This window comes from Saimiri boliviensis, chromosome 13, assembly GCF_048565385.1.
Source record: "Saimiri boliviensis isolate mSaiBol1 chromosome 13, mSaiBol1.pri, whole genome shotgun sequence".
NCBI lineage: Eukaryota > Metazoa > Chordata > Mammalia > Primates > Cebidae > Saimiri > Saimiri boliviensis.
Window position 1 is genome coordinate 2,431,329 of NC_133461.1, and position 72,089 is coordinate 2,503,417.

General features: G+C 40.9%; 1 long non-coding RNA gene across 1 annotated transcript; it reads right to left on the minus strand.

Moving 5' to 3' along the window:
• Positions 1–23,974: 23,974 nt before the first annotated feature.
• LOC141580924 (uncharacterized) lies at positions 23,975–31,617 on the minus strand. Its single transcript, XR_012513350.1, has 3 exons — positions 31,077–31,617; positions 27,942–28,750; positions 23,975–24,727 (listed from the first exon to the last, which is right to left on the minus strand). It is a non-coding gene; the product is annotated as an uncharacterized LOC141580924 (long non-coding RNA).
• Positions 31,618–72,089: the final 40,472 nt, after the last annotated feature.

The window sequence follows — 72,089 nt, forward strand, 5'->3', positions numbered from 1 at the left end:
TGAAAGCAAGAACCTCACAGTCTTATTCAAGATGGCATCCTTAAGAGCTGGGTATGATAGTGTGCACCTGCAGTCCCAGCTACTCAGGAGACAGAAACAGGAGGATCGCTTGAGCCCAGGAGTTTGAGTTCAGCCTGAGCAACAGAGCAAGAACTGGTTTCTAAAAATACAAACACACAGAAAAAGAGTGACACACCTGATGATCAGAGATATGCCTGGTAAGAATAGTGCTTATTAAGTATTTATCGAATAGGTGAATTTGGGAATTCTACATGCCTAATATTTATTTTATTTAGTATCATATAAATCATGAGTGCATGAAGTATTTGATTTGCATTACAAATGGCATCATTCAGTTCATATAAGAACTGGGTGATGTATAAAAATGACCAGAAGCCAGTCAGCACAGACTTTACTCCTTTTCTTCTTCTTTCACCGAATCCACTGAGTGATGGCACAATGACCCTGGTTTCGTCACATTCTCCCGTGTCCTTAGGACAGGCAAAACTGCTGCATTTGAAGAAGTGTTTGTTGTTTCTAAAAGTAAAGGACATAAAATATTTACATTTGCAACAAGTAGCAATCTCATGGGATCATGACTCTAAGAAGAGTCTAGACAGAGAGACAATGTGAAATTATGAATACAGTTACAATGGACTGAAAAAGTCTTATGTGATGGAAAACTTTTTCTCTAGAATTTGTAAATCACAGAAATGGTTTCAGGAGTGGGTCCATGAAAATTTGGAAGTTCGTTAGATTGCACAAACGAACTAGTAACACTAAATATTCTCTATTGATTGGTTCAAATTGTAATTATACTTTAACTCTTAATTAGAATTCAATTATTCATCATGCAACATTTTAAGATCATAATATACAATTTTTCTTTCTATAAATGGCTCTTTATAGGTATATTGATAGTTAAAAACAAGTAATGATTAGTGCTTATAGACAGGTGAAAAAAAACAAAATTTGCAAATATATGAATTTTTTTCTCCTTTTTTCCAGTTGTTTCTACAGTAAATTTTATGTTTAAAAAGAATATATATTTTTTCTATTATTTGTATAAAAATTTAAAAATGAAAATTAATTATATTTCTAATGCTTGGTATTCCAATCATGAAAACAGGATTAGGAACATAAAATATATTCACCAATGACTTTAAAATCAGAGTGAACAGGGCTCTGTAGGGAGGGTTTGTCTTGGCTTCCAATGGCATTAGCTGGGGCGGTTCAACTGAGCTGGAGGATCCATCCCTAAGATACACAGTGGTGCTGCCTGGCAGTTCCTTCCCACATAAGTTTCTCCTCAGGGAAGCTTGAGCTTCATTCCAGTATGGTGGTTAGGTGTCCACAGCAAGTGTCCCAAGAGAAACAGGCTGAAGCTGCATCATCTTTTAGGACTCTGAGGAAAATCACATTTGAAGATTTGATTTGCTGTGCCTACAAAGCATGACTCTATCCATTTATATGGACATTGAAAGCATTATTTTACCAAGTTAGAGCTTTGCAAAGAAATATTACTTCAAGCATAATTTTTTTTTTTTTTTTTTGAGACAGAGTTTTACTCTTGTCACCCAGGCTGGAGTGCAGTGGCGTGATCTCGGCTCACTGCAACCTCTGTCTCCTGGATTCAAGTGATTCTCCTGCCCCAGACTCCCGAGTAGCTGGTATAACAGGTGCCCACCACCATGCCTGGCTAATTTTTGGTATCTTTAGTAGAGACAGGGTTCTGTCATGTTGGGCAGGCTGGTCTCAAACTCCTGACCTCAAGGGATCTGCCTACCTCAGCCTCCCAAAGTGCTGTGATTACGGTAATAAGCCACTGCACCTGGCCAAGCATATATATTTTTTTAAACATTGAGTTCTATTGATACCGCTGGATTTTATTCATTCCTGTTACCATTTTGTAAGGCCTTTGGAACAGTGTTCCCACATGCCTGTATGCTCTGTTCACCTCAGCTTTCCCCAAAGGGGTTGGTGAATCTCTTCTGATAATTTTTTATTTGGGTCCAAATAAAAATTGCACCTTGGAAACTGAACAAAGTAAATCTCATCCACATTAACACAAATATGTATATTGTCTAAAAACGAACAAATTTGCCATATGTTAAAGCAACTTTTATTATTACATGTGATGTTTTTATACTTTGTTTTCTTATATTGTTAATTTTTATATTTTCATACCAAAAGTGTGTTGGAGCTTTGGAGCAAACATTGAATCCAGAATCATTTAGAGCTGTTTCTGGCTTCAGGTCCATTTCTAATGAGTCAAGCCTGAGCTAAGTCACAGTCCCATTTGGAATCTTTGTCTTCAGCCGTAAAATTAGAAGTTGACTTACGTGACCTCAAAGAGCTTCTCCTGGCACGCATGTTAGAATAAACTGGGGAGATGACATGTCCCACCCTGTGTCCTACCATTTGCACATCAAGAGCAGATGCATGTTAATGAGTCACTACAGCATCAATATCCTCAGCCTTACAATAACAACCTTTTGACTTGTGTACGCTGTATTGCTTATACTAGCTTATTTAGCTGACTTTATCTGGAATTTGTTGACATTTACCATTTACAGTGTCAACAAATTTACATAAGAACCTGTCACACATAGCCTAGCTGAAAGGAAGTACATACTGTGTTGATTACAGCTCATTCCAAGACTGAAAATATGTATCATTGCATACTGTCCAATTCATATGCAAAACGATAATGTCCTATTTTTTTTTCATCAAAATCTTTTTGTGGGTCTCTCTATAATCAAGCCCCAAAAAATGTGTTTCATGAGGAAACGGCTCCAACAAATTTGTCTCAGTGACACCTGCTGGAAGTTTAGTGGGGGGAAATAATCGTATGTGTGAGTGAGAAGGAAGAGCACAGTAAACTCGTGTGAAATTAGAGTCCCAGTAAAAACAAATGCATGTTAAAACCAAGAGGTAAAATACATATGGAAGAGCTTCCATACTTCTGTGTAATACTACTACAAACCAGAGTCAATGCGCTATAAAAATAAGTCTTTTAAGGTAAGAAGCCAACAGCAAGCAAAATGAAAGTGGCAGGCGGTTCATCTAACTCTAAAAATTAGAATTGCAAAATATTCAATGTTTTTAATAATTTGATGATGAAAATTTTGCATGATGATAATTCTAATGTGAATGATAAAGTTCAGGTACAAATAACAAAACAAATTCCCATTAGATATGGTACCCGTGAGTATTGTTCAGGACAGATTCTGAATTCTGGATTGCACAAGAGAAGCCTTCTGAACTTGTATTGTCTCAATTTCATCCTATGGAGGTCAGATTAGGTTGTGAGAGGAAAAAGGAAATATATTTTCCAATGCCAGCAGGATCCTGAGTACAATGAACTTGAAAACAAACCGGGAAAGGTCAAGCCTGTCATTCACTAAATGTCCAAAAGGGGAATTTTGATTTTTCTTAAATAAAAGATAATTTGATCCATCATGGCTGAATGTTACCATTAGAAGATGCCCCACTTTGCCCTGATATAAACACAATAGTGCTTCCAGGAACAATGTCCAAGAAAACCCTTGGGTCTTGGTGAATATATTGATTTCATCTGAGTTAATAAACGCGTAACAATGAAGCCCGCTAATCAGGGACATTGGCAGAAATACCACTCTGCCCTCCTGAGAAATATCAATGACCCTATTTTTACTCTGTGCAATTTCTTTATTCATATTCACAACCCCCCAACATGGTTTCAACAAAGGAACTTTTCAAGTTCTTTAGAAACTGTCAGTCAAGGATCTGGTTTAGTCAGAAACAAGGGAAGATTGTTGATTAGTTTATGAAGGCAAAAATAGAAGGTACACAGTCAGATTCGGGCAATCAGAGTGGACCCATTAAAAACGAACCAAAACCAAAAAAAACAAAAGCCCTCTGCTGTTTGACCACATTTCAATCCTGTCTTCAGAGCTGACTTCTTAGGCCGCCTTTTTCATCTTCGTTGCTAATTTGCACAGTAGAACGTGATTCTCTATTAGCGATTGCAGTGTGCTTCTCCACCCCAAAAATATCTGACCAGTGTCTGCCTCCATCTCTGCGTAAATGAGAACATGATCCCATGGAGACAACCAGCACGTCAAATCACTGTTAGCCAAGGGAAGGTGGGTGGGAGCCAGGAACTCTGGTTCAAATTCCACCTGCAGGCCAGGCACGGTGGCTCAGGCTATAATCCCAGCACTTTGGGAGGCCTAGCCAGCGGATAACCTGAAATCAGGAGTTTGAGACCAGCCTGACCAACATGGAGAAACCCCATCTCAACTAAAAATACAAACTTAGCCAGGCGTGGTGGTGCATGACTGTAATCCCAGCTACTCATGAGGCTGAGGGAGGAGAATCATTTGAACCTGGGAGGCAGAGGTTGCGGTGAGTTGAGACCATGCCATTGCACTCCAGCCTGGGCAACAAGAGCAAAACTCTGTCTTAAAAAAAAATTCACCGGTAGGCTGTTTGGTCTCGAGGATTTACTAATCATTCAGGCATCAGCTTCCTTGCCTGTTGGGCGTGAGTGGGCCTCTGGGGCACACTTACCCCTTAATTTCTGCAAACGGATTAACTGAATTGAGTATTCTATTTCGAATAATCACTCAATAAGTTATCTACAGAAAGAGGCTCAAAGTCCTAAATTTTCTGCAAACTAAAATAGAATTTTGACATCAGCTCTAACTTTTTTATAATTATATTCTAGTTTTCTTCCAAGCAAGTGGCCATGAGATCTGTGCTCTATCTTGGATATTGCACTGATTCACGAGGGTGATTCTGTGCCTTGTGGAAAGAGGTGCTTATCAGATAAAAAATAAGACCTATTTTTTATAAAACACATAGACAATAGAGGCTTGATTTTCTGAGATATGTATATATTCTTAAATGCTATTATTATTTTTATGGTAGCGGTTTAAATGATGGTTAAAAATGAGATCTTATGTTCTATAAAAATAAAATGTCATTATCGTGTTAATTGATGAAATGTCTCTCATCCTTCAAGCACCTCAGCCTGGACATTATTTTATATTCTACATATTTTTTCCCCTTCTAGAGTCTGGGAGTTACCAAACTCGGGCGACAGATGTTTTTTCCCAAAGCCTCTGCTGTCTCTCCGAATCACCCTGGTTTTTGAAAGCGTGTCGGGGTTGGTATTGCAGACTGACTTGGAAGCTTCCCCTGCCCCGCGTAACCCTCGGTTTTGTCTCGTACATGGGTCCCAGCCTCTCATTCTGCCTCTCATTCCCTGTGGTTTCCATGGGTTTTATTGTTTTTATTATTCACACCCAGGATGTCCCAGCTAGCTGTACAGTACATGGTGGCTGCTTCTGTTTTCTTCTGTATGCCAAAATTGATTTTAGAGGCTTCAGACACGTAGATATCCTACAGCAAACAAGGAGAGAACACAGCAAATAAACACAGTCTTCAGAAGGTGGTGGTGGCGTTGCTGGTGGTTTTGTAAATCACTGAAAAGGTTCAGGTTATAGGAATCATCCTCGTTTTCCAAGCCCATGGCATGAAAATCCCCCACGACGATGTATTTGTTTTACGTTCTGCTTGTCTTAGGTTTTTGGTGGCTGCAGTTGGGGTAAGGTGCTCCAGGCTCTCTTGTTAAATTGGCTTCAGAAGTCTGCACTTCAGGGTGAGTTCTGGCTGCAAGGACGGTCACTGTGTAAGAGTTAGAATGTGATGAAAGCAGACACGAATTAAATATCTGTAGTGGACTAGAATCAAAATTAGGATGTTGTTGAGCAATTCTCCTAAACTTGCTAAGCCTCAGTTTAATTGTCACTAAATAGGGATAAGGTACCTTCTTCATCGTGAACCCGGGAGGCAGAAGAACACAGAGGCAGCACCACACTCTTCCCACAGCACGCTCAGGAACACCTCTGCTACCAGTGGGTCCAAATTATCTTGGATGTGCCACCTTGCACAGTAACGTTATGGAAAAGCAGAGGCAACACACAAAACATCTCTGGTGTTGTTCATCTTTTCCAAATAAACCCACAATTTAAATACGGAGGCCACCTCATTCCCCACCACCAAATGCCCATGGAAACGAGGGGAAGGTGGAAAAACAGAAATAAGCTCTTGTTTCTTCTGATATCACACTCTCAAAATCCCAGGTGAAAGTACAACTTAACGGGGAAAAAAATGGGTGACTCAACACACAGTCTAAGCTCAAAGCTCTATTACGGAGAATGGCCTTTTACTCATTTATCCAGTTTCATTCATTAATTTGTCAGTCAATATTAAATGGCTAGAGATTTCTGGGTTGAATAAAAACGGAAAACATGCACTCATTTTTCTGCTCTGAGCAATAAAAGTAAAACAGAAAAGAGGTAATAGGTCACACATGTGCAATTTGGGAGAGCAAATGCTTTAGAGAATTAGAAAGAATAAATAAATAATTTCCAATTTGAAAGGAATGGTAGCAGAAAGCATTTAACGTGTGTTAACTAAAATCTCTTCTCTCTTTCTAGGCAGGGCACTTAAGGGAAATTTTTGTTTGCTGCAGTTTCCCCGCTTTTTATTTTCCTCTCTTTTCAGGATATCGCTGAAGGGATCACGGCAGGAAATTACTTGTGCTTGTCAGTTGATTGTGCAGTGAAGAGACCGGTGGGGCTAAGAGCTGAAGATCTCTATCCACCGACCAGGGAGATTGAAAGGCAGTGCGGTGGGACGGGCACGGCCGCTTCCTGCCCTCTGCCTTGACCTTGACCTGGAGCCCCCGGCCTCCCAGCGCAGGAGAGAAAGCCCATGATGCAGTGGCCTGATCTGGCCGCCCTGGCCGTGGCCCGCCACCCTTCTGGACAGGAAGGTGGATGAATCAGCATTTTGAAGGGCTGGTCTTGGCTTTTTGATTAGATAATGCTCCTCTCTCTAGGGACCTAGAAAGTCTTCCTTCGGAATAAAATAAAAGGTCAAGCAGCCTACACTGTTTCTACCAAGTAAAACCACAAAAGTGAAAAGCCGGTAGCTCCCTGGGCCCCACGTTGGGGTGTCTGCCGTGGTCTCTGCTGCTCTGGCACAGCCCAGGCGGTGGTGTTTCTTGGCTTTAACTGAAGAAAGAGGAACGGATGACCAAGTACACATTTTCAGGTGCTATAGGACCAAAATTATCATGGCATGTCACCAGTGAGGCTTCCCTGTCAGAGTACAGAAGATGCATTACTTTTGCCTACCCAGAATTACATGTACGTAAACCTTAGACACAGTATTTGGCACGTTCATGCCTATCGTCCACATGACAGCAGTATGTACTTAGCTCCCTCCAAGGAAATACCCAATTATTTAACACCCTCAGTCTCATGCTAAAATATCAAGTACCCATGTGTGATACCTATACAGTTAATGAGTTCGTCTCTGAACATTTCAGAAAAGTTAAATCGTTTTCTGAAGCTGCTGTCTTTTGAGGAGAGATTCGGAAAAATATAGGGCTGTGAGGGGGTCGGGGTGTGTGTGACAGTGAAGCTGCCATGGACAGAAACATTTCCCAGAGTGCCGCACTGTGCAGAAAACTTTGTGGACACAGGGTGTCCATTTCTTTACATCTGCCTCAATCATCGAATCCCATTGATTCTGCTGTCTGCTTCTCTCTGGATTCTGACCACTGACCTCCATTCAGCCACCATGACCAGTCCAAGGCAGCCCTCTCGCTCAAGCTAAAGGAAACCCCTCCTCAGTTCTCCTGAATCTCTTCCTGCCTCTCTGCACTACATCCTGCATGCAGTAGCTGGAGTGATCTCTCAGGATCAAACGTGACACGGCCACCCTGCCCACGGCCACCCAGTAGCTTGTCTTTGTCCCTAGGACAGTGTCCATATGCCTGGCATGTCAGCAAAAAACTGTTAAGACCTGGCTCTCATGGTCCCTTGAAGTCTCATGGCCTGTCTTTCCCTCTTTGTTTTAGATATTTCACCCACACAACCCTTTACTCAATTCTTTGAAAGAACTGTTCAGTTTTTCAGCCTTATGTCCACTAGACTGGCTGTTTTTATCTCCACATAGCCAATGTGGCTCACCATTCAGATCTCAGATTAAACGTCATGCATGCAGGAAAGCCTTTTCCTCATCTCCAGTGTAATTTAGATTAACCTGACATAAGTTTGCACAGCATCATGCGCTTGTTTCTCGGAACCTGGCTGACAACCGTTGTTACCCACTAGACTCTTTTCCATGAGACCATCACCCCATATCGCACCTGGACCCCAGATGCAATCCCTCCTTCATGCTCTCCTCACTCCAGTCCATTCAGTGCAACAGCGAAGTTGTTCCCAAGACATGTAGTAGAGTAAAACTCATGACACCTGGATGTCTGCAGCTGGCACCAAACACACAACCCACAATCCTTACCATTACCTGAAAACCAGTCTCCAGGCTCACCTTGCACGGCCACCCTCAACACAAGCTTACCATCGAGTCCCAGGTAGGGGGTCCTCTTCTGGTGTTCTCTAAACTCCTCTCAGGACCTTCGTGGAACTGCTTCCCTCAGGGACCACCACTCACTTTCCAAGACTCTACCGGTGTGTTTGCTCCAGAGAGCTTCGTTGCCCGCCACTTTGTCTTCATGGCAGTTATTTATTTTCATGGCAATTTTAAAATCTGTCCGGTCCTACTGAACTTTTCAAAATTGCTTTAGCTACTCTAGTTCCTCTTTCCGTACAAATTTTCTTTAAAGAAATTTACACCTCCAAACATTATTTTTAAATTTTGATAGAAATCTTGTTGAATTTGTGTATCAATTTGGAAAAAAATTGACATTTGCTATTTTGAATTCTCTAATCCATGAACACAGAATGTTTTTCCATTTATTTTTATTTTTTTAGTTTTCAGCATACAAATTTTACATACATTTTATTGGATTTTTACTTGTGCTATTGTGCTATAATACAAAATATGTATATCTGTTCCTTTCCCTAGTACCTGGTACAGAATTCCTAAAACTTACAATTTCCTCAGTGATAAAAGCCTCTTGTTAAAGTATTTGTTCTTTATACTCAGATCTCTACACACAGCTCTTAAAATTTTAGAATCTCTGGAGTGATATGAGAGAGGTATTTTTGGACGCTAATTAAATTACTGGTGCCTGGGAGCCTCCCGAGAGCTTCAAGTTGGGGGCTGGTCACTAAATAGACCAAGCTGTGATTTAGAGGGTTGGGACTTTCAGCCCTAACATTGAACCTCTGGGGAAAGGAGAGAGGCTGGAGACTGAGTTAATTGCCAGTAACCAATAATTTAATTAATCATGCCTATGTAATAGAACCTCTATTAAAAAATTAAACAACAGATTTCAGAGGCCTTCCAGGGTGGTGAGCGCATCACGGTGCTGGGAAGGTGGCGTGTCCAGAGAGGGCATGGAAGATCCTCAGCCCTCCCCACACCTTGCTCTATGCATCTTTGTGAGTTTTATTCTTTATAATAAACCTATAAGTTGACTGTTTTCTTGAGGCCTGTGAGCCATTCTAGCAAATTATAGAACCCAGGGGAAAGGTTGTGGGAACCTTTGATTTATAGATGTTTGGTCTGAAGTATAGGAGGCCTGGGAATTACAGTGGGGCAAGTCTTGTAGGGCTGAACATTTAATTGTGGGCTCTGATGGGATCTGATGCAAACTACAGGGAGGCAGAGTCAGAACCTAACTGAATTGTAAACCACTGTTGCGGAATGCATACCTGTATCCCCCCAGAATCCATATGTTCAAGTCCTAACGCCAAACAGGAAGGCATTAGGAGATGGGGCTTTGGGGAAGTGATTAGGTCATGAGGGTAGAGCCCTCGTGATGATATTAGTGTCCTTGCAAGAAGAGAACCAGAGCTAGCTCTTTCTCTTTCAGCCACGTGAGGACACAAGAGGTCGGCAGTTTGCAGCCTCGAAGAGGGCCCTCAGCAGAGCCCAACTATGTTAGCACCCTGACTTCAGACTTCCCGATTCCAGAAGTGTGAGAAACAAGTCTCTGTTGTCTATAAGCTACCCATCTATGCTTTGTTATAGAAACTTTAACTGACTAAGAAAGATCTGGCTAGTATTACATAATTGGTTGATGGGGCAGGCAGGGGGTGAGGAAAGAAAATCCAAATATTTTGTGTTTTTTTTTAAGTGGAAAACACCATTGCCAGGTATTTCACTTTTTTTGACTAATTGTAAATGTTATTTTATTTTTAACTTTATGTCCTCATGTTCACTGCTAAATATAGAAATGCAAATAATTTTTTGTATGTTTATCTTGTATCTTGCAACCTTACAAAATTACTTTATTTGTTCTAAGAGTTTTTTTTGTTTTTCATTTTTTTGGTTTTTTTTGAGACGGAGTCTTGCTCTGTTGCCAGGCTGGAGTGCAGTGGCACAATCTCGGCTCACTGCAACCTCCACCTCCCTGGTTCAAGCGATTCTTCTGCCTCAGCCTCCCGAGTAGCTGGGACCACAGGCGTGCACCACCACATCAGGCTAATTTTTGTATTTTCAGTAGAGATGGGTTTTCACCATGTTGGCCAGGATGGTCTTGATCTTTTGACCTTGTGATCTGCCCGCCTCGGCCTCCCAAAGTGCTGGAATTACAGGCATGAGCCACCACACCTGGCCTCTAAGAGTTTTTTAATAGATCTTTGGAATTGTTTTAAGTAGACAATCACAACAACTACAAAAAGGGTTCATTTTTGTTGTCCTATTGCCATGGATGGAACTGCTGGCACTATGTTGAGTAGCAGTGGTTACAGTGAACATCCTTGTCCTTTACCCAACTGCAAGGGAGAGCATGGACTCTTCTGATTAAGCAGAGCGTTAGCTATAGACTTTTCATAAATGTCATCTGTCCATTCTCCCTCTACTCCTTCCTTCCGAGAGTTTTTATTACAAATAGATGTTCATATTTTTCAAATGCTTATTGTGTATCAATTGATAAGATCATGTGATTTTACTTTGAAACTCAAGAATAACACATGCTTAGAAAGAGTATAAGAATAACCTTTTTTTCTGTAAAAATACTGGTAAATATTATTTTATAATCTTTTAAAATCATGCAATATATCAGGAACATTTTCCTGGAGCCATCAACATATTTCTATAAAAGGATTTTTAATGACTGCATTACAGCACATAATTGCTGTGGTAAAACAGTCCCACTTAGATACTTAGAAGATTCATAGTTTTTATATTTTACTAAATATTGCTGTTATTCAATATATATTGTATATTTTAAAGATCACTGACTATGTCTCTAAGATAAATTTTTACAAGCAGGATTTTTGGTTTAAAAATCCATATTTTTCGGACTTATGATATGCATCAGCATAATTGCATAGTTTTAGTGAAAAAATGACTGTATGGACCACTCAGTGTACTATTTTATTGCATAGAATATTATATTATTTAATGTTTGTTGGTCATTGAAATACAATAGTTTACCATGCCATCTTCGTGAGTCTATGTATCTAGGTAGAGAATTATGTAATCCTAAACATCTCTTTGTTTATATCTGTTTTTGTATTTTCCCTACTAGATAATAAAGTCAGTGGAACAGAGATTTTGTTATGTTAATTTCTGTATTCTTAGTAGCTAATTCAGTGCTTGAATCAAATTTTAAGAGGAAATTTGTTACAGAAATATTTTTTAAACTAGCATATTTGAATAATTATAAAAGAAATAAATACTCATAATGGAAAATGCAGTTAGGTAAACTACCTGAAACTCACAACTAAGAAATAAACACTAAAAGCTCTATGGTATAACTTTATCTCATTATTTTTGATATCTATACTAATAATTAATACAGTTAGAGATCAATGGGAAAAAGAGAGAGAGGAGATGCCATGTATCCAGTTATACTTTGAGAATGCACTTGTCAAAGAGACCAAATTCCAGAATCCCCAGGTCAGGATCCCTTCTTATCTGAATAATGTGGGAAACACATTGAGAAATAATTTTTTGATAATCACTTCTCCAGAAGTAATTTTTTTCCAGAGCAGTTTTTATCAACCCACACATTTTCATTTCAGAGTAAGTATAGTGAGTATAACAAAGTTTTCAGACTCCACATACACACATGCGTGCATACAGACACTCTCAATGTAGTAATAATCTCCCAAGAATAGACATCATCACCTTTATAGAAACTTGCATATTGTAGAATTTCCTGCTCCTCATTGTAACTTACTATTTAGAATTGACGATTTCTACACATGACTTATATACATGTTTTGTTATTTTATTTTTAAAGGGCGTTATCTTCAACTTTTAGAGAAAAAAAGATTAAATGAGTAACTTTACATTTAGCATTGTAGCCCCTATAAACTGGCTGGCATTACAAGTAAGTTTATTTTCCTTATCTGTAAGAAAACAGAATTGTAACTTCCTCTTCTATATTTCTAAGAGCTTGAAAGTTCTACTATAGCTAATTTTAAACTTGAGTATACAAAAAAGCTTAGGATTAATAAGTAATTAACTTAGTAACTTTTGTCTTGGAAAACATGTAGGATATAGATATGATTTATTTCAAACCAAAACATGATTACACTTAGAAACCTTGTATGTATGGAGGCAAAACTATAAATAAATGCCTATTTATTTAAAATTTGTTTAATATTTATAAAATATAAAATATGATGTTATTTGTGAACAAGTGTAGATTCTTCTAAGTTAAAAATTACCATGAGGACAAGTGTTTCTCTTTGGTTTACCAGATGCTCTAAACCAAGTATCTCAATAGTATCTGGCATTTACTAGACATTCAGTGAGTATTGGTTTCATATATGAGTCAATGAGTTTTGCAATTGTCAAACAAAGCGTTTTGGAATATGTTAGACTTAATTTAGTTTGTGAGTTTGGGTAGAATTACAATACATACAGCGGATCAGGAGGGACATAGTAAAAAGTATCAAGTGAAAATGATTACGATATATTTAAGATGGACCAGTAAATGTACCAGAACATACATACTAAAGAATAGCAACTAATTAATAGAACAAATATGAAGGGCTTCACATGTCTTTCACAAAAACTAGTAGGCAAGTAGACAGAGAACATCATTTAAGGAGGACAAGTATACATTTTAAAGTGAATGAGCTATCTTGCAACAATATGCAAAATGAATCTAAAAGGTAAATTTAAGCAGTTTCTCAAGAAGGCTGTACTGAAATTCAAGTGGTGAAGTTGAGTGGTGAAGTTCTGGGTTAGGACCAGAAATGAGAGGAAAAAGCATATAAAGCTTGATAAAGAATAGTTTGAACTTCAGAGTTTCCCATAAATAAATAATCAACTTTAAGAAAAATATAATGGCAATTGTCATATTTCCCTTTATGGGCCTTGCTTATAAGCATTTGCAGTATCCTTATCTGAATAGTAAGAATAACTTAGCATGATTTAGAACCAAAAGACCTGGGTTTGTGTGTCAGTTGTGCTGTGTAACCTTGGTCATGTGTCTTTATTTTTCTGAACCTCATTTTCCTCATCTGTAAAAATGAAATGAATACAGTTGTCTTTCTAAGTTAATGTGACATTTAAATACACACACACACACACACACACACACACACACACACACACACACAAAGGCTATAAATATTCTGGATTCTGCTTGTGGAAATTTTCAAGAATGAGTTAAATCTGTAGAACTAATTCCGAATGTTTGTAGCCAATTATTTGAATCAGCCTGTGTCCATGAACAGGTGCCATCGTTGGCTGGTGGTCCTATTCACCATGCTTCTTAGGAAGAAGGTCAACAAAGGTACGGGATGGCCCATTGGGTTGTATGGTGCCTGTCTGGGGAGACACTTTCTGGTCCACTTCTCCACTCACTGTCTACATGATAAACAGCTCCATAAACTTCCAGCTCCTTGGACCTGACATTTATTCATTCTCAAGAAAAAACACTTGGTCTTTTCCATTAGGACACATTTCAAATACTAGTAGAGGAATGTCCAAGATCAATTTGTGTCCATTCCCTGGATTACCTGTATGAAAAGGAGAATTCCTTTTTACTTTTTGGGGCAGATTTGCTCTTTCAATTAGCCTTATGTGAGAGCACTTAATCCTCTAAAGGTGAAGTAACGGAGAAAAGAGAAATCCAACGATAGCGTGAACGAGACGGAGCAAGAGAACCTGCCTTGCCCCACTACCCGAATAAACAGCTTGGAACGAAGTAGACAACATGTGGCTCTTCCTGGGTCTGGAATGATGGAGAGAATCAGGCCTACATACTCAACATGGCTGTTAAAAAAACCCGCTCCCACTTCCTGATCAACTCCTGGTCTCCCTTATCTTGCACTACATGAACTTTTCACTTTCTGACATGGTATATGCCTTGCTCATCATTTTTATTAATTGTAGCTGCCCTTCTATTCCTTGAATGAGAGCTCTGGCGGGTGCAAGTCTTTATGTGACCTGCCCTGTAAGGTGTCCCCAGACTCCAGAATTGTATTGCACATGGCAGGTGCTCAATTATTACTGAATGAATAAAGAAGCCTGGATTGCTGCAGTATTTGCTATTTTTTCCACGTTCCTAATGACAATCTCCCAGTCTCTCATGAGGAAAAATGAACCCCGTTGGATGCCCAAGGGAGAGGTGGCTTGTCTGCAGCCACAGGCCATGCCGAGGGCAGGAACAGCACATCTCTGCACAGGGAGTGGATTTCCATCAGCAGCTGGCCAGGCTCCAAGAAAAGCGACTCTTGCTCATCTTAAGGTGCAAAAGAGCTATGATTCATACATGTTTACAGGAACAGCAGTAAAGGAAGACAGGAGTTTATAGCAGGTGCCAAGCACACACGTGGCTGTCATCCCTGTGTTGCCACTGACAAAACCTAAGGAGCATAACCAACCAACTAACCAACCAAATCTACACCAAGACACATCTTAGTAAAACATATGAAAATTAAACACAAAGAAAAGCATATAAAAGGAGCAGGAAGAAAGAGCACTAACACCTCACAAAGAAGGAAAACATTCATGTTACAGGGAATTTATTGTAAGAAACCAGGAAGGCAGCATTTTTAAATGCTGGAAGAAACTAATTATCAACATAGAATTCTATATCCAGTAAGAGTATGTTCCAGTATTGAGAGGGATTAAGATATTCTCAGTTGAAGGAAAACTGAGAAATGGATGGTTAGTATCCCTACCCTACAAAAAAAATAGCTGAAGGGAGTTCTCGATACAAAAAAAAAAAAAAAAAAAAAAAAAAAAAAAAAAAAAAAGAGATAGAGTGGATAAATGAAGGAATTTTGAAACCCAGGAATAAAGAAAGAACAAAGAAAAGAGTAAAAATATGGATAAATGATAAATATTCATTTTCCTCTTGAGTTGTCTAAATTATGTTTGGCAGTTGGGGCAAGAACTTCAACACCATATCAAATGTTCTTACATTACATCAAGGAAATATTTAAGAAAAATATATTACAAAGGAGAAAAGACAAAGGCCACAGATGAATATTTCTTTAATTCACTTATACAGATGAAACAAAAAAAAACAGTAGACAGAAAACAAAAGTCAACAAATTATAAAATTGAAATCATACAGAGTATGAGCATAGAATATATGTTCATTATCACAATAAAATCAAACTGGTAATAGATAACAGTAAAATCTTCAAACATTTTGAAACCAAACAGCATGTTTCTGAATAACACATGGATCAAGAAGTGAGTTTGAAAGGAAATAAAAATATATTAAACTTAAAGTGAAAATACGTCAAAATTTGTGGCACAAAGCTGAAACATTGCTAAGAGAAAAATTTATAGAACTAAATGCTTACATTAAAGACAGAAGGGAAAAAATCAAATAGACTAAATTTCCACTTCATACGCCTAGAAAATGAAGAGTAAAACAAGTTCAAATTAAAAGGAAATGAGTAATAAAGATAAGACCGGAAATAAATGAAACCAAAAACAGAAAAACAATTTTAAAAAACTGGTTATTTGAATAAAATCAAAGAATTGACACTTTTCTTGACAGTATTGACAAAGAAACAAGGAAAGAAGATAAATTACGAACATCAAGGATGAAATAAGAGACATCACTACAGATCATGCAGACTTAAAAAGAAAATAACCAACTCTACACACACATTCACCTGCTTAGGTGACATGGATAAGTTCCTCAATAAACACCAACTAATATAAACTCATCCAATATAAAATTATTTGAATAGTCCTATAATTATTAGAAAAGAATAAATTTAGAATTTAAAAACTCTCAGAAGATAAATCTTCAGACTAATATGGTTTCACAGGAGAATTTAATTTCAATTCTACATAATCTCAACTGAGAAATAGAAGAGATGGGAGCACTCTTATTTCATTTTATGAAGCTAATATTATCCTGATACCAAATAGACAATACAAAAAAAATTAAACTAGAGACTAATAATCTATGTTTGTCAATATACATGCAGAAATCCTTAACTAAAGATTACCAATTAGAATTCAGCAGTATATAAGAAGTCACATACCGTGATTACAGGAGGTTTATTCAACTAACATTATACTTAACAATGAAACATTTAATGCTTTCCTTCTAAAATAGTAAACAAAACAAGGATGTTTAATTTCATCAGACATATTTCTGTCATCGTTTCTGCAAACACATTAAGTCTGGTTCTGATAGTTGGACATTTATGAATATTTGATTTGACGGTGTTTCTGATTTCCTAGGTTTTCTGTATATTTTTCAAACAAGACTTTTTCAAGCTTCATATTCATTGTTACACTGGGACAGATTTACATCTGGTGTATCCCAGTATTTACCAGTTCAAGCTCAATTTCGATACACTGAGAAGATTCAGAACCACATGTATGATAGACTAAATTGTCCAAACCTTTGTGTTCTCTTCAGTGCTTCTGGTCTAGGAGTAGTTTTCTAGCATTCTTACAGTGGGTAACACTTTTACTTGTCTAGTTTCGCCCACATTAATTTATAAACAGAGGAAATACACTGTCCCAATTAGGTTGGAGTGCCTGAGCCATCAGTGGCAACACCTCTTCAGTTACCTAGGGTTGATGGATGAGTACTGACTTACCAAGTGCAAGGAAAATTTTGAGATTGTTTTCCATTTTTTTAGATGTGCTAGTCTGCAGAGTTTTGAAGAGAGAACATTGTGCTATGTAAAGTTCAAGTTTTCAAAAATCTTGGGTATGCCAAAGCTACAGCTTCAAAATAAAAAGTACAAAATCTGGAATATTGATGTTCATTAAATGAAAAGGGACATGATTTACATAATTTTAAAGCCAGCTTAAATTAGAAGTAAAAAAAATGACCTTCAAATTTTAAGATAAAAAGTGAATACGGTTTGACAAATTTGAGAATATAGACATTTTTACAGGTATTAGATGGTCCACACATATTATGTACTTGAAATTTGCTAAAAGAATAGAGCTTAAGTGTCTCGGAATAAAAAGGAATGATAATTATGTGAAGAAATTGATATGTTAATTAGCTTGACTGCAATAATTGGTCCACTATGTTTATATATATCAAAACCTCATTCTATATGCATTAAATATATACAGTTTCAATAAAAATTAAACAAATAGTGCTCCTCTTCAGTTTAAAAAATACTTGGAAGAAATAATTCTTAGAGGAAGTTTGATCCACATGTTTATCACTTAATTTATGCTCCTGATTTTTATTTACATGTAGCTTAAGTTTATTTTTTTTCTTGTTATCTGCTAGCTGCATATTTATACGCTTGGAATAGCACATGAAATCGTGAGCCATGTGAATATGTAACATGTCAGACATTAATATGACAATATGAAAAATCAATTTTGTTCATTTATATGTTGGTCCAGAATAAGTCACCTAGTCTTATTTATAATTTTAATTAGGAGCATGTAATATTCATGAAATTTTCCATATTCTTAAGCCTGAACAACCACTATTTAATTTTGAAGTCCATATTAACTTCTAATCAAAGGCACTGAGGGTTTGTGACCTTGAGTTTTCTTTTTCCTATTGTTGTCTCTCAGGTGAGTGGGGTCTAGATGTCTGTGATTCTTTCTAACCTCAGGAATTACTTTTGTTTAAAAAAAAAATCACTGTATTTGAATAAGTTCTGTTAGACTCCAGGCTAAAAATGACTATTCTCCCAGACAAGAAGGCATCCAAGAGACCCTTAACTCTTTTCCTCATGTGCCACTTGACCTCAGGAAAAGAAAATGAAGACGCTTTGACCCTGGGGCAATGGGCATGACTTATCCACTATTAATCAAGTGCTCTAAATTCCACAGGTCTTGGGGTAAGCTGTGTGACAATCAAAGTAAAGTAAAAATTATTTGCTGTGAAAAGTTTTCTCAGAAACATGAAATAGTAGCTGTTAGAGTAGTTAGAATACTTTAATAAATAAACAATGATCTTGCCTTCTAAATGTTATCATGGACACCATTACCAGTTAGGCTCATTGCACAAGTATCAGCTGCATTTTTAATAACTAAGGATTCTGCCATTGATTTAGTTCTACTTACCTGTACATGTTGACTTTTAGCATCCAGCTGAGACTATTTCATAGTGGTTTCAGTTGTATTACTTCATATGATTAATCTGTTGCCTTTAGATTTAACCTGTTGTCTTTAGAGTGCTAAAAAGTATGCATTTTAACTCTCATAATGTGGTAAAATTACAAACCTTTCTATCAAGGAGAACAGCACTGATTATGTAAAAGTAAAATGTGATGGGTTTGTGTGGAACATTTGGTGCTCTCAAACACTTATATCCCTCCTTTAGGGTTATGTGTTGAATTTTAGTTTTTTATTTCCAGTCACCTTGAATGTGGATTACAGGCAGACCTGAGCTTCTGTCCTTGCTTTGACCTCAACATCCTTTGACTCTAGAGTGGAGGAATGGAGAATACAAGCATTTTGAACTCATTGTCTCCTTAAAGTTGAGGACCATTCACAAAGTGATAAATGCTGGTTGACCTCTCATACAAAAATATCTCCAAGGGGAAGGAGAAGCATACAAGATTTAAAAGTAGAAAGCCTAGGTTTGACGGCAGACTCACTTTCCCTGGACCTCCCTCTAAATATGACTAAATATTCTTGGAATAAATAACTTGACAGAAAACCACAAAAAGGTCCCTGAAAGGTGGAGGGAAAAAAGACCAACTGAAGACCTGTGGACTAGAGGAAGGCAGAACAGGGAGTTTCTGGAGTTTACTTTGAAAAGACTCTCAAAATATAATTAAATTGTCACTGAAACTATGAATTACAAAGTAAGCCAGGATGCATACACTAAACCTAAATAAAGTACATGCAAAAATAGAAGATGCAAATAGAACCAAGGGTTTCCTGAGATAATATTTAAAGTATGAAGGATTTTGAAAAATCACTCATGACACAAGTAAACAGAAAAAATATAACCTGAATGAGAAAAGAAAATCAACTGACCTCTCTTCCTTCAACATTAAGATAGATTAAATGCTGGAGTTATGTGAGAAGAAATTTAAAATATATTTATAATTTTATTACAATATAATTGTTCAAACAATTTTAATTATAAAATTGTAATTTAATTATAAAATTATAAAAATTTAGTGATAAAAATTTAATTATAAAATCACAATTTTAATTATAAAATTGTTTGAACAGTTGTAATAAATTTTCTCAAAACAAATTAAATAATAGAAAATCTCTACAAACACATAAAATTTTGTAAATTTTTAAAAAGACCTGCTTGAAAATTATAGAACTAAAAAGTATAAAAATCAAAATAAAGAATTAATTGGATGATCTAAAAAGCACAATGTATTTGACAAAGGATGAAATCAGTGAACATGAAGACAGAGTATGAGAGTTTGCACAATGTAGAAAAATTAACTTGAAAAAAAAGATAACAGAGTGTCAAGGACTTTTGGGACAATAGAAGAGGGTCTAGTAGTTGTATCATCAAAATCCCAGGAAAGAAGAAATTGTAAAACTGCAAGTCTATTTGAAGAAATAATTATATTATTTTGGTAAACTCTATATAATAATATGAAATGGCTGAAAACTTTTCCAATTTGGTGAAAGACATAACTCTACAGATTCAAGAAGCTTAATATATTCCAGATAGTATGAATGCAAAGAAATCCTGAACAAAAATGCCTGATAATTAAAGCTCTAAAATCTTTTAAAAAAGAAAGAAAGAAAGAAAAAAATATTTAAAAAAATTTTATAGAGAAATGACATTATTTGTAAAGGAAGACCATCTTAATAAACATGAGTTTCTCATTAGAAACCATGGAGGTGAGAAGTATCACAACATTTTACAGGTACTGAAAGAAAAGAATTTTATAGCTGACAAAGCTATCCTTCAGGAATGAAGGAAAAACGTAAGATATTTCCAGTTGAAGGCAAATTAAACTAACGTCACTAGAAAACTTACACTTAATAGCTAATGGCAAACAAATATATAGAAAGTCAGTAGTAACAGACACAGATTGTGAACTTCACAAAGGAAAAAAAGGACAATGAAATGTAGAAAAATGGGAGTTAACATAATAAACTATGCTTCAACTCATGAATTTCTTAATCATATTTCACTGTCAAAGCACAAATTATAACATCATTAGCTATGGTGCTCAATGTACACAGAGGAAAATTTTTAAAAAGTTAAGTTTAAAAAGTAGACAAGGTAAGGGATTGAATTAAGTAAGGTTTCAATACTTCAGTTGAAAAAGTAAAACACTGATACTAATAGGCTGAAATGAGATACATTTATATTGTAATATGTAGAGCAATAACAAATGAAACTATATAAGGCAATATAGTCACACACATTATAAATGAATTAAAATAGAATTCTAGGCCAGGTGTGGTGGTGCATGCCTATAATCCCAGCACTTTCAGAGGCTGAGGCAGACAGATCACTTGAGGTCAGGAGTTTCAGATCAGCCTGGCCAACATGGTGAAATCCTGTTTCTATTAAAAACACAGAATTTAGCTGGGCAGGGTTGCACATGCCTGCTACTTGGGAAGCGGAGGCAGGAAAATGCTCAAACCTAGGAGGCAGATGTTGCAGTGAGCCAAGATTACGCCACTGCACTCCAACCTGGGTAACAGAGTAAGACTCAGTCTTGGAAAAAACAAAAACAAACAAACAAACAAAAACACCAGAATTCTAAAGAAAATGTTCAAGTATTCCCACAGGAAATAAAAGGAAGAAAAAGAAACCAAGGAACAAGAAACTGAGAGTACATACAGAAAATAAAATAAATGGCAAATTGATGCCCTGACAATTACTTTGTTACTTTATGAGGACAGTTACTTTAAGTGTAAGTGACCTAAATACACCACAAAAGACAGATTGGCTGAGCAGACAAAAACTATGAAACAATGACATGCCATCTATAGAAACACTTTAAGCATGTAAAATGATGCAAAAACCTATATCACCAAAACTTTAGTTAAAAGGTGTGATTATGTTAATATCAGATAAAAATAGACTTTAGAACAAAGAAAATTACTAGGATCACCGGGCACAGTGGCTCAAGCCTGTAATCCCAGCACTTTGGGAGGCCGAGGTGGGTGGATCACAAGGTCGAGAGATCGAGATCAACCTGGTCAACATGGTGAAACCCCGTCTCTACTAAAAATACAAAAAATTAGCTGGGCATGGTGGTGTGTGCCTGTAATCCCAGCTACTCAGGAGGCTGAGGCAGGAGAATTGCCTGAACCCAGGAAGCGGAGGTTGCGGTGAGCCGAGATCGTGCCATTGCACTCCAGCCTGGGTAACAAGAGTGAAACTCCGTCTCAAAAAAAAAAAAAAAAAAAAAAAAAAAGAGTGAAACTCCGTCTCAAAAAAAAAAAAAGAAAGAAAGAAAGAAAATTACTAGGATCAAAGAGAGGCAGGTGTTACACAGTGATGAAAGGATTATTCCACTGAGAAAACATGGCAATCCTAAATTTGTGTGCACCAAAAAACAGAGCTTCCATATAAATGAAGAAAAAACTAATAAAAATGAAAGAGAAATAAACCCACTTTTATAGTTGGGAGCTTCAACAACCTACTCTCATTAATTTATAGGCATATAATACGTGACCAAAAATCAGCAAGCTACGGGAAAACAATGCCATCCATCACAAGGAACTATTTGACATTTACAGAAAAATCTACCAGCAAAATGAGAATATACATCCTTTTTAACCACCCATGGAACATTTCTCAGGACAGACTATATCTTCAAGCATAAAACGAATCTTAATAAATTTAAAAAATTGAAATTCTCCAGAATAGTCCTCTATCAATAGTGAAACCAACTGCTGATGAAAGATTAACAGTCAACAGAAACATCTTCGAATACAAGGAAAGTAAACAGCACACTTCTAAATAACCCATAGGTCAAAGAGGGAAGTTCAAAAAACTTTTTTAAAATACATAAAACTATTTTTGTATAGTTATGAAAACAAAAACTGTACATATCCAGTGCATATAAAGCATTTATAATAGCGCTGAGAAAGAAACCTATAATACTAAGTGCTGACATTAGAAAAAAGAAAAGATTTTACATGAACAATCTAAGTTGCTTCTTGAAAAACTGGAAAAAGAAGAGCAAAATAAATCCCAACATGGAGAAATAAGGTATTAATGAACATAAGAGCATGAATTAATTAAATTGAACAGAGAACATAATTTTTTAAAAAGCTGTTTCTTTGGGAAAACAATCAATTAAACTCTGGCAATACTGACAAAGAGAGAAAAGACACAAATTACTAATATCAGGAATGGAACAAAGAATATCACTACTATTGTGGTGATATTAAAGAAATAATTAGGGAAATAATTAAAGAAATAATAAGGGATTTGTATGAACTTTATGTTCTAAAATTTAACAACTTAGAGAAAATGACCAATACTTTACAAATCGGAAGCTACCGAATCTCACTCAAAGAGAAAAGTTTACAGGTATAGTCTTATAAACATCAAGTAAATTGATTTGTAACTAAAGACTTCCTGAAGAATGAATACCCAAACATATATATATATATATATATATATATATATGCGTGAAAAACCAAAAAATAAAACAGACAAGTGTGTCTCATGAACCTAGATACAAAACCCTTCAATAAAATATTAGCAGGTTAAATCCAGCCATGTACACAAAGTACAGTACATCACAAATAAATGGGACTCATTCCAAGCATGCAAGGCTAGTTCAATACTTGAAAATCAATATAATATATCAGAAAGCTAAAGAAGAAAAACTAGTATAGCTGTATCAAGTGATGCAAAAAAAAGAAAGTACTTGACAAAATCCACTTATTTATGATTAAAAACAAAATTCAGCATACTGGAAATAAAAGGGAATTCTGGAGTCTGATACAGAAGATCTACAGAAAACCTACAGTGAACTTGATACTTACAGGTGGAAGACTGAATGCTTTCCCTCTAAAATGGGGAAGAAGGCAATGTCATAAATTCTCATCACTGCTACTCAACAGATTATTGGCAGCTTTAGTCAGCACGATGCAGCTAAATAAATAAACGGCCTACAGATTGTAAAGAAAGAAATACAACTCAGTTTGCATAAGACATAATTGTCTATGTACCAAAATTTTAAGAATTTTACAACAAACCTTCTAGAACTAAGAGTGAGTTCAGCAAGGTTAGAAGATACAAGTTCAACACAAAAGTCTCAATTGCATTTCTATACGCTAACAACAAACATGTGGACACAAAACTGAAAGCATTATTCTATTTAAAAGCACTCTGAAGAACATTAACAACTTAAGTATAAATCTATAAAACCATGGACAGAATCTGCACCCTAAAAATTACAAAAATAATGCTGATAAAAAAATAAATAAATAAAAGAAGACCTTAATAAAGGGCAAGAAATACTGGGTTTTCCTAGATTGACAGTTTCCACATAGTAGAGATGTCAATTCTCCCCAAATTAATTTATAAGCATAATGCAACTTCTATTACAATCCAAGCAATGTAATTTTTAGCTATATGCAAGTGTATTCACACATTTATACAGAAATTAAAAGGCCCTCGAATAGTCCAAAGCATTTTGAAGAGACAGAATGAAGAGAGATGCATTAGTCTTCTGATGGTAAGGTGTGCTCTCTAGCTGCATTAATCAAGACTGTGTGGCCAAAGGATGGACACACAGAAAAGTGAAACAGAATAGAGAGCCCAGAAATAGATCCATTCAAATATGCCCAACAGATTTTTGACAAAGATAAAAAAGCAATTCAAAGGAGAAAAAATAGCTTTGAAATAAGTTGCACTGGGGCAACTGGACATCTGTAAGCAAAAACATGAACTTTGACTTAAACCTCATAACCAAGACAATGGTAACTTAAAATGGAGCAGGGGATCAAGAGAAGACATTTAATATTTATTTTCTCCATGCTTCGCAGGATCACCTCAACAGTGCAAAGAAATGATGCTAACCCCAGCATGTACATGTTTCCTTTACAAGTGAACATTGATATTTCCAGAATACACTAAAATTTCCCTTTACAGATAATTCCCCTTTGTCTGTAGCATCCCTCCTTGACTCTCTCCCTTCTGTACCTTGGTGACCTCCACTGATGTGAGGCAGAAAAGCCATTGCCACCTGCACCGGGGTGGGAGAAGACTAAGAGTTTGGCATCATTCTTCTCTCCTCGGAACCTGTTGGGATGGTCCCTGCTCACGGGTGATGATTCCTTCTTCACAGATGTGGCTCTTCCTCTATGCTGACTTCTTCCAAGCTGGGCACCACGCTTTTTATCTCCTTTCCTTCAGCACCTAGTGGAGTACCTGGCACACAGTAAGTGTTTAATCACTTTGGCTGCATTGATTTACACAATCAATTTGAAAAGATTTAAAATGAACTCACTGTGGTTTGCTTTGATTTGGACGATTTGATTTTGAGGTGAATTAAGATAAAGTCTGAGAATAAGACTGAGTGGAAATGGTGAGATTTCCCAGATCCAGCAATTTACAGTCAGCAGTTGTGAAGCTATAGACTTTTGAGTCAGAGAGACCTAAGTTTTGACCTTATTTCCAACACCTAGTAAAGGTGTGACTTTGAAAAGTGACTAATGTTTGCTTAGTCTCAGTAATTTTCATCTTTAAAATGTGGGCAATAACATCTGCCGTATTAGTCCATTTTCATGCTGCTGATAAAGATATACCTGAGACTGGGCAATTCACAAAAGAAGGATCTTTATTGGAATTACAGTTCCACATGGCTGGGAGGCCCCAAAATTATGGTGGAAAGCAAGAGGAGCAAGTCATGTCTTACATGGATGGCAGCAGGCAAAAAGAGAGAGCTTGTGCAGGAAAACTCCCATTTTTAAACCCATCATATCTCCTGAGACTTGTTCACTATCACGAGATCAGCACAGGAAAGACCTGCTCCCATGATTCAATTATGACACATGGGAATTGTGAGAGATAACAATTCAAGATGAGATTTGGGTGGGGACACAGCCAAACCATACTTCATAGTGCAAAATTAAAAGGACTCAGTAATATCACCCATTAGTTTGATTATAAATGTCATTGTATTATTCCATCACTTCAAAGATTAAATTTCCCAAATGCTGTGGCAATGTAAAATGACATATTTGGGTCTATGGTGCCTATTTTTATAGCTGTATGTGTGGTAATCTTTGAGCATGGAGTTAGTGTTTGTCCAGACATTCTCAGATACAATTTGTAGACATGTGTCTCATTACTGGGCATATACCCAAAGGATTATAAATTATTCTTTAAAGATACATGCACATGTATGTTTATTGTAGTAGTATTTACAATAGCAAAAACTTTGGGACCAACCCAAATGTCCATCAGTGATTGACTGAATAAAGAAAATATGGCACATATACACCATGGAATACCATACAGCCACAAAAAGAATGAGTTCATATCCTTTGCAGGGACATGGATGAAGCTGGAAACCATCATTCTCAGCAAACAAACACAGGAACAGAAAACCAAACACCACATGTTCTCACTCATAAATGGGAGTTGAACAATGAGAACATATGGACACAGGGAGGGGAACATCACACAGTGGAGCTTGTCATTGGGTAGGGGCAAGGGGAGAGAGAGAATCAGGACAAATACATAATGCACACAGGGCCTAAAACCTAAATGATGGGTTGACCGGTGCAGCAAACCAGCATGGTACATGTGTACCTATGTAACAAACTTGCACATTCTGCACATGTATCCCAGAACTTAAAGTAAATTAAAAATAATAATAATAAGACAGAATCCATGTATTTTCATCAACAAATCAATGATTTGTTATTATTTAGCACAGATACTTTGGAGAAAGATTGTATGAAAATTATGGTCCTTTCTTCACTGACTCATGTACTCTGTCACTGAGCTCATTTCTGCATGTTAAATCGCCTTGTAACTCATTAGTGTCCTGGCTCCTAGAGTATGGTGAACACACATATTTGCTCCACCAAAATAACAATCACATTTATTAACATTGTGAGACTCACCACTCCCTTACCTACCGCTACTTCTTAGCTCTACAATTACAGAAACTCCTTTGATGCTTTGGATTCAGAAACCCAAGTTTGGTAAAATCTCCTTTCCACATTCATTTCACTAAACAATAGCTACAAAACTTGCCCCTTTTCTCCACTGTCCAAGTGAATCCCCACTTACCAGAACTGACAGGCTGCCTTCAGTCTAGAATAGTTTTGTTATTAATCATGTCGCACTTACGCACTATTATGCTAGACTTACGATGCAGACTGGCAGGCTGGACACTCTGGGAAGGTTTGATGTTGCGGGCTTGAGTCCAAATCCTCTGCGGGGCAGAATCTCTCCTCTCCGGAGCGGGTCAGTCTCTTTCTTAAAGCCTTTGACTGAACGAGGCCCACCCACATGATGGAGCAGGGTCTGTTTTCCTCAGAGTCTACTGATTTTAAATGTTAATCATATCCAACAAATACCTTAACTGCAGCATTTAGATTGATGTCTAAACAAAGGGGGAGCACTGGGGTCCAGCCAAATTGGCACAAAGTTCACCACAACGGCGTGTGAAGATCTGTACTACACATTCCCCTGTGTTTCCAGAAGGAGCCAAATAACCTCCAAAGCCAGCCCAGATTTCGCAGACTGGAAATAGACTTGGACTTTTTCATGAAATAAAACACAAAATCTTACCACCTAAGGTGTAAACAAAGGGAGGAATAGAGATTCGAGGCCCCGCCACGGGAGCCTCACTATCCACATATACACTGTGCCTGGTGCAAGGCCTGCCACAGCCCAGGAAGTGAACCTGGCTCCAAGAACCTCCCCTGCCCACTGGGAACACTTTCATTCCTGGCAGCATTATGGGGTATTGGAGGCAAAAAAGTACAGCAGGGATACTTGGGGATACCTGGTAGAGCTAATGTTCCAAATTGGGTGTTCAAAACCTGTTGTCAATGAAGAATTTCGCAAGCAGGCTTATAACTCTGAAAATGTGCTTGTTTCTACCTAAACATGCATTTTCCATGTATATGTATTATGATATGTCAAATACATAGTGACAATTGTGTGATTACTAAAATATATATTAATCTGTAACAATTTTGCTGTATTTCTTTGTAATTTTCACGTTTTTCAACCAATAGATATAAATACAACTACTACTTGTGAAATATTTTGTTTTTTAGTCATCCTTATATAAAAACAACCGGGTAAGACTTTACTGGGAAATAGAAAGTGTAATTCCATTTCTTGAAGTAATATTAAATAATTTATAAAGGGAAGAAGAAAATAAAAGTGCTGTAAATTTCAGCTCTGCTTTAATACTTTGGAGCAAGATATTTTTTTCTGATCCTCACTTTCCTCATACATAAAACCAAAATTAAAATATATATTGTAAATATTCTGAGCAATAAATAATTAATCATAAATGCCAGTAAACAATTTCCATTTTTAGTATTTTATGCACAGTGTAACATTGCTCTTCTATATAAAATCAACACACAATCCTGATAGTCATTTACGCACCTACCGGAACAAAACAGGTGACCAGGATCTTAGGGGAGCATCTTTCTTCTAACTCGAAAGCTTTAGAAGAAATCTGTGCATTTAAGATTCTCCACCCGCCCCTTCTCAGGTGTCAAGACGCAGGGCTTTCCTTGGAGTAGGGAGCTAAAAAGGCTGCACCCTCCGCAGTCCCTCCACGTGCCTGCAGGAAGGTCCTGGCCCCAGTGCTCAGACTCTTCCTCCTGCACTTCCCGGAGCTGCCGTTCTCCTTGAACGCCTCTTGCTTGCACAGAAGGTCTGAGTGGGGTTGGACGACTCTGGGCTGAACGTTTCCACTTGCCAAGACATTCAGATGTGTCACCAGTCAGTTCATTCCACAATCTTAGCCTGCAGCTGTCAGTGACTCATCCCGTGCAAGAACCACCTGCTACCTCATATCCAGACACCTTGTGTCCTGTTTGTACTTTATACTGACTTAGAAATGGTCCTGCCACACCCTCATAGAGGCATGGTCACCTATCACCACCTGCAACCGGTACTCCACGGAATGGCCCAGCTCCACAGCCCACCTCGGAAGTCTGCGGGCCGGGGTCACACATCGCTTTAGCCTGTGTTTTGCAGAAACTAGAGGCAGACCAAAATCTCTGCAGCTACTTCTTGTTTCAGGGCCGCGATCCTGAGACACAGGAGTGAGAAGAAAGGGTTGTGAGGTGAGGGAGGAGGAGTGCAATATGCGTGTTGTCCATGCTGCACGCTGGCCTCTGCTGGGTCCGGTTACTGAGTGTTGTATCTCGCTGGTGAGGCTTAGAAAAGTGCCTCCTCAGAGCAGTCTGTCTGCGACAAGAAGAGAAGGAAGAGAAAGGCGTTTCACCACCAGCTCCCATCAAAGGTCTTTTGCCTGTAACATTGACTCCCTCACGCTTCTGGCTGTGTGTGCACCGGTGCCCAGCTGGCATGTAATGCCTGTGTCACTGTGAACCCCCACGGCAGGAGGTCAGAGGCTGGTCCTGCTATCTGTGTGCGTGGGCAGTGGGCAGAGGCTGCTCCACATCTCAGGCCAGCACAGGCGAGGACCTGAAGTTGCCCAGGTGAGGTGTTGGTGGAGTTGCCGGCAGGCGTGGCTCTCTCATGTCCCACAGCGTAAAGCAGGGTGGCCCTCAGCAGGTGCACACTTTGTCTTCCCTAGTCAACTAATAAATGGGGGATCATAGGAATGATGGAATGAATTGATGAACTCTTTGTTTTAGGGTGATTCGTCCCTCTTTGATTTCACTCTCATAGACAATCCCTGCGTGCAGTCACAAAACTTCATTCGGGTTGTCAGAAATGCCGAATGATGCCGGGAGGGCCGAGGAAGGGCTTCCTGCCCATCCGCTCTGCTCGTCAATAGAGTGTGTGTGTTGTTTGTTTGTTTGGCACAGGGGAGAAAGGCCACCCTTTGTATTGCACTGACTGCTAATCTAATTTTCCAGGCCAAAGGATAGTCCCTGTGATCTAATTCTCAATCTACTACAGATTGAGATGAAGACCAAATCATCTTAGAGGATCTAATAATCTTGTTTCAATTGATCAGTTTCTTAGGCAGTATCCTTCGGTTGAGACTCTTCAGATAAGTAAAGAAAATCAGGTTAAAAGCAAAATGCTCCTTTCTCACATGTGTCTGGTGCGTTGCCCATTCAGCCCGGGGGCAGCTGGGTGGCCTCTCCTCGGGGCGTAGGGGGCACACGAGAGGCACTTACTGTACTCGGGCAGAGCCACGCGCCACAGCTCAGTGAATAAAACGCTGTGGTTTCTCCCATTGACTGCCTGAAATAAAATAATCTATGATGCATGAACAAGTCTAAATGAAATAATAATATCCTTAGCAGTGAAAAACGGATTGGTAATACAGTAATTGAGCAGATTTATTGCCATCTCCTTGAGCTAGCCTGCTGAAACAGCCGGCTATTTTATTTAATCTCATATCAGAGGAATTACTGGCTGGTAATCCATTGTTAAACATCATTTAGAATGATGGATGAAAATGTCAGCTTTTCCAACATAATCAATTCATATCTCATTAGCACATATTATTTATGATTCTCATAATGGGACCTGCAGGGGTCTCCAGGGGGAGATGGAGGCCTCAGCTGTTGTCGAAATGAGATGAGATATACTGTAGCTTATAAGTTAATAACTGCATATAAAAAATACTTCTCCCGGTATTGATTGTTCTCACCATTTTACGAATGAATTGAAGGACTGGGCCTCCCTGTCTTGCTGTGTATTGGCTGTGTCTGGCGGCACTTTCTCAGGTGATTTTTAAGGTTAACCATTAGGCTGAAAATATTCTTTAAAATAATAATAAGGATTCCCTTTCAGAAGAAAGTTCCCATCCTGGGAAAGCCAGCCGTGGGATGCCAGGTGCCCGGGAACACTCGGCCGCCGTGTGGCTGCCCAGTGAGGACTGGGGAGACTCCCTTCCCTCTTGCTACCTATGAAGATAAATTGACATATTTCTTTAGCTCCAGCCCAGTTGCTTTCTAAGGATACTCTCCACCGTGTGCTGCCTCCAAGACCAATGAAAAGCAAACCTTGATTCATGGCCTCCACGCCGCTGATGGCGCGTCGGTAATCATGGTTACAGTGTCAACCGATGCCTCAATTAAACTACATTTGAGAATCATTTTATGCCTCAGCTCATAAACATCAATAAGGGAAAATGAGTAATAAATGACTGTCTAGAGTACAAAGGACCAGCTCATATTTCAGATGAAAATGAAGACAAAATGTAGCTTTTATTTGCCTGTGGAATTCCCATTAACTGCATCACTGACAAGAGAGCGCTGGATCAATAGCAGGCCGGCCGCAGAAAACCATTTCTGGCTGTTCAGCAGCCAATGCAAAAGGAAAGCTGTCATATTGTGATCTTTATCAGGCAATCTTCATTACCCCAGACCAATGATATACGCACACGCTGGTCAGCTAGGGGCACTTCTAATTCTTGGTCCTATTTGTGGTTTGAGTGTAGAGCGATCACAAATTATTTGTTTACAGCGATGAAAAATCTTCAATGTTCGTCCCTTTTATTCTTTTTATAGGTAATCTATATCTGGAAACTTTCTCTCAAGACTACTTTATTCACTCAGGATTTTAAAGAAAGTATTATATCAAATCTTACCTTCCTCCCTACTCTGAGTAAAGAAGAGCCTGTCAAGGCTGTTGCTGGGCTTGATGGAGCAATTTGTAACCGTCTTCTCCAAGTTCTGGAAGGAAATTTTGCTTTCTTTGTGAGCTGCTGTTCTCCCTTTAATTGAACAGAAAATGCTGCTAGCTGTGAGGAATAGAAATGAATGCTTCAAGGGACGTGGAAATACAGCAAAACTCATTTCTTTTGCATTCTGCGTGCCTGCCCAAAAAAAAAAAAAAAAAAGAGAGAGAGAGAGAGAGACAAAAAAAAAAAAAAGAAGCTGCATTCTATTAAGTGGGAGATTGAGTCAGCCATTTCAGGAAGAACCCTTTTACATAAATTCCATGTTAATGACGGAGTTCCATGATGTTTATCAAAATCTCTGTTCAGTTAAATCGTATCACAGGAAGTACTTGACAGAAAGATGAATAGCAGAGGCCGAAAGGTAGTAGGGGGAAAAAGACAAGACCTTCCACAGGAAAAAAAACTGGAAGGTGCGAATCGCATTAGTGATAGTTACAGGCATAGCAGTTGTAATATTTCCTGTTGTTCACTGGAAACTGTGACCCTGATGGAGCTCAGTGTACTTTACCAACGTTATTGCATCCTTCAGAATTTTTGCAAGTGAAATTACACTGGATAAACACCCGATCAGCTTCTTGCCGGCTTAGATTTCAGGAATCGAACCGGGTGGAAGGTCAGGCCTGTAGACTCACCTGGAGAATGTTTGAATGTCTGATTCACGATGCCTTCTTGAGTTTTCACCATTAAAATATGCTTTTTTTTGTACACATATCTTCTCTCTTCTTTTTACTATCAATGGCCAAATTTTGTCTTACTGAACTAATATGAATTTGACACTGCTACAAAATTTCTCCTGTAACGTGAAATGTATCCACTTCTGTTGAAGGTGACACCCTGACTCTTAGGAATGTACAGAAGTTACTAGTTAAAAATGTGATTTACATACAAAATATAGTGGAGGGCCTTACAGCTTGTATATTTACTAGAATATTTGCCAACAAAGAAGCTACCAAGAGATTCTAAAGAGGTTTTACTCTTTTTGTGCCCAGTAGTTTTGGCTACCAGCCCTTTTTATTTTTCAGTCAATGTTATAAGAATAATGGTAAATGTCATACTTGAGAAAGTGTCACCTCTTCTGCATTCTCAGGGAAGTGTAATCAAAAAGGACCATTTAATCAAGTTTTAAAAGTAATATCTGGAACCTCAAAAGACCCACCAAAAATACTCTGATGGCTTTTCTTGGCTTTTTTTTTTTTTTTTTTTTTTGAGAACAGTGACCACTAAATAAAGGTAAAGCTGTTTCCTGTAATCAGACTCCCATGTCCCACGTACAGTATTGATTATTCCACAATCTCAAGAGCATTGCATTCAGAACCTAAAAGGCTAGGCAGGTGCTGGGTTTTTCAAGATTCTCTTGCTCTTTTTCACCCATTCATCCATCCTGTAGTCATAAGTATGTAAATCTAACCATCATCATGAGGTTCAAATTGGATCCTGGAGAATTACATGGTCTGTTTTCACCAGCATTGCTTTTAGACAAGCAACGGCTAAATTAGTTGAATATTAAACACATAGAACATTTGATTGTCAGAAGAAGTCAATGAAACAAAAGAAAAAGGTAACTTAGAACCTCTCATGCATTGCTGGTAGGAATGGAAAACGGTACAGCCACTTTGAAAACAGTTTGGCGTCTCTCTAAATATGACGCACAGTGCTACCCTGTGCCCCAGCAATTCTGCTTGCAGGCATGCGCCTGAGAAAAATGAAAGCTTACGTCCACACAGAAGCTTGCTCAGGAAGGCTCCCAGCAGCATTATTTACAGCAGCCCAAAGTGCACACAGTCCATGTGTACACGACTTGATGAGTGTGAACACAGGCTGATGTGTCACACCGTGTGATACCAGCCGCCGTGCAAGGGAAGGAATCACCGAGGCCCGCTGGAATACGGATGATCCGGGAAAACATTATGTGAAGCGAAAGAAACTAGTCTCAAAAGCTGCTTGTGGTATGATTCTATTTATCTGAAATGTCCAGAATACAGAAGCCAAAATGAGAAAAAGTAGGTCCCTGATGACGAAGGGCAAAGGGGAGGAAGAGACAGAGAGTGATGGCTCAGAGATGGCTAATGTCGTTTCTTTAAGATGTGGTGACACATCCTGAAATCAGCAGTAATAGTTGCCAACTACTATAGGGATGAATACGCTAAATAAAGACCACTGAACAGCACACTTCAAAAGGGTGCGCACGGTAGCATTTTAACTCCATCCCAATAAAGCTGTAAACAAGAGCAATCAATGACAAAACGTATGATTTTAATGACACGAATAAGTAAAGTATCAATGAGTACGGACATCAATCAGTGTTATTTTTCTATTATGGCCCCAACATCACAGGAAACATGTTTCTGTAGCTCCCCAAGTTCAGGCTTCACAGATAAATCATCAGTCATCTGGTCCATCTGTCAGCCAACAGGTAGTGCCTATTGAGCTCCCCTGGGCATGGACAATTCAGATGGGAAATGAACGTCAGCACAAAATGTGACTCATTATGATTAATCTAAGTAACTATTATAATAGGGAAAGAAGGTAGACAAAACCCACCTGACCTTCAACATCTTGCATTGTTGGTAATAATACCATTTCCTGGAAATCTGAAGCAACTCTTCTTCAGGGAAAGTTGGGCACAGCCTGTCTGGAGGAAGGAAGTAGGGGTTCAGCCAACAGGAGCATGAATGAAGAAGCCCACACTCAGAGAGGTGCTGAAAACATGCTGCTGACTTGAGGTAACTTTCATTCATGTCATTTCAGCAAATGAGCACCTAATGAACATCCGTCTGCTCTGTGCAAAGCCCTGTGCTGAATATTATGAGCAATGAGTGTATTTAGACTGAGTCTTGTAGGGGTTTGTGATTTGACTGCATACGGTTCATAGCATGTTGTGAGTGCACAGAACATGGACTCTGAGTTCTGGATCGACACTCTATCTATGTCCTTTACAGGTTGTTACAGTAGGATTTAGTTACTAACCTTCTCTGAGCACTAATTTTTGCATAATTTACCAAGTTCATCTAATGTTATCTATCCTGCTTATCCCATAGCATCAGTCTAATGGCCAAATAAGATAATGCCTAAGGATTAATTTTGTGGGAGAAAGAAAATATGCAGTCAGAGGTGTTTTCTTTGGATTTTAGTGCTAAGATGGCTTTCAGGAAGGTGATAAAGATGTGATCTGTAACATGAAGAATGAGTAAGTTTTTTGAGCTAAAGAGGAATAAAGAAAATATCTTCTGTATGAGAGAAAAAAGGGGATGTCATGACCTAAAGTAAAAATGAAAGAGGGCAATAAGCTATTCTCATTATAAGAGAGATTTTGCTTCAAAGCAAACAAATTTCAGTAGCATGCATTTATTTTACGCTGGTGGCCAGACTTCACAAGTCCCAGCCTGGGGCCAATCGCAGGTGGGGGCAATGGCTGCCCAAGTTTTTTCTGTTGATGGCAAAGGCAGAAGTTCAAGAAGTCAAGCCCCAACATGGAAGCACATTTTAAGCCTCTGCTTGCACCATAACTCCTAACATCTCGATAAACAAATCGAATCACAGGGCAAAGCCTAAAATCCATTCTGTGTCCATGGCACCCACGCCATCATGTAGACACACAGTGCTCTTAAGGAGGAGTGAAGAATCAGAGTGAAGAACTAGGAGTGAAGAATCAGGCAGTCGTTCTACCTACACAAACAGCGGGGTTGGAGGTGAGCGTGAGGAGCAGCAGGCACACTGCCAGTCAGAAGCCAAATATCGAGGAACTTGAGTGTCTAAATAAGCAATACTAATATGATTTGGTGAACAGTAAGCGTCCAGGACGATTTTAAAGTAGGAATTGGCTTTAGGGAAATGGGCTACCGAAAGCAGGTGTTTAGAAAGATGCCCTGGAGCTCCCTGGAGCGTGTCCGCAGCTCACAGATATCCAGCTCCTGTTCTCCCAGACCGACATATCTCTTCCCTGAATAACCGGGGCCACAGGTAGGTTGTCCTCATCACACTCAATTGCAGCCCAAACTCACCTGCATCTTTCAATGCCTCATCTCCACACAGAGAAATTCCAACACTAGATTAATGTAATAGTCACTCATCTTCACAAAAGGCATTGTCTTCATCCTCTGTTTTTGCTGTAAAAAAAATCACCGCAAATGTATCAACTCAACACAGCATGGATGTCTTGCCTTGCAGTGCTCTGGGTCAGCGGTCAGAAGGTCAGAGGTTCCACATGGAGTGGCTACATTCTTTGCTCAGGGTTTCAAAGTTAAAGTGGAAGTCTCGGCCAGCTTGCAGTCTCCTCTGGAGTTTGGTGGAGAAGCCACTGTCGGGTTTATTTCAGACTCACTGGGCTTGCTTGTTCCAAAGTCACGGAATTTGCTTCCGTGCGTTCGTGGGACTGTGGTCAGCTGGGTTCATTCTGAGCTTCCGGGTCCCACCTTCATTCCTTGGCTCACAGCCAGGTCCTTTCCACCTCTCAGCCCAGGCCACACCCGCCGCATGCCTGAAATCTGACTTCTCCTTCTTGCTTCTCTCTGACTTTGTTTTCTGTTCACCTTTTTGAGGGTGTGTGTGCTTACATTGGGCCCGCCCAGATAACCAAGGATAATCTCCTTAAGGTCAGCTGAGAAGTAACCTTAATCACATCTGCAGAGACTCCTGTGCCATAGAAGGTGACACACCCCATGCATGGCAGCACTACAGGGGGTTGGGGCATCTTCTTGGGGCGTTCGTTTCCTCCCCCCACCGCAATCTGCTCGGGTGCTGGATGGTGCTGAGTGAGAATGCCTTGAGCCGTGTAAAGTCTCTGCCCTGGACAAAGTCGAGCAGGAGCAAACTCCCCCATGCCGGTGAGTTCTCCACTCCATCCTTCATTCTTTCGGTGTCATTGCTTAGTTAGCTCATCCATTGCTCTTAGCTAAATCTAAAGTTCCAAGACCCTCCATCAGCCTCCTACAGGAGCCCTTCACTCATTTTTAAAAATCAATTTGTCTTTTATGTAATTGAAGAAAGTGAAGCCAGCAGGCAGTTGTGCACTCACACTCCTGCCCCCCTTGCAGTCACAGCTGTTCCTGTGTCCAGGGCACCCCTCTTCCTCCAGCTCCACCAGAGAAGTGAACGGCCTGCATGGCAGGGGCCTGGGCTCCTCCCCTGCCTCTTCAAAGTCCAGCCCGTTAGCTCTGAAGCTGACTTGGGGTTTACCAGCACTGCATTCCCTGCTGACTCCCTGACTTCAGCCTGCATATTGAGTTCTCCCCAACCTTCCTCCCCGCTTAATTACATATGCCACCCTAGCTGTCCATCAGTCTCTCCTCCCTTCTCCACTGGAGCTTCTCCAAGACTGAGCTTCCACTGACTCTGTGGACTGCTCATTTTATTCTCAAGCTTCTACAATCAGACATCCACCTCCACTCAACTAGAATTATTTTTTATCATGTGAGTCAATCTAGGGAGACCCAGTGGTTACCTCTGAAGCGATGTTTTCACGTTGCCTGCTGTCTGTGGCTTCATGTCACTGTTCAGCTTTCGTTGCACCTCCACTGCCTGGACTTCGGGCAGGCGTGGGCCACTGGCCTTCCTCTCCTCTTCTTCTTTCCCCCTTGGTCTTTTCCTATGGAATTATCTCCTCAGGGGGTCTATTCACTTACTTACTCCTCTGGGGTGTGTCTTCCTCCGTCTGGCGATCGTTCACAAATGAGGCCTAGACCCATCCTCCAAGCTTCAGGCTTCTCCACCATTCACCATCTGTCACTGTCACCTCGATGTTCACAGCTTCAAACTTGCCCTTAAGAGCAGGACGCACGTCCTCCCATTGATGGACCCTTGACACCTTCAGACAGGGACGTACATCCTCCCATTGATGGGCTCTTGACACCTTCAGACAGGGACATCCTCCCATTGATGGGCTCTTGATACCTTCAGACAGGGACGCACGTCCTCCCATTGATGGGCTCTTGACACTTGCAGACAGGGACGCACATCCTCCCATTGATGGGCTCTTGACACCTTCAGACTGGACGCACATCCTCCCATTGATAGGCTCTTGATACCTTCAGACAGGGACGCACATCCTCCCATTGATGGGCTCTCGACACCTGCAGAAAGGGATGCACATCCTCCCATTGATGGACTCTCAACAACTTCAGACAGGGACACACGTCCTCCCATTGATGGGCTCTTGACACCTTCAGACAGGGATGCATATCCTCCCATTGATGGGCTCTTGACACCTTCAAACTGGACACACATCTTCCCATTGATGGGCTCTTGACACCTGCAGACAGGGACACACGTCCTCCCATTGATGGGCTCTCGACACCTTCAGACATGGACACACGTCCTTCCATTCATGGGCTCTTGACACCTGCAGACCGGGATTCACATTCTCCTGTTGACAAGTGCTTCTTCTCTTGGCATATACTGGATGTCCTTCCATTTTTCCTTTTGAGATTTTTAACCAGTCTATCTTTTCCTTTCCTGAAGACACCATCCCCATTGAAGTCATTGCCAACTTGGAGATTCCTAAAACAAGCCTCCCAATGGCCAGGGGGACTTCAGCCTTTGCTGCTCAGATACGTTTTCTTCAGAGCCACAGGTAAGCCACCTGAGTGAAAATCTGTCATCACGTTCTCCAGCTCCGTGTGTCATTTCTTGACACCTTATGCTTTTAGCCACATCTACACATTTGATTTGTACCATAGGAGGAGTGGTTGCTTCTCTGCCTCTGTGGTCCTCACCCACAATCTCCATGTTTCATGAGGTGCCTTCATAATCTCCTTTTGGATATAGTGCAGTGGGCACTGTCTTCCTGCAGCCGCCCAGCTGGGAGAGCTGCCATGCCTTTGATTCTCATGGAGTGAAATGTATCATTGCATCTGGCATGTTTTATGTTGTCATCTGCTCACTCCTCTAATAGAAGGTGAGTTATTTGAAAACAGCTTTTTTACTCAATGAGGACATGAGTGAGGTAAGCGACGTGAACTAAGATGCAGAACAGAGGGGCAAGGGTCTGAGACAGGGTGGAATGATGCTGGCAGCCTGCAGCACCCAGCACGTGGTGAAAACTGTAGCCACGTGGGAGGAAGACAACCGGCACTCCACGTGGTGCCATGCATGAGCCCAGACAGGTGACGGTCCCCTGGGACCACACACAGGGCTGGGCACAGCCAGCACACAGCAAACTCTGGCCTCTTTCCTTCCTTCTGCTATCCTTCACAAACTACCAACATCTGTGTTTCTGTGGGGAGGAGAACTATACATCTCTTTCCAAAACAAGACCCACAAACGTGAAAATGTTGGCATTTCCTCCAGCTAGTTTTGGAGATAAAATTGTGGCTACCTGATATGGAGGAAAACAGATCTAAGTTGACCAAGATTTAAACTCAAAGCAAGTGAAAAATTCTAACTCCAAAATGAAGAGTGAAGTACATTTATAAAAAATAGATTGTAAAATGTTATTGGCTATTATATAATAAAGCAATGTATTTGCATGCATCTGAATTTAGTAATAGTTTCAAAGAATCTATCAAGTATTCTGCCACAAATTTATCCCATTTACTGAAACCAGAATATATTATTTCATATAGTGTGTATATGTGTTCCCTACATATATATAATTCAACTGCATGTTAGATTAAATCTGAATGAGGACAGAGTATTATATCTAATTTGCGATTGTTAAAATCCTAAGAAATGAGAAGATATAGGGAGGAGATAAAAGGGTCTAGGATGATTATTTAACAAAAGTATCGTCAAGAAGAATTTCAAATGAAAACAAATTTTGGTGAAGGATAAAAGGAATTTAGTTTCTGGGTCTTGCAGCATTATTTAGTACACTTGTTATTATATCTATGCTGATCACCCTTAACTTTCTCTACACTGAATGATCCATTGAAGAGTTTGGGTCATCATGTTCTTTAGTTCACATCCCTACACAGAAGTAAGAAAGTCCTCATTCTCGAAAGGGGCATTTGGGTGGAAAAGCCTGGAAGACTGACTGGCTGATGTGTGTCCAGCGACCGCGCTGCAGAGCTGGGGGACTGGGGGTGGCAGTCCCTTCCTGGGGGTGCAGCAGAGGAAGACGGCATCACCTCACTGATCTAGGCACCATAAACCCTACGACTCCCCATGCACACGGGAAGTGATGGGCAGGCGCTATTTTAATTCTGGAGAGTATCTGACTTAGAATAGGTAATGATATTCTCACCTTTTGCTTAAGAACCTGGGGTCTCCCTCCCCCCCGTTCCTAATTCTTAGTCTCGTTTCCTGAAGAGATTTCCAGTAGAGAACACCAAAATGGATGGCCTGGGGGCTGTTCCCTGACGGTGACCACGGACGGTCATCTGCACGGTGGAAACAGTCACATGAAGTCTCCAGGGCTCATTCAAAGGGAAGAATACCGTGTTTAAGAAGCTAATTACAAGAATTGCAAACAAAGCTCCTCCAAGTTTTCCCACTAATTCAAATATGGAAGAAGAAGACGTCTCACAGGAGGGTTTGTATTTAAATGTCCAGTGCAGGCACAGAAATGACAGGTGCCAGTGCACAGGGCCCGATGCTGCTAAGGGAAGGAAGATCCAAATCCCATCAAAGAGGCGCACGCTAGCCCTAAAGACTGCCACAGCCCAATCACACCATTGCCACGGGGCAGGATAGTAAGACAGCATTCTTATCTCTGCCCAGTGAGAGAGTAATCGTCTATTTCTTTGTCTTTTAAGAACACAGCATAGTCTTCACAGCCGTAACTAATAAGTAACCTTATTAACTATCTGTAGATATACATTTTCCTATGTTTCAAAATCACAAATACATTTACAAGGATCCTCCTTACATAGAAAGTTAAGGCATATCCTAATTTAGAAAAACAGGTACTCAATATGCATAGTTATCGAATGAATGATGGTTAAAAATAAGGATATGGCTACTTCTGAAGAAAATACACTAATTTTTTTTTTATATTCTCAGATTCAAATAAACACGGAGCTCCAATATGACAGTGGTGGCATTCCATTCTGTGTAGGATTTCTCTGTGCCGGTTACATAAACGGCACCACCCCAAGCATTTTGGGGGGTTATTCCCTCTTGGAGAATTCAGTGAACTAGTAATCTAAGTCACGTACAGATCATTAATTTGGGAGGTGGCGCTGGACATCAGTTAGTCCCGAGAAGTGTTGATGTAGAACATTTCTGTCCTTGCAGAAAATTCCTGAGTGAGTGCTGATTTAGAGTTCACTGTGTGAACGCAGGACAGACACAATGCACTTTAATGCTGATTCCCGAGGAAAGGTCAACAATAGCAGACTGCAGGGTTTTTTTCCTTTTTTTTCTTTTGAGGTGGGGCCTCGCTCTGTTGCCCAGGCTGGAACATGATGGCAGATCTAGGCTCACTACAGCCTTGACTTTCCTGGGCTCAAGTGGTCCTCTTGCCTCAGGCTCCTAAGTAGCTGGGACTCCAGACAGGCACCACCACGCCTGGCTGATTTCTGCATTTTTTTGGAGCTACAGATATGCTGCCTGGGCTGCTCTCAAACCCCTGAGTTCAAGTAATCTGCCTGCCTTGGCTTCCCAAAGTGCTGGGATTACAAACATAAGCCACCACACCTGGCTGGATGATGAACGTGTTTCCAGTGAAAATCCAAAAGTTACCTTAATCTAATAAGTGGGACTAATTGATATATATGTATATAATATATGTGTGTATATATATAATAAATATAATATAATATCATATATAGTATCCTATAACCCCCTAGCAATCACTACCATCCAGAACCCAGCCTTAACCCCAAATACAGTGACCCAGCGTGGTAAGGATAGACCGTCTGCTCTCTTCTACGTATAAGAAGTGCTGACCCAACTCAGGATGCCACAGACAAATGATAAATAAACTCAGGCCACTGACAAGAGAAGAACATGCCAACAGATAGAAGAAGACAAAATTAAATGTGGTACTGCATGTAGTATTGTGGTCTTGCCTCCTTTCCAGATCTTCAGCATGGAAGCCTAAGAACACTTGGGGTGAGCCTGCAGTAAGGAGCTGGAAATGTCACCTACTGTGACAGGTGCCTCTGGGCTTCTGCCTGCATGCACCATGCTGGACAACGGGGACACAGGACCCACCGCCCCTGCTGTCCTGGCCTTCCCTGGCCACACAGTCCCGTCGCAGAAAGCCTCCCTGCCCTGCCCAGCTTTCAGTCCTCAGAAACCACCAACCTGTCCTTGACTCTGGGCAGCTGCTCACGCTATTTCTGTGGCTTTTTCTCCCACTGCATGCGTGCTTATATCCTATTGATTCTTCCAGTCCCAGCTTAAATGTCACTCTCGTAGAAACCTTTCCTGCCTCCCTGTGCTAATACCCCTCATTTCCCACAACCGGCACTTCTCTAGTGAGGAGGGGGTGGCATGCTCGGTGTCTGCTGCCGTGTGCAGCCCGGGAGCTGCAGAGGCTGTGAGCCTGGGGCAGGACGCGTGGTGAGGGCATGCTCAGTGTTTGTTACCAGAACACATCCGTGCCATTATGAGTAAAACACTGGAGATGAAAAGTGATAAGCATTCGCCTTTAGTTTAACACTCGGGATGGGTTGGTGGCGTCTCTGCTCCAAATCCACTTTCAATGGCCTGTTGGGGTGAACGGAACTCAGTGGGAAGGGAACTGGGCCCCCTAACAGATCTGTTTTTGCCGGCCATGCAGTGCCAAGCGTTGTGAGAAAAGGGTGCCGAAAAGACGTCGTGGGAAGGTTTTCCTTCCTGCTTCCTGCCCTCCCCTCCGGCTCCTGCCTCACAGGGAGTCTCCACCATAGGCTCCTGGAGGACGAAGCCGTGTGCAGCCCCTTGGGGTGGCTCCAAAAACCCCATCCCTGAGCTGTCCCCTGCCGCAGAACGCCGGGGGTGGGTTTCCAGCTAGTTGTGGAGGATACAGCTTTCCAGCACGTCCTGCAGGGGGGACGTCCCTCAGTGTCTGCAGGGTGAGCTTCTGGCAAGCTCCCCCAGCACAGGGGCTTCCCTGCCATGCAGTGAGATTCACACCCCTGCTCTAGGGAGCCACTCCGCAGTGTGCACCTCAGCCCTAGGGGCCATGGCTGCTCCCCACAACTGCTACAGCTGCACTCCTTCGAGCCATCTTTCTTTCCATTTGCTTTCTCTCTCCTTTCTTTAAGTTTCTCCATGCAAATTACCACATGAGTCTTCTCCTGGTTGGACTCAGACATTGCTTCTGAGTCAGATGCGTATGTGTGATTGTAGCTGGGATAAGAAGTTGTGTGCAAAACTGTAAGAAATACAGAGTGTGCATGCACGCTGGCACCGTAAGTCCGTAATGAACAAGCACGAATCCCTGAGGTGTGTCCTTGCTGGGACTTCGGTTCTGGTGACGCCAGCTTTGGAAATGAACGTGCAGCAGCCTGCCGCCAGCCTCCGCAAAGGTGACGCTCCCTCCACTTCCACGCAGACACACCCGTGGAAGGCAGCGTTAGTCAGCTACAAACCTCACTCTAGGTATTTTGGGACTGGACACCAGGTCTACAGCAATTCTTTTTTTTTTTTTTTTTTCCTGAAACTATTCTAGATTTCTAAGTATGAAAATACATATATTTATTTTTGCTTTCAATCTACATTCATCAAATCATTGCTGGTTTTCAAACTCAATGCACTTTTAATGCATGTGAAATTTGTTTTATGCATACTCAAATTTTTATGGGGAAGTGACAAGAAACTTTTCAAAGAGTTATGACAGTAATCAACTTAAGTGTATTTGCATGAACCATAAAGAAGCTCAGGCTGCAGGGACTCTATGCAGCTGAAGAGACAATACTGTATTCAATCAGGACGCACAGAATATTGACACGTGCCTTCAGCAAGGCTCAAATTTTCCTATTACTCATTGAATACTCGCAATTGGAAGCCCTAGACTGCATAGAAATCCTGGTGTATTCTAAAGTTGTTAGAGTCTCTGATAGTTTTAGACATATATTCCATTCAAAAAAAAAAAAAAAATGCTGAGCTGTGTAGAATGGACACTTAAGGACCAGAATGGATCTGAGCTTGTGGAGTAAACCACATAGATCATCAGACACCAATCCACCTGGTCTCTTAGAGGGTTGGACGGGTACCTGTGGTTGTATCAGGGTACCAGATTGCCTTTCCTGACCAGTGGGAATTGAGGCTAAACATAAAGAGCAAAGCTATAATCATTCTAAAGCTCACAATATTATTCAATCATGTGACTAGAAAATAAGGGAAATTCTGGGAAAACTGTGGAATTAGAGGCTAGCAAATAGCCCGGTGAGGTATTATTTTTCTAAAACCCTTAGCTTGTAATGCAAATGCATGCACTTACACACACACACTCTGAGGAAATACTGTTGCATATTGGAGTTCCTTGCCCATCATAAAAAGCTTGTGACATCCCATCAATATCTAATTGTATTAGTTATTCTACTGGGGTTCCAGGAAAACTGGTGGAGAAGACTCCCAGTATTGATCAACATCCTGAAATCCCGTGCCCATTGTTTACTGAACTGGTCAATTATCACTGAATTTTTCATTTTCAGTTGAAATGGAAAATTAACAAAAATTAAGCAATTTTGTAAAACATGTTATAATGGATGAAAAGGAACTGAGGTTTTAGTGTTACAAACATACTGCATACTCATAGCTTTTTGTCTAGACATATTATAAAATAAATAAATGTCATTGTTAACATTTCAACTAAGCAAAATCATCTCCCACTTCCCTTTTCTATCAAATGAAATAGAACAGAAACAACATTAATGTACCTGTTATCTTCAACTTATAATCAATCTTCTTTCTCAGAGTTAGAATATTGAAAGTTACCATTAAATGTTAACATCATAACTATTGTCTCATTGGTTTAATAATAAGGCAGATTTTAAAATATCTATTGCAAAAAATTACATGTTAACTGTTTTAATTTTTAAAGAACTAACCATTTTTAATTAAATTAATTTGCTGGTCCTAAATAGGAAAATAGAAAATCCCTAGGGTGGATTATTTTTAGATGGGTAACAAAGTAAAATCTCCTGTATGATACAACCTAAAAATGAAAGTGTAGCAGATTTTAAAATATGCATAACCCAGAAATGCCAAGATGTAGTAGAGAAGAATTACAGGAAATCTAGAAATAGTAGTTTCTACCTAGGTCTCATGACTAAGCTAGACATACATTTTAGATCTGGGAAGCCACAAATGTCTATTTGTCATGCTACAGAATGCCTGTCGTGGTCTCCATGCCAGCTGAGAACACCGTGACAAAAACAGGTAACGGGATATTAAATACATTTTACACACAATCTAGGGGTCACCTTAGTTCACATATGGGCAATTGTCAGTTCTAGATACTGAATTGCCGTGTGACTGGTCCCTTTCTGGATTTACGGAACAGAAAGTCACACTGAGGAGAGCAAAAATAAATATGCCTGGGGTTTTCTGGTGGCAGTAAAATGTGCATCTGAGATCTAAGATTTGAGAAAAATCAGGCCTATGTTGTCAGCAATTAACAGGATGGGTTACAAAGGTAAGCAGCAGATGGAGGTCAGGCTGTAAAATGACCCCATCATCATGACCACATCACCAGATAATGCCACCATGACCATGTGGTCAGGATCATGCCACCAAAACCATTCCACCACGGTCATTCTACCACTGCCATGGGGCATGACCATGCCACCAGGACCGCATCACTATAACCACATTCTCATGACCACATCATCATAGCTAGAGATAGAGAGAGCTCAGCCCATCAGGGAGCACAGTATCAGGTAGTCAGTTCTTTGATTTTGCTCCACATTATTTATAGAATGCAAGATGTCAGCAGCATGATTTACAGATAAAATCTCCTTTAAAACCTTTTTATCGTCCATGTAAATTTACCAAAATCACAGGAAAATGTGTTTGCCCTAATCTTAGAATTCTTTTATCATTGCATCATACCTTTCATCAAAAGTAACCTTTAAAAAAAAAAAAAATCAGTGCCTACTGTGACCAAAAAGAGTCAACAAAAAGAACAATATTAATCGCTTTAAAGGAGTCCGATAGAGTTGTAATTTGCCTTATAAACCACATCACTGTGCTGGAGATTTACAGCCACATGTGATCTTTAAGTAGACTGTATATCACCTTCCTGATGGTCATGCAATTAAGGATCTGGACATGAGGAGCAAGACACTGCCAAAAAATAGTTCTCAAAAGGGAATTTGCAATGTCAAGGAAGATAAAAATAATTTAGAATTCAAGGCAACATGATTTCAATGCTGAAAACTTTGTGAAGATTAAGCCCCCAAATGTCCTATCTAATGCATAGAACCATTCCTCTGGTCAACATGGGAAGCATGGAAGGAGATTTAAAAAAAGAAAATGTAAGAAAAAGAACTTAATGAGGCAAAGAGAAAGCATAACGTAGATTAAATGCAATAAGATTGTTCAAATTATTTTACAAATAAGTACTTTTAACAGTAAAATGTGAAATGCCTAAAAAGAGAAAAATGTTGTCAAGGTACTCCTTGCAACCTGTACTCAACCAAATATGTTGGTAATCTGAGGCATTAGTTGCATTGACTGAAATTTTAAAACTTTATCCAGAGACTGTGTTATATACATAGAAAAGGTACAATTGCACCTGTTAGTGTCATGGCAGACCCTACCGTCTCTCACTGAGCTCACCCGGGGCCGTGTCGCGAAAACTAGCTGAGTGTGTTTAACAAAGAAAACAAATTGCCCAGATCTACTGCTCCCCATATGCTACTAACGTGAGAGGATTCTTACATATACTAGCAAAGACCTAGAACCAACCCAAATGCCCAACGATGATAGACTGGACAGGGAAAATGTGGCACATATACACCATGGAATATTACACAGCCATCAAAAACGATGAGTTCACGTCCTTTGTAGGGACATGGATGAACCTGGAAACCATCATTCTCAGCAAACTGACACAAGAGCAGAAAATCAAACACCGTATATTCTCACTCATAGGCGGGTGTTGAACAATGAGAACACATGGACACAGGGAGGGGAGCACTACACACTGGGGTCCGTTGGGGGGAAATGGGGGAGGGACGGGGGGTGGGGAGGTGGGAAGAGATAGCATGGGGAGAAATGACAGATACAGGTGAGGGGACAGAAGGCAGCAAACCACACTGCCATGTGTGTACCTATGCAACAATCTTGCATGTTCATCACATGTACCCCAAACCTAAAATGCAATACAAAAAAAATGGAAATATATATATATATATATATATATATATATATATATATAAAACGTAAACATTATTTGTGAAGTTATTGGGTTACTTGTTTTTGTTCAGCCTCATGAGTTCAGGGACCATGTTTGTTTATTGATTTATCCCAAGCTTCTGACAAAGACCGGAAAAGGGCAGACATGGAAAGTAGGCTTGTTGAATAAATGAATAAGTAATCTGCACAATATTTCGTCAAATATTTCAAATCTCACATTGCCAAACTCTGCTTTCTTAATATATTATTATGATATGTTATATAATACACTCTGAGTTGTATATATAAAAGATGTGTTGTGTATTGCTCATATATAAATGCATGTGTGTGTATATGGATTTATATGGGTATACCTGTGTGCCTGTATACGTGTATATATACTACATATTCAATATATTATATATTGTTAAGTACATGTGGATAGGCTTATATGTATCATGTATATGTGTAAATACACTGTATATATATATCATGCATACGCATATGTATACAGTGTATTATATATATAATTTGTTATTCTTAGTACATAAATACAATTTTTTAGTTTTAACTTTGCACACAGGCTAAAGAACATGCCTTTGCAAACCACAGGTGCAGGAGTAGTTGTGAGGTGAAGAGCACGAAGAACCCGACAGCACGTGAGTCCCTTGCTCCCACTTTCCCATCCACATCTACTGCTCCTTTGCTGTACGTCAGGCGCTGTGTTAGGCTCCAGAGATTAAAGCAACAATAACAAAACCTACACTCACTTCTGCCTTGGCTCTGATTCTTCTGCACATTTAACAATTAACTAACTTCTCTTTTGATTAAAAAAAAAAAAAACAAAAACAAAAAACACCTGTGTTTTTATACAGATCAACCGCATAGGAATTCACCATGTTACTATCAAAATTATTTTGTTTAGTTAGAGCCTTTTGTTTTTCATTAAACTCCAGTAAGTCAGTCTAGAACTTAGAATTTTTAGGAACCAAAACATATTCCATCTTGACTGTCATTGCATCTGGTAAAAATATGGTGGCTGGTATGTACCTTTGAAAGAAGTAGTGAATCCAGGAATAAATGTCCTTTGCAGATGTGATCATTGCAACAGAATGAAAATACACGATATTCCAGAGGTCAAAACACTGGAAGGTCTTGGGGCTCTCTTGACCTCCTTTATAACATTCTTTAATGTCATTCAATTTGTTCCAAATAAGGTGCGGTTTGAGATATTTTGCTTTAAAATTTTTGCTTCTCAATTTCCCTTTTATAAAGGAACCGATGGAGCTGAGAGACACACAGGAGTTAGAAGGAAAGAGGCCTGGGAGCAACAGAGCTGCTGCCGGAGCCCGGTGCTGACCACCTTTCTCAGGGCGGATGCGTGGCCTTTTGTGAGATACGCACCCGCGCAACTTACCTATCTTACAGCAGTGTCATGTGACTGGTCAGTTTGCTTTAGGTGACAAATAATTTCTACTTGAATTTAATTAATAGTGCAAAACTTAGAGATTTAAAATAAATATTTGAATAAATAAAAAGTTTAATAAAATTAAAATTTGACAGTACTGTGCACAGTTAAAATATTTTGTAATAATATATTTAAGTGACTATTTTGATAATAGCTATCTTGCCCTCAATCGGGTCTAAAGAAACTATATTATGCATTAAAGAATAATTTTAGATATAGGTTTTTCCACCTATTTAGGTGTAGAGCATATTTTAACCAAAAACATGTCTCTATTTCAAATGACACTTACTTGTAAAGCATACATCTTTGGATTTTCAATGAACATCATTTCTAAAAAATTCTCTCATATAGAACTACTTCCCAAAGAATATATATTATTTTTGTCAAACAGTAAAAGTTAGGTTGAGGATTTCAAAAACGCAGCTTTGATGTGATTGAAAACATATATGGGTGATGTTAGCTTCATCACTAAGTGATAATGATATAATAGAGGCTGACTTTTATCTTGGCTGAACACTTATGGGATATTTGAGACGGGAATAGTAAGATATGAGTATAAATAGAAGAATTTCATAAAATTGTGATTTTGATTTAATAGCACAACTTAACCCGCTGCTTAGGTTAATAGAAGTAAGACTCCTGAGTGAAGTCCTGTTTTGCTGATTAAGTGTTAAAAAGTATGTCATGAACGTAGCTCTGTGCAATTTTCTGGGAGCATCGTATCTGTGCAATGATGCTTCCTGAGAAAACCACACGGACTTCAATTTCTGCCATCTCCAAAGGAAGGTGCCGCTCCGGCGGTCTACCCTGGTGCAATGCTGCCACCAGATGGTAGAGATCACTCCACAGGGCTGGTTTCTGTGTTTTCAGAAAGACTGAATTTCTGACATAAAAGGGATATTTTAAATCCAGAGATCCTACCACATACACCCACTGCCATCTGTGTGTTCACACGCCTCGCCTCCAACAAAAAGAATGCTCGTGGTGGTGAAGATATTAATACTTTTCCCTGTATGTAACAGCATAGAGGTGCAGCACGTTCGCGGTTTAAGGTATTTACTCTGTGTGTGAAGATAATGTTAACAATTTATTGAATGAAAACAGTAGAAGCTTAAAACTGTGAACACGTCACCTGCTCCTAAACTGGCAGTGAAATGGGTTTCTAGGAAAATGCAGCATTCAGAGCTCTCCCCTGGCAGCTGCAGACACAAACTTAATGTGGATGCTATGAGTAAAGACATCAGCAGCCATGGTGTCCTTAACTGGACAGAAATAAATTCTCATTTGAAACATAGAACATACCTAGAAAAATCATCGCAGAAATCTTCTTCTTCATCCACCGTCAAGTTAGTAAAAAGCACTTTTAGCTTGAAGAATGTTGAAGCCTAGGTACTGAAATTCCTTCGGTAGGGCTGAAAGCTTGTGTGTTTCAGTGCAGATGACATTGTTCAAGACAGTACATAAAATGACTCCAATTACTCTGTTCTTATTCACTAAATATTTTAAAATAGCATTTAATAAAGATGTCCAATAATTTATGTTAGTGCAAAGATAACCTAAACCTCTTTTAAAAAAAGAGTGATAAAACAAATTTTGAGAGACTGTTTCCTTTTGAGTTTGCAAAATTTATTTCAGTATAGAACTATCAACTTCTCCTAGTTAAGAACCTCACTCACTAACTCTTTAATATGCACGATGTGCCTTTTATTACTTAGGGACAAATTTCAAAGACATATCAATTACTGTGAACTTAGACTTGGGAGATCTTTTAGAAAATTGAACAAATACAGATGGTGTTAGGGTAGAAAGCGTATCTTTCAGTGGTCAGAGTCTTACACATAGGTTAAATATTACTAGAAAAATAAGAATGTAAGTGTATATACATAAACATTAAAATATATATTTAATAATATATATAATTGTTTAAATATATCATTTTACATTTAGCCTATCTTTCTCCTCATAAATATTTTGAATTTTCTAGTCAAAAATGCAATATTGACATTAAAATTGGTGACAAAGTATTTACAAATATTTCATTATAATTATATGTTCTTATGGATATGTAGTAGCTTCAATACTACCCTTACAATTTATTTAAATAAATGTATTTGGCTATGTATTTGCACAATTAATCTGTTATATTTATTCTTATGTAAGAATTAGTAAATCATTTTAATGAATGGTTCGTCTTTAAATCTCTCCTCTTAGATGTCAGATATTATCATTGCTGTATTGAAGTACAGCATGACTGAATAAGACAGTGTACTCTCTCAAAGGAACGCCACATTGTCAGTTAGGATGGGCAACAGTATAAGTATTTTTCTGCCACAAAAAGGGACTATAAATCAAATTATTCTTAGCCTGTGATTAGTTCTGTCCTTCATTCTGAATTTCTTTTCTTGTGTGGATTTGAGTCAACCCATAATGTTATTTTAATTTAGTTTTTTGTATGTAATACATGCTCCCGTCAGGTAAATGAACTTGTCATGATTGAATTCAATAGATTATAATGACCTTTTATCTGTACTGCGGAGCGTGGGCTCATAGGAGGCAGCACTGGCTTAAGCGGCTCCGGATCAGGAGTGAGTTCTAATTGAAAGTCTTCATCAATCTTTAATGACAGCATTATTATCATTGTTGAATATGTTCTACCATTTGCTGTCCCCCTTTTAGAGCCATTTCTAGCAGCTTCACTGGTGCTGGTGAGTGGGGGATTCAGGAAATGGTAATATCTGAGTTTCCGATGGTCAGGCAGGCCACTCTCGACCCGTTTCTTCTGGCGGGGCTCGCCTTGGACCTTGTTCTCCAGGGACAGAGCCACCGCCAGTGCAGGGGAGAAGCCTCTGAGGAGTGCGGCCCGTGGGAGGTGGTGGGTGACCTGGAAGGACTCAGGAGAGAGCAGCATGGGCCAGCCAAGTGACTGTTTACAAAGTGTTGATCAGAAACAGCACAGATTCGAAAGTGCATCCACATGTGACAATGTTCAACTCAATGAGCTTTCGATTAGTTTGATCTTTAATTCCAACTTTTAATAAAGCATTCAGATGTTAGTAATTAATGTTAATAAACGCACAGGAGTTTGTACATTCATACATATACGCAGTTGAGTTATATACGCACACACACGCACATATATGTCTTCGCATATTTATGGCTGACGGGCTGATAGTTTTAGCTAGATCGTGTTTCTTCAATTTGAAGTAAAGACTAAAGAAAATTCTCTTATTAAGCTTGGCGAGAAGTGTATCACAGATCACAAATATTTTTAAGGTACGCAGCTATCACTCCTTGCTTAAGTTAAGATATATTCCAGTAATAATGCTGAAGCAGCCATGTCCTTTGTATTTACAAATCGAAACACTTAAAAACCTTTAGTTTGCACTTCACTATTTCCAACATTTGGCCAAAGTAAATATTTCCAGGAGCCCCACTACTGTATGCACCATTGTGAATAATTCACAAAACAAGGAGGCAGGGATTTTAATTGATAGTGATTAGTGAACTTTCTAAATCTGTAAAACTTCAACAGGCTTAAGCTTCCAATAAATGCCAGTGTCTATTTTTATGCCCCAGTCTCTATTTAACAGAAAGCCAAGTGCATCAGCCTGCAGCTGCTGGTGCTGCAAACGCCAAAAAGGGGCTTTTGTTCCACCTTCAGCGCCGTGGGAGGGGGCTCTACACCAGCACCGGGAAACCGCTGTCTGCATTTTCTTTTTGATATTCCTAGACAGGGTGGAGAAGTTGTTGTTGGGTTTTGGTTTTTGTTTTTACAGAATATTCTGGTGACTCAGGTTCCTATCACCAGGGCTGATATCTAGATGGAGTGGAGGGAAGCTGGGCCGTCATGGAGGGTACAGTGTTATGTGGATGGAAGGAGAGCCCTTGCTTAAACAGCAAGCTTGAAATTTAATAAGGAGCAGCAGATTATCAAAGACCATGTCCGTGTAGTGCACTAGACTCTGGGAAAACCGAGCACCACAGGGAGGGAACGGTGAGCTGAACTGGCTCCCAAAGAGCTTTCTTTGACAATGGAAGATTCCTTCTCTATTTTTACATGTTATTTTCTATTTTGAAGTGAGCATGCCTTTGACTTTCAAATTCTTTTAGGGGAAATTAGCAATAAATTTTTACAGACATGCATTGATAAAATAAAATTATGAATCATGTAAAAATTATTAGGAAAAGTATCAAAATTTGACTTGGTTTAAAGTATCCACCGGCGTTTACAGGAAGTCGGGTTTTGAGGAGGTCATTTCTTATACTTTAACCCATGTTCCAATTTTGAGACTTCTTAAACCTTTTTGGAAGTGTCAAACAGAAACAGAGTCCTCTTCTCAAAATTTGAGGAAATCATTTTTATACTTTAACCCATGTGCTCAAACTTTAATTATAAATATAAAAAGTAATCCATAGCAAGATTGTTAATGAGAAGAGGAAGTTTACCTGTTTTGATTTTAAACATGTTCAGGGAATAAAGCAATCAGGAATCATGGATTTCTTCTTATTATTAATTATTTGAATAAAAACAGTCATACATTTGAAAAATCACAATGCAAGTTAGTCAAACAGAAGGCCATCCTGAAGAGCATGCATCGTTTTCCATTCATTCGGTGTTGTCTTCCTTTGCAAAAGATCCTCAGAGCTGCTTCTCTGTTTCCCAAAGCACTCAACATTTTTCTTTCTGCTCTTCCAACGTGATTATTATTTGAGACAATTTAAAGAAGTAACCTATACCGTCTTCGTTCAGACTGCAAATGTGAGAGAGAGCAACGTAAAAGAGGCACGCATTTTGACCAGTTTTAAACTGTGACTCTCATTAGATTGAATATCATTATGCAAATGAGTTAGATGTTTGTGTAAATTCAGTGTCATTATGCAAATGTGTTAGGTGTTTGTGTCAATTGAGCATCATTATGTAAATGAGTTAGGTGTTTGTGTAAATTCAGTGCTGATTATTTCCACTCCCCTCTTCCAGTCTTTTGGGACTACTCAGAGGTTCCCCAGAAGTCCATGTAATTTCTCCAGTCTCTCCCCATGCATCCGTCCCCAGCCCCTGCACTCCATCGCATGGGGCCGAGGGGAGGCAGGCTGCAGCAGGTGCAAGAGAAAAGCCGGGCCACTGAGGGCTCCGAGTCTAGGGCAGCTCCTTGATCTCACTCCAGCAGCCGACTCAAGGAGGGCAGCACCCAGCGATGGGAGCTACGTTCTCCTCCTCACTGCTCTCTCTTCCCAGTTGCTGTTTGGAAGGCCTGGCTCCCAGCATCCTGCCTTAATTCTCACTTCAGACTCACATCCACACTTAAGATCTGATGACAGTCAGTGTTCATTCCAGCACTGGCCCTCAGCTTGCCCCAGCTCATACTACAGAGTGTGTTTGTCTGTAGCTGGTTAGGTTAACCCTTTCTCAGCTTCAGGCAGGCAGACTTCCCGCAGAGAGACTCTTAAAACCCACAGCCAGGCCGAGCCACCTGCTTGGTCCTAAATTGGGCTCATAAGTCCATCCACAATCTTAAACTCAAGCGTTCCTGTCTTTGATCACAGCCTCCTTAATTGACTCGTCTTATGAATTGACTATTTTCACTGTGATCTCAAATTACTTAATCCAGCTCACTTCACTCAGCCTATTAGCCTGTTTGTAGTTACATTTGACTTTCTGAGATAAAGCATACATAAGTGCTTTCTACAATTTAAAACACTCACTAAAACTAGCTGATTCTTCATCAATCAGATGTTGTAATCAACTCCTTAAATAATATCCCAGATAAGGCCCTGGACTCTTGGGCCCACTTGATTGTTGTCCTGGTGTTGAATCGATGCCCAAGTAACTAACACCCTAATGACTGGGCTACACTCAGCTTCTCTTCTCTGCTCTTGCTCTGGGCCACACTGCACGAAATAACCTGCTGATTTATTCACTATGCACACTGGTGGGTTTTTTATTTGCCTCTTTAAAAATTATCTTATTCCAAGAAGCACTCCCAGCTTCCAGCACTGAGCTCTGGTGTGTAGTACGTCTTCATGGAACGTTTGCTGGTAAGCATGCTTTTCCCTCAAGTCCACATGTTGGCCCACGTGTGCTCACTCTTGGTGAAGGTTCGCATCTACCCTGCAGAGATGAACAAGGGTGTCCACACTAAGCAGCCATGATATCCCACTTTCCATGCTAAGGCAAGGCTATGCACCATTTAGGTATTTTATTCGTTACTCAGCCTGGGTGAAATAACAGTTATTTCAAAGGGCAATATATGGGACCGCCCTGGCACCCGTTCCCTCTCAAGCGACCATGTGATGCTGAGTGGCTCTGCCTCCTGTGCTCTCTCTTCATCTTTCCCCACTTCCTGTTTGTCTCCAAAGTTCTACGTCTTCCAGACTAAGGAGAAAAGAACAGAAAACACATTTTTTGATTGCTGTTGATCCTTGCTGTGGGTGGCCAACATCGTCCTCTGTTTTGACAAGCGGTCGTGTTTAACTGAAGAGTCATATCCATTGTTTCATCTACTATAGCCAGGCGTCCCCAAACTACGGCCCGCGGGCCGCATGTGGCCCCTGAGGCCATTTATCTGGCCCCCCCGCCGCACTTCAGGAAGGGGCATCTCTTTCATTGGTGGTCAGTGAGAGGAGCACAGTATGTGGCGGCCCTGCAACGGTCTGAGGGACAGTGAACTGGCCCCCTGTGTAAAAAGTTTGGGGACGCCTGTTTTATACAATAGCCAACAACCGGCCTTCATTGTCTTCTATCTGGCTCTTGGTCTCTGTCTTAAAATTCTTTCCTAGAAGCCCTTAGTAAACAGGCCTCCAGGTGGTTAATAGCGTCATCCTCCATCCCTGGGAGGATCTGTAGCCCGTGGCTTTTCAGGGCTTCTTCCTGCAGCCAGTGTCGGTGCAGAGCAAGCTCATTCCTGCTGTCTGGGGCTCTAACTGTTCCCTTGCATCGACCTCCTCAAAGTTCATTTATTTACACACTTTTCTCTTTTCAGGAGATAAATTATTTATCCTGAAGATTGAAAGTATCACCTCAATGCAAATCAGTAGCAAATCAAGGTTCTTCCTCTAACAAGTTTTCAGACCTCAGGGTGAGAAGCTTCAGTCAACAGGAGGACACTGTCTCTCACACACAGCCTCAGTGATCAGAAGGGAACTCTCTCCTGCCCAGACTTCCAGCTCCCTTTTCCAACATCATCTCAGAAAAGCTTTCAACTTCCCACCAGCTACCCAGGCCGAAAGGCATCATCTGCTCCGACTCCCTTCTTCCCACGGTCTTCCTCCTCCAGCTGTCACCGAGACTACTGTTTCTCCGTGATTTCTCTGTGCCTTTTCCTTTCCACAGGGTCTGTGATCAATCATGCGTCTTCTTCTATAAATCCCTAACTGTGCTATTGGAATAGTGTGTTAACTATTATCCTAGTGCGTCCTGAAGAATAACAGAAATTAACCTCTTTCATTTCATGACCATACAGGAATCTGGCTCACAAACATGAGAAGCTCTAAGTTCTTAGCGGAAAATATTTGTAAGTCTCTGAGCTCAACACGAAGGTCCTCTACAAAGCGTTTACCCTTATCACTCTTCATTACACCCTCTCGAATTCATCAACTTTTCTCCCAGAATAGGCCTAGCCCAGAGGTGCCTCTTTCTTTTGCTCCAGATGCTTTTCTACCTGCTTGGAGTCCTGAATGTCTTTTTACCAAAACATGATCCTCCACTAGCATTGATCTTCTCCGTGAAATGTGCCCTGGTCATTTAACTAATCGCAATGTCTGCTGATACTCTATGAAATTACTGAAATCACTCTTTTGCCATTAAGTTGTTTATTGTTATCTTTTTGACTACTCAACTGTTCCATTTTTAGTTTAAAAATATTCAATCCAGACGGATCTGGGTTTGAATTATGACTTTGACTTCTTTTATGCTTATGAAACTGAGTAGCTGATTTGACCCATGTGGTCCCCTTTCCAAACCTACAGTGACGGAGGTCACTACTTCGCAGCACTGTGGAAGGATAAGCCAATGCTGTATCAATGTCACATGCAAAGTCTTTGATTACATAGTATGTGCTTAGTAAAGTTGGGTTTTTTCCCTTCTTTCAGGACTAATGCCTGGTATTGGCTTCCTTTTATCTGTATCCATATCACCCAGACTTAGCGCAGTGTGCATATGTTAGTAAACGTGCCGTGTAGATAATTATGAGTAGAAACCAAAGGAATTATATTTTTGCAGGTCTGTCAGTCTAGATGCCTTTGTCCAAATGAGGTGCTTAAGAACTGTATTAGAGGAAACACACACCACACACACACACAGGCTTAATGCATATGTGATGAACAGAATATTATCTAATACCATCAAATTTCTTTTATTCAAGTGGATCTTTAGAACATCATGAGATTTATAGAGAGATGATAGTATTTATAATTTAAAAGTTATAAAATGTTTTTTGAAAAGGCAAAAATAAAATATCTTTTTTAAAAATGGAGAATTTAATCCTAAGGTAAATTTTTATTAATTTTTTTAAATGATGCCTTATTTGGTAATGGCATAACTTGAATACATTTTATTAAAAAAGTTTAATACAGTATTAATCCAAATTACTGTATCTCTGTAAAGAGTTATTAATTATACGTACAAATTTGATGTCTTTAATTTGGGTACTATTTTTTGTCTTTCATTATTGAAGCTTCAAAATCCATTTCCACTGCTCATAATCCCATTCAATTGTCTTAAAAAGCGGTTCCTAGATCATACACCTGCCAATGAAGAGAAAAGTAATCTAGTCTACATTTTATTGAGATGATTATTTTACATGCATATTATCTTTTAATATAACCAACTCCCAAACGACCACACGTGACTCGTTTTGCTGTAACAGAACCGAGTCACAACACAATAGTGCCCAGTCCCCCAGCAGGAGCTCAGTCCAGCAGCAGAACCTCCCCGGATGGCATGGACCATTTCCTCACCCTGAGTCAGGTTAACCTTTGCACATTCACTGGGACATTATTATGATGACCTGCTTTTGTATATTCATATAATTTTTCAGACCCTTAGGGTCATGAAACACTAGAGTTAGAACAGACCTTTTAAATAACTTTGTCCAATTCCCTCACTCTATAGGTGAGAAACCTGAAGTCTAGGGAAGGTTAAACATCTTGCCCAAGAGAAACTATTTTCACGAATGTGTTCTGTCTTGCTCCTCTAGCTACTCGAGAGCAGGGGCTGTGGAAGATTATCCCCATCGGACCTCATGAAAGTCTTAGCAATTTGATGGAAACATTTCCAAGTCAGCATTAAAGTATTTAAAAGGACACATCAAATTGGTGACGGCACAAATCTTGGCTACAGTGCACAAATTTGAGAAAAGAGTATTTATCTAGCTTATGTTGTTAGTCAAAGTATCTGTCTACTATATAATGAACATAGTGGATTTTAACCAAAGGTCCTAAGTTCTGTTTCTTTTACCCCTATGAAGTCCATAGATCAATTTCCTGATTTGTATAAATCCCTGAAATTATATTGGAATTTCATGTGTGTGTGTGCCTGTGTGTGTGTGTGTGTGTGTGTGTGTGTGTATTTTGCAGAAAGGGTCTCTTGCTGACCGGGTGTGTGGGCCAGTAAGAAAACAGGATGGTTTGATGATGAACGCCCTACTAGGAGGAGAGGGGAGAGGGCGCTTGCACCCCAGCAGAATCCTTTCTTCTCTAGGCCATGCTCCGTCGGGGCTGGCAGACCTCACCCACTCCTGCCATGGCGAAGACACGAGCTCCATTTGGGGTTGTCGAGGCTAAGGTGGTGCTAAAAACAATCTCAATCAAAAGATAAGGGAAGCATGGCAAATTCCAGAGGAAGAAATCTGATAAAATTAAAGTGTAATAGACGCTTCAAACTGTGTGATCTGACCTAATAAGTTATTAATAGGGAACCATTACTCCTCATACATTTTTTATTAGGAAGGCATTGCCTTTTTGTCAAGATTAGTGGATTATAAAATATTTGTGCTACACAATATAAATGACCCTGCCTATTAATAAGTCTCTAGAAAGATATGCTTAAATTGAATTACATTAGGAAGAGAAGTGACAACAGAAAATTAGGCATAATTAATGGGAACACATAAATAAACCACGTATGGAGGGAAAAGGGCATTCTTCCCATTGATCATTTTGAGAATTAATTGCCGATATATTCTAATGACATGCTACTATTACTGTTTGCATAAGGGCTGCTTCATAGACGATGAAATTCATGCGACTATAAATATGTATTATAATTTACAGCTGGCAGATAACTAAGTTGATCACATGTCTCTAATTAGTGGACATAATTTTGAAGAGCTAAAAGCTACCACTTAAAACACAATATTGCAGCGAGGGCTCATTAAAATTTGTTTCACTGGAGCAGAATTGCTTGTCTCCCTGTGAATCGAACAGTCGCCGTTCCCCGTAAGCTTGAAGGAAGCCGAAACAGAGTCCCTGCTGGGTGTGGTGGTGTGGGCAATGTCACTTTATTATTTTCCATGGGCCACAGCCAGCAATCCACTTAGTGCTGGGATACCTCAGAGATACAGGAAATTATTTTTCACGTCTCATTCACATAATGGGCGATGCGAATTGAGTTACCCAGTGGACGAGCCTCCTGCATCATCTCCATTTGCAAACACGTATAAGGTTTCCGCTGATACCGCAACCCCCTCCAAGCACACAGTGCCCCAGCCTTTGGACATGAAGGATCCGCTATCTGCACCATTCTAGATTTGCATCTTTGCTGCTGTGACATGCTGATTTTATAATTACATATGTTATTTTTTGACTGCTTTGAGTCGTCAGCATCATACACTCTATTTTCCCTTTTGCTCACAGTAAGCAAGTCTAATTAAAAAATGCTCAACATTCAATTTAAAATAATTGCCGATGCAAAAAAAAAAAGAAAAATAAAGCGAATCAACCTCTTACTTGCTAATCCATATGATTAATGCAGAACAAATGCATTAAAGCCATGTTGAGGGCCCAGCACAGCGCCACGTGAGCAGCGGGGTGCCACAGCCCTGACTCCCACCTGGGATGTGTCCCGGGGAAGGTGCCGTCTTGCAGGGGCCGGGCGTGTGGCTTGCAAATGTGTCTCATGCCAAGGGGTTATCACACAGATACCCTTAACTGTGCATTTGTGTGGAGCTCCCTGCCTTTTTCCTTGTGCTTTAGGGGGAGGTGTGTTTTCATCATAGTTTGAGAATGGTTGACTCAGTAAAAGAGAATTCTTTCAGCACGTTGGCTCCATCATCACTAAACCAGGAGAGCAGGTACCTGATGCCAGGAAAGGCATTCTCTTCACCTGCATGCTCACTCCCTCCCTGGAACACAACCCCATGACACTGTGGATGGGCAAGGTCACTCCAAAATAAAGAAGCTGAGAGTCTGTTCTGAAGTCGGGGGACAGAATAACACACTTGGGGTAAAGGTTTGTGATAAAGATAGTTATCTAAGCTTTAGAGAAAGCCAACATTTTGTTTTCTGTGTGATTGGCTTGCTTTTCTTGACCAGAGTAGCATTATCCTTTTAATTTATGTATGTATGTATGATTGTTGATTTATTTTAATCTTTAGATTCTTACATTTTTATTCGATGGTCCTGGCAAATGCCCCAACACTGAATATACCAATAGGAAAGCCAAAATGCACATGCCATCATTCACATGCGTGGGGGCTCCTGGAAGATGCTGGAAAATGTGGAGGAAGGAGCTGTTTTCTGAGCAGAATTACAGCCCCAACTTTGTTGTCAGGGAGAAGGCCCCAGAAAACGTCCTCCGCTCTCTGAGCAACTTCCCGTCATATGTGACAGGAGGAGGTTGGTCCAACAATCATGGTCTGTTCTAGAATTGGGCTTATTTAACACTTTAATTACTGCCATTAAGTGTTCTCACCCATTCCCACCAGAAACCCACGAGGGGAGGTGGGAATATACCCGTGTGTACAGATGTGCCCTGGGAAAGGGGAGCAAATGTCCCTGTCGACAGCGTACACTCAGGTGTGCCTGAGAGCCTGTGCCTCCCACACTCTGAGGGGCATCCTGGTGTGGCAAGACCAGTCTGCAGGGAGCTGTCCGTGCCAACACAGGCCATGCTGCTGCTCTTTCCTCTTCCTTTAGCTAACGCCACCCCGTCCTCCTGCACATGTGCCCACGAATGTGCCAGTGCCTGTGCAGGCCAGGCGGGCATCCCACACCCCTCCAACTGGCCTGCTGAGCTGGGCTTCGTGACTTCAATAAACACAGGGCAGAGACTCCTCTTCCTCTGCCAGGGGAATGTCTCGAGAGCAAAGGACACACTCTCGCACACAGAGACTAGAACACCACAAGCTGCGCTGACCCATTGGAATCCACTCGCGGGTATAGCTGTGACTGATGTTTCTGGGATTCTGTGCCAGTTTAGCTTTGTGCCTGAGGGAGTTTAATTACAATTTGGAAAACTCATGAAGATTTGGAGTCGTCAACATTGTAGATCATCATCGTCATCATCATCACCGATAAATAAATTTCTGAGTCTATCTCAGGCTTGGGGCAAGTCCAGTTTCGAGCTTCCCCGGGGCGGCAGGAGAAGGTGGAACAGACTGGCACCTGCAGCTCCGGCGAGGGAGAGGGCGTGGAGCGGCAGTCACAGCGTCAGGCTCACATTGGTGGCCGTGAGGTTCGGGTTAGGGCTTGGGTGGCCACGAGGTCAGCTTATCTGCGGAACCGGAAAACCTTGAGAGGCCCTGAAAGTTCACTCTGTGAAAGGCAGCTACTGTTTCCCCTAATACCCTAAACACACGATCTACTTATTACCAGAAAACTGTATTCTAAGCCATTTAGAAGTCACATTCAAATCATCATTGAACAACCCCCCGCTTCCAAAATTATGTTCATCTCGTTCTTGTTACGTGTTTCTGTCCTACCCATCAGCTTCTCCCTGCCACGTTTATCACGCCATTACAGCAGCTGCTTCTCTCTCCATTTATTCTTGTACTTACACCTTTTAAATAAGATGTCTAGTTCTCCCTCTCAAAAATACAGAATTTTATTAACGCAACCTCCCTGATTTCACAGAGAAACCCATCTCTGCAAGTTGCAAGATGTGCATTCATCTTTTAGTGGCTGCAGAGTCAAAGAGCTCACGGTCTTATTTTTCTCTTTTATAGAATGAGTTTAGATTAGCCACTTCTCCACAATTCTATATGGCATGAGTTTTAATACATAACTAGTTATTACTTGCATAGGTATTTATTCTATCCTTCCTGAACCCTTGCACGTCAGAGGCTGGGAGTGATTCCCCCATGAGTACAAACACTCTCGGCTGATGGTAATTAAGAATTGAGCATGTGCTGGAGAAAATACCAAAACAATAATGAAGCATTCCTCAGCACGGGGAATTTTTCAGTAGAATATTTTCTCCATTGCACTCAACATTTTAGTCTGAATACAAAGGAAAATAAGAGACTCTTAATATAGGAGCATAATGCCATTTTCAAAATAACTTTGCTCAAAATAATAACAGATCAAAAGTAAACTAATTATAGAAAAATGTTTATCTAAACATTATTTTCCCTCAATCAAAGTCAAGAGGACCCCACACCATAGGTACCCATCAAACAGGGCAGCATTTTCCAGAACATGAAGTCCAGTTGTTCCAAGATGACAGTAGTTTTCTCACAAAGAAATCCCAAAACTCATTGACTTCCTTTCTCCCAGATTCTCAGTTGCTTCCCCTCCTGCAGAGAATGTTCCTGCTCCCTGGCAACTTGCACACTGGTCCACAATGGCCTCTCCAAAGTCTCATATCTAGTTTGTGGAGCACTTTTAAGCTTTCATTGCATAGATATTATGGAGGATCCAGACCAAACATTTAATTGCAGACTTTTTTTTAAATATCTTCTATGTGCAAGACACTGAATTCACCTTCTCTGGTTCCTGGGCTCACGGAAGCCCATGGCACAGTCAGCAAGGGTGCTTTGTGTGTAGGGATGGACGCCTCATGGCCCAGTCCTTCCTGCTCTGTTGCTGGTGGTGGACCCGCAGCAGGTCTGTGTGAATGTCCTGGGGCGGCTGCCACAAATGACCAGATTCGTGGCTTAAGATCAGTGAAATGTATTCACTCACAGCTCAGGAGCCGAGGCATCTGAAATCAAGGTCTCAGCAGGGCTGGCTCCTTCTGGAGCCTTCTTGAGCTCTGGTGGCTCTGGGCATTCCCTGGCTTGTAGACACATCACTCCAGTCTCCGCCTCTACCATCATACGGCCTTCCCAGGTGTATCTGTGTCTCTGCGTCTCTTCTCCTGTAAGGACACCAGTCATAAGATTTAGGGCCTACCCTAAACCAAGATGTCCTAACAGTCACTTCAATTCCATCTTAAAATATACTGCTTCCAAATAAGGTCATCCTTGGGGGTTGTAGGTGGACATGTACTCAGGGGACACTCTTCTCCCACGCCCTCTCGTATGTGTATGAAAGTTCAGTTACAGTGGAACGAGCCAGGCTCCCAACCAGGAGGATGACTTTCCCTCTCAGAGCCAAAGTCCCACAAAGTTGGCAACACCTTTGAAGAGCGACCTGATTTGAAATGCTCTGATAGGATCCATGTGAGTTGTTATATAGTGCAGATAAAATATCCCAGGCCGGGCGCGGTGGCTCATGCCTGCAATCCCAGCCCTTTGGGAGGCCGAGGCAGGTGGATCACGAGGTCAGGAGATCAAGATCATCCTGGCCAACATGGTCAAGCCCTGTCTCTACAAAAACCACAAAAATTAGCCAGGCATGGTGGTGCATGCCTGTAGTCCCAGTTACTTGGGAGTCTGAAGCAGGAGAATCGCTTGAACCCATGAGGTGGAGGTTGGAGTGAGCCAAGATTGCGCCACTGCACTCCAGCCTGGTGACAGAGTGAGACTGTCTCAAAAAAAAAAAAAAAAAAAAAAAAGAAAGAAAGAAAGAAAAGAAAAAGAAAAAGAAAAAGAAAAAATTTTTTAAACTCCCAAAGGAGTCCATTAAGACAACCGACCATGTGATCATGACGGAAACCATCCCCGCCTCCTTTCCTGGCCTGCGCGGGCAGGTTCACCACCTCCTCAGCGACCTTCCTTGCCCAGGACCCAGTTTTGAGACAGGTATTTCTGACAGAGATTTCACTGACTACAAAGCCACTTGGAATTTTATTTCTTTGCATTATTTTTAGGTTTCAGAAAGTTCTGAATTTTACCCTGTATTTGCACAAAGAAAAGGCTGAATGTAGTCCCCATTTTGTGTACCACGTTCCTTCTGCACATTGCTTCTGCACGTTGCACATCCTAAGTGTAAATTCTTTTTAAAACACTGTGATAGAAAAAGAATTCGTCTCCTGTCTGGAAACATCAGGAAGATTCTAGGCCTTGAGAGACGGGACAGAGCTCCTTCCCCCAGCCTCCAGGAGAAGCTGTTCCGGGACTCCCAGGCTCAGGGTTGGAGACCTGCTCCTCTAGGTCATGCTGCCCCCTCTACCCTTCAGTATTTGATTTGCAGAGGGGAAAATTTCTACGGGTGCCTTCCTGCTACGAGAAATACTATCCATATTGTTAGGCAGCTAAGGTCAACTTCATGTGGAAAAATCCAGAACGGAAGAACACGGTCCGTCTTTTCACAGTGTGTCTCTGAGCACACAGACCCTGCACTATTTTTGTCTTCTTTTGGCTTTATTCCATGGCCTAAATCCTTTATAACAGGTTAGTAAGCTTTGGATAATTTTTGAAATGTTAACTTAAAAAGGCCTCCAGCAGCTTGCCCTCTGGCTTTGCACCCGGGCACCACACAGCTTCTGCTGGTCTCTGCTCACTTCCCGTCCCGTCTGTGCAGCGGCTTGGCCCACTTCCCACCCTTTGCCAGCTGAAGAGGCTTTGGAAACAGACTCCTCCTGCACACCATTCAGCCCTGACTCCTGAGCGTGGAGCAGCAGACACCAGGGCCCGTCCGTTTGCATCACGGGCTGGGGGTCCAGCCCGGGCTGCTCACAGCTGGAGTCTTGGGGGTCATCGCACAATGTGCTGCTTCCGTGGGGCTTGGCAATTGTGGAAACACCAGTGATAAATATTAAATAATAGCTCTGCCAAACCACTGGGAAAATGGAGCAAGCATTCAGCCGCTCTCCTCGTTCCTCCTTGTATCCCTGCTGCGGAGGGTCTAGCAACGGCACACTGAGCAGCAGAATGGAGCAGCGGGGACAAGGGTTCAAGGCCTCTGGCTGACTGTGTGCTGATTGCCAGGTACACCTGGCCCGTTATTTAGATTTGCGCATTTCTTTGTTCCTTTCCAGATCCCTATTTGGGTGGTTCAAATAAGAGAACAACATTTTTAAAGCCTGCATCAACACACACACACATGCGACTCTTCCTGGGAAAAACAACAGTTTGTGATATTTTTCCTTCTATGTGAATCAGTACTTAGAGACAACTTTATACCAAAAATGTAACTTCTTCCTGTAAATTTAGCATCATCTAAAAAAAAAAAAACATTGAAGCTAGTATTCAGTGGCCCTTATTCAATTCGTTGTTTAAAAAAAAAATAAAGAAATTGCTCGTGGTGATTGCTAGCTTTTGAAATATGCATGTTCCCTCTTGGTCATGAGTGAGTGTGAACGACCCTCACTGTGAGCCGGTCCCGTTTGGAACCCTCCCTTCGCTGGTCTTGGGTCCAGTGCCCTCTGGTGGCTTTCCCTGAAAGTGCGGCCCCAGGTGGCCGCGGCCTCCGGGCCGGTGGGACTGGGAAGAGCCGGTCCCTGTCTGCACATCTGGAGATGTGGATTTCATCTTTTTTTCTGGTGTGTACTGAGTGTTTTGGAGACGTGTATAAAGAATATTATCCTTTCGCTAAAAGTTCTCAAGACTGTCTCTATTATCTAGTGACATGTTTAGCAAAAGGATAATTCTTGTATGCTACCTAAACTGAATTCAATCCGTGACACCACACTGGGAAAAATATCAAAACTACAGCCCCAGGTGCCCTCTGAAAAACTTAATCAAAAGTGTAAAAATAAGAGAAAAAGAACTACTGGCTAAGAGTGTAGAAAAACTCAAGTGTTCCAAAGGAAGTCACCTGCAGGTGACAACCTTTCTGCTGAAGCACTGCTTCTTCCTCTCAGAATCACACGAGGTGTCCTGCAAAGATACTCAAGCCTGCCCAGGCCACCAGGCTTCTGACCACGTTCTTCCCAGGTGGAGAGAGAAGGAGGTCAGATGGGGGACTTCTAGGATTCAGCTGGGGCCAGGAGAAGAAAGAGCTGGAAGACACTGGGCCAAAGGGAACCGTGCCTCTGATATACACACGGCGACTTCAGGGAATTTCCAATCAGTAAATATTAGTTGACTAAGCAAAACATTCAATCTTTTGAAACCTTGTTAAAGAAAACAAAATTTGGTAATTCACGTTTTTAATTTGGCATATCTAAATGCTTGTCCAGGCACCGCGGGGGTAAGGGAAGCCCTGCCGGGGTGCTGTGTCTGTTAGTGAGGTGCTTGACCAGACCGTGACGGCTGAGCAATGCTCAGTCGCTGAAGACTTGATCATCATGTGCTGACTGGACTTGACGCTGCCAGTGCCCTGCGTGGCAGTGACTAATATGACCATCACCTGGAAGAAGGTTGAGTGTCTGCACCTGCTGTGTGTAGGGGACGCCTGAGCCTTCTGAACTGTAAGAACAACATGGAGGTGCAGCAGCAACAGGCTTTGGAGTTAGAGTGCGTTTCCTCCACAGTTAAATTATGTATTGCAAGCAGACCTAGCAAAGTCAGGCAAGCATGGCACATTCTTCGTAATAAACACGGCGCTCTGCATCTCTCCACATGCGGTTCCAGGTTCCTTCCTCTCTCACTCACTGACAGTGTCTCTCTGGCCTTCCTCTGGCATCCGTCCTTCGTCTTCCTGAGCTGCTGGAAGCTCCCTGGGTATTCATCTCCGGGGCTCCTGCTCACGCACCCCCAGCCCAGCAGTCTCCTCCCTTCCTTGGACGTGGCATTACAGCTCTCTCCCCACCCCTGCCCTTGGTGCCTTCCACACCACTGGAGCCTTCCCACCTGGCCTACCTGGCATGAGACGTGGGGCTTCTTCAGCTCGTCCACACTCTACGGAACTTTCTCATCTCTCACAGTGTGCGAGCCTGCAAGGGCACGATTGTGTGTTTGTTCTTATGTAGCTACCAACCGGACCAAAGCCTTCCCTTGGTAGGGAGCACACTCAAAGCATGCTAAGTGTATGGACAGATAGACGAAGCAATGTCGCGCTCCTGAGAGTGAAAGACGCCATCGATGTAAAGCCAAATAGTCACCCTCAGGATGTGTGGCTGCTCGGTGAGACGTGTGCCTGGAAGGAAAGGCCCAGAGCTCTGCGGGCTGGGCAGGAAGGGAGAAGTGCAGCCGGAGGAGTCTGCTGAGATCCGAAGGATGAGGCGGTGGGAAGGGGGACGGAGGGAGGGGAGCGTGGCACAGGGTGGGCATCACAAAGACGTGGCACGCAGAAGGAACGCGTGGCAGGCTGGGATGGGGGAGGCAAGACGCACAGAGGAGCCCTCAGGACCATGGGCAGGAGCCGGGCCTTCGTGCTGAGGGCAATGAGAGCCAGCACTCCCCGGTGGGGACAGCAGATGTGGACAGCATGCTGAGCAGGGTGCTTCTGAAGACTGTCACTTTGGCTCCTGGAAGAACGGCTCATGGTGGTGGGCTGTGGCTTGGTGAGGAGGTTCAGACAGCTGGCTGGGGTCCGGCAGGTGCAGGGGTGGGAGGAGGTAAGGGAGAACTGCTGGGGTTCTGGCTCTGACAACAGGTGTGAGGGCAGTGACAGAGAAAACACCTGAATCGACACAGATATGAGGGTCCCGTGTCTGTACACGTCTGCTTTGGATTTTCTTTGAGATGTCCACGTGAAGAATGGATTCAGAGATCCAAAGCGCACAGGAAAGCTCTGGGCTGAAAACAGGAGTTCAGGAAAGCAGCTCAGGCGGGTCAGTGTGACGACTGGCTGGGCAGCACGGGGCCAGCTCACGAACGTGGTCAGGAGAGGTCTGCAGCTTGGATGGGCTGAAGGAACGGCTGTGGCAGGATGGACGTGGCTGTGAAGCACGAGCACTCCAGCAGACAGCTTGGCGCTATTTGTGAAAATTAATACCTATCACCTTGCAATTTCCCCCAGCTGTGTCTCAGAGAAACGGTTGTGTGTGTGTGAGCCTGGATATGCGTGTGTGTGTAGTTCCATCCGCACATACGGATGCTTTCGTCTTTGTGTTTGGACAGAGACTTTAGCTTCTTTTACTTGTTGGCTTTTTTGCATAATTCTGTTATGAATATATATGTGTGTGTGTATATATAATTGGATATATATAATTGTAAGAGGCAAACATTCAAACAATTTAATTGCGTGTTTATCATAGAACAGATATCTCATTTGTGTCATGATTCAATTGAATACTCTAGAAATGTAGAGTAAATCTCAACCTATTCTTAACAAAATACATTAACCTAAAAAAACATGTTTGCAAAGAAAGGAAGGCACACAATAGTATGTAGAGTGTAATTTCTATTCATCTCAAGAAACAGGCAGAATGAAATTATTAGTACTTTGGATATGGAATGGCGTTTTGATTAAAGGCTAGGGAATGGTGATCGGGAGAGGCAGAAGAGTGGTTTCCATGGAGGAATGATGGGCTGTGGTCAGCAGCCAGAAGCCAGGGGGATTTTGTCTTGCTTTTTTACACAAGCTGAAGACCTCAGTCTTGTAATTGGTAAGATTAGACTTCTCACATTTGATGTGATTAATGATATAGTTTGATTAAAATCCAACATCTTTCTAGGAGTTTTCCAATTATTTCATCTTTAATTTGCTTCTTTTTCCTCTTTTTCTTCCTTCTTTTAGGCTAACTGATCATTTTCTATGGTTCCATCTTATCTCCACCATCAACTTATTTACACCTTTAAATAAACAGTTAAAGATTGCCTAGAATTTACAATATACATCTTTAATTACTCAGAGCTAGCCTTCAAGTAATGTTGCACTGTTTCACGTGGAACGCAAGGCTCTCGTGACGAGAATGTGGCCTGGTCTTCTCCAACGATGTTCCTTTGTCCTTGCAGGAGCTCTGCATTTCAAAACTCTCTCCTTTCATTACAAGGGCATTCCCACAGCAGCTTTACTTGGCATTAGTCATCACTGCCTTCCAGGGACTCTTGACACTTTCCTCTTCTCTCCGTCACCTTCAAAACATTGATGGGAAGCATTTCTTCTCTGGATCCCCCGACTTCTGTTCCTCTTGTTCTCTTTCCCTGTATGGCTGCTACAGCTGTTCTGCAAAGCCACACAGAGCTCCAGACCACAGACTTCTCCTGCCACTAAGACCTCCTTTGCATCCCATTCTTTCCAAGCCACCAGCCCTTCCTTGGCCTTCCGGCCCCTGAACAGAGGAGCTCCTCCCCTTCCTCCTCCCATTCCTCCCCCTCCTCTCCATGCTCCTACCCTTCCTCTTCCCCTTCCTCATCTCCATGCTCCTCCCCTTCCTCTTCCCCTTCCTCATCTCCATGCTCCTCCCCTTCCTCTTCCCCTTCCTCATCTCCATGCTCCTCCCCTTCCTCTTCCCCTTCCTCCTCTCTGTGCTCCTCCCCTTCCTCTTCCCCTTCCTCATCTCCATGCTTCTCCCCTTCCTCTTCCCCTTCCTCATCTCCATGCTCCTCCCCTTCCTCTTCCCCTTCCTCCTCTCCATGCTCCTCCCCTTCCTCTTCCCCTTCCTCCTCTCCATGCTCCTCTCCTTCCTCTTCCCCTTCCTCCTCTCCATGCTCCTCCCCTACCTCTTCCCCTTCCTCATCTCCATGCTCCTCCCCTTCCTCTTCCTCCTCCTCCTCTCCATGCTCCTCCCCTTCCTCCTCCTCCTCTCCATGCTCCTCCCCTTCCTCTTCCCCTTCCTCCTCTCCATGCTCCTCCCCTTCCTCCTCCTCTTCCTCCTCCCCTTCCTCTTACCCTTCCTCCTCCTCTCCATGCTCCTGCCCTTCCTCCTCCTCTTCCTCCTCTCCTCCCTCCTCCCCTGCCTCATCTCCATGCTCTTCCCCTTCCTCCTCCTCTTCCTCCTCCTCTCCATGCTCCTCCCCTTCCTCCTCTGCCTATTCCATTCACCTTCCCCTCACTCCAACTTCCCTTCCACACTCACCAGCAACATGTGATCTTCCAGAAGACAGGGACTTAGGTTCCTGTGTGTTCTCCCTTCCATCCACACATGAATATTACTTAGGAAGAAGACATTAAACAAATATTTTTTGAGTACAAGGATGACCCTCACTGTATTTAAGGTAACACAAGAACAGTCCACTCTGTGTCATGCACTCTGTGTGTGTTTGTGTATGCTGTGTATATGATGACTCTGCTTTGTCTTACAGGTGAAAGTACAACTTCAAGTACCACTAAATGGTACAGGTTTAAGGTTCTATGGACCCCAGATGTACTGCTGCAAATTAGATTTTTTATTTCCTGCTCATTAGAGTCTCTATCTGTATGTGGGCCTTGGGATAAAATATCTCAATTTCTATTCATATCTAAATTCTACTTCTGTGATATTAATATTATATAGTTCACTCGGTTTAAAAAATACCCACTACCCTTGTTATTATAGCAAAGCATTTGTTTATGCATTTGAAGAGAAAAATATGATTTCTTAGATATAAGATGTTTGTCTTGCCAAAATACTCCAAACGTTTAACTTCACCTTTAACCTTAAATCCAGAAGCAACATTACAATTCACTAATCCTATCCTTCCACAGTAAAAGCATATGTGCTCATTTAGACCTAAATCAGATTTCACTGAATATTTCTTTGCTCTTCAGAATTTCTGAATCTTATATGGGATAATTTTTGTAATATGAATATCGAGGGATTCTGTTTTCTTCCAAAGGTGAGTCAGAGGACAGTGTTCCCTACCACTCCTCTGCTGAGAGGTGGCTCCTAGATGCTTCTTCTTTCACTTCCTGTTCCCTGTCGTCCATAGGACCGTGATGGTAGCTGTCCAGGTTGTAGAGTGATGTCACACTGAGGAAATCCTCCCACCAATGGATCTTCCCCAATAAAGTCGGACAGTCCAAGTGTCCAAGTTGGCTCAGAATGTGAGTGTGTTTAAAAATGTGGCCCTGGAAGGTTCAGACTTCTAACTACTGGGCTGCTCTGAGGAAATAAGTCTACTCTGGGAATTCATTGTTTCTCACATATAATATCTCAGACTTAGAGTCAACAAAGCATATTTGTTATAACTTCTATGACTTATGGTCTTTTTCCCCCCTGAGATGGATATATCAGTGGAGTTCTTGCATTTGAACATTTCAGTCTGATGGGCAGGTGCAACCCAACAGCAGTGAGCCTCTATGTTGGCATTCATATCTTCTTTTCTCCAGGATACAGGATCATTTCCTGCATTACAAGCAAAGGCAAAATTAGCTCTCCAAATAGAGTAGCTCGTCTTGATGTGTGCAATTTAAAGTGACTTAACTCTCTGACAGTTAAGCATCAGCATTGAAATGTTTCTCTCTCAGGACTCACCCTCCTGCCAAATGCTTCATTTATGGTCAATTTGGTAATTGGGGGCGAGTTCATCTGTTCCTTTAATAGCACTTGCTGAAATTCCGGAGCCACTCGTGGAATAAAACTGTTGTGCACAACCTCGTGATTTCCAACATTTATTATGCCCATTGTGTAATGTCTTTTCAATCGTTGCCATTTTTATAAGTTTCTACTGATTCTTTCTCCTGTCAGCTCTTTGGAAGTGATTCTATGTTTTTACCGTCATCATAATTGTGTTGCTTTCTCAGTTAACTTAATTAAGGCTCTCAAGTCTTCACAATGAGTCAATGTGACTAATTTTTTTTGAACAACCCTGTGAAGTAGCAGTGTGTCCTCATTCATGCATTTAATAATTTGCAAAATTATACCAGAGTTTATGTGACTCGTCATACTGTGAGGTAAGTAGACTGCAGATCCCCAAATTAGAACTCACAACACTAAATTCCATATAGTTGTGACATTGTTTATTCAATGAAATGCCTCCTCTATCATACACACACACACATACATATATGTATGTGCATATATATGTGTGTATGCATGTCTCTCATACATGTGTGTGTGTGAGTGAGAGAGAGAGAGAATCATCCATGTCAGTGCCAGTATCATGTCTGATTACAGGGTCTGGATGAATGGATGAGAGGGAAGGCATCGCCAGGTTTTCTACCACATGATATACATATAAAGACCTTTATATGTATTAAATATTTACATCACAGGATAATAACAAAATATATTTTTATTCCAGCCCTTTGCTTTGACAGGGCTATAGCTGAATCATCACAGCTCAATATGGTGAGGCTGTTTTAAACTCTAAAGAAGATTCCAGAATATATTTTAATAAACCACCCAAATATCTAACTCTCTGTGCCTTGTCCATATTCCAACCTAAGACTTTTGCATTGCTGTTTAGACGTTCATTGTGTTCTCCTCCTAAGTAATAATTCGAAGTTTTTTTTTAAGAATTAAGCACTTAAACCACCCTATCCTTTTTTCAATGCCAGTGAAACAACTCACTCCACACACCTTACTCCGCTCTGTTTATTTGCATGCCTGCTTCACAGATGCTTAGAAGAAAGACATGGCTTGTGGCCAGTGCTCAGCATGCAGCTGTGAGCTGCTAGAATGTGTTGGGGAACTCTCGTGAAAGTCCCACTGAGATCCTTCTGGAATCCACGGAAAGGGCTTCAGTGTGTTTGCAAGCAGAGTGGCACTTGGGTCTAATATCAGTACTAACTGGGAGACTCTGTTTAACTGAGGTAGAGAATCTGGATTTTACAAGTTGACACAGGCATCATATACATCCTTAAGCAGCTAACAAGGCAGGCAAGGGGATTTGGAAGGAACCCTTTTGTTTCTGTTTTTCAACTTTTCACTGGTATAAATGATGATTTCAACTAAATCCAAGTTGTTTTCATTATTTGAGTTTTCATTGGTTTGGTTTAGGCCCATGTTACTCAGTTTTCTCCCCAAACAACACCGACGATCAGCTTCAGAATTTCGTTCACTTTAAAGATACTGCGACTCTGTTCTCCAGTGTTCTCTAAAGTTACTTGAGTCCGATTTCCTTGGAGATAAAGCATTCTCACTGTCACACTAGGCTTTCAATAATTTTGATGAAAACAGTCCAGGCCATGTTTACAGGAGGTACGATCAGGGGTGTAGGACTCAACAGAAGACT